Below are 72089 nucleotides of genomic sequence, written 5' to 3'. Positions count from 1 at the left end.
TCTCTTCTCATCCTGTAACCTAACAACAATTAGCAGCTGGATGTCAGATGACTTAGGTTCATCCAATAGGAAGTAGTTTTCTGTACTTTGAGACCGCTCTATGCCAAAGCATGTTAAGTCAGAATGATCGTGAGGATTTTGTAGTATGCTGCAGACAGGAACTAAAATGCTCATGTAGACACAGCCTGTTTTCAAATAATAGTCACAAGGTAGAAACGTGTTCTCTGCTTTCTGTTCCCAACTTAACAAGCTGATGTTTTCAGAAAAAAATAATCATAATTTCAAGACCTCTTTTCTGAATTGTGAAAAGACATTTATAGCCCATTAATGTATGGGTAGGTAGAGGAATTCACTTTATTGGTGTAGGCTTTTGTATTTATCTGCACTAAACTCCACCAGTACTTTTTGTTGCCCAGTCACTATATATCTATATGTATCTGTAATCTTTCTTGTCACCTCTTCATTAAAATGCATTGTCATGAATACATTTGTGGGAAAGAAAGAAAGAAAGGAAGAAAGGAAGAAAGGAAGGAAGAAAGGAAGGAAGGAAGGAAGGAGGGAAGAAAAGAAGAAAGGAAGAAAGGAAGGAAGAAAGGAGGGAAGGAAGAAAGGAAGGAAGAAAGGAAGAAAGGAAGGAAGAAAGGAAGGAAGAAAGGAAGGAAGAAAGGAAGGAAGAAAGGAAGGAAGAAAAGAAGGAAGAAAAGAAGGAAGAAAGAAAAAGAAAGGAAAGAAAGGAAAGAAAGGAAGAAAGAAAGAAAGAAAGAAAGAAAGAAAGAAAGAAAGAAAGAAAGAAAGAAAGAAAGAAAGAAAGAAAGAAAGAAAGAAAGAAAGAAAGAAAGAAAGAAAGAAAGAAAGAAAGAAAGAAAGAAAGAAAGAAAGAAAGAAAGGAAGGAAGAAAGAAAGAAAGAGGAAGAAAGAAAGAAAGGAAGGAAGAAAGAAAGAAAGAGGAAGAAAGAAAGAAAGAAAGAAAGAAAGAAAAGAAGGAAGGGAGGAAGGAAGAGAGGGAAGGAGGAAGGAAAACATTTAAAAAAAAAAAAAGTATTGTATCTATGGCTCCTCAATATGAAATATGAAAGACATGAGAGACTTGAAAAAACAAAACAAAACAAAAACAAAAAACCAAACCAGACAGATGCTGAAATGAATATTTAGCTCAGTTTTAGTAGGCTTTGTGCTATTGCTCCCTTTCCACTCCCTGTTATGTAGTTTGCACCTTCCATTCAAGTGTTTTAAAGTCATTAAAAGGCTTAGGTAACAAAAACAAGACCTGGGATGTTGTAAATGATCTGAGAACACAAAGAGCAAATATTAAGACCACCATTCTTTCAATTAAAAAAAATATATTTTTGCTGAAGATATATAAGAAAATATTTCATCTAGAGTCTAGTATTTATGGCCATTCATTAATCTTCAGAACAGCAAGCTCACATAGAATTAGTTTGCAGTTCAAATAATTTCATTCAGCACCAAAGTAGGATGAATCACAGAGGTCTTCTTCATTCAGAAGGAATAGAATAGCTGTGAAAATATCAATCCCAATTAAGGTGAAAAATACATCGAGGCCCATCAGTATTAAATTATATGGACTCGATAGAATTACACTGGTGCAAAGACAGCTGTAAATAAAGAGAAACTCAGTTTCATATTTCCAATAACGTTTAAGAAAAAAATATTAATACTATTACAGATGATCTGCATTCTGTGCATGATTGGAGTTATTTAATGGAGATAATTTTCAGCTTTTTAACAATAAGATGTTTCTGTTATTTGCTTTTTTATTAGTTAAGCTTTACTTCTGTCATAAGTAGATTTTCTGGTTAAGTCCTCCTCAGTATAATATACTTTATCATGTTATTCCAAAAGTAATGCTGGAGAAAAGCTGTTGGAAGCATCCTGATGACTGCACTAAGCTTTATAAATATTCTTCCTGGCATTACACACAGAAGGGAATTGGAAAGTACTATAGAAACTCTCTTGTCTTTTTACTGACCCATATTGTCCTGGGAACAACCCATGAGTTTCATGTGCTTTTGTGGGAAATCAGTCTTGGTGATCACTTAATAAGAAGGAAGAATGAGCAAAAAGTTAATAAACTAAGACTACTTTAAGAAGAAACTTCTTAATGAAGAGACTTATCAAGTTATGAGAAGTTGTCCAAGGAATAAAAATTATGCTGAATATGTGAAAAGACACATGGACATATAAGATACAGACTCTGCATTCAAAGGCTGTTAGATTGACTTTCAGCTTCAACCCTGCCTTCATATACAGTCCACATGAAATCCCCATGGGCTTGACGTTCAGCACTGGCTGGCACTGATTTTAATAGTGTGAGCTCCATTAGCAATGTGTGTATGAAAGAACTATAATATTCCTCCTTTTTGAGGAAATAATAGGTGACAGACCCATCTGATAATCTGACTCAATTTACTTGGTCAGTTTAAAAACTTCAAAGTAGCATTTGAATGTTCTAAGAGTTTGTTTCTCAGAATATAAGAATGTCCTTTCAGTTAAATATTATTTCAAAATGTAGTGACAAACAATCCTGAAGTCATGGCTCCCCACTGCAGATCCCATATAGTCATTGACAGTCAACTATGATTACTTATTCTTACAACTGTGTAACAGTCATCTATCTAAAAGTAATGTTATCAAGTCTGAGTTTCTCTGATTTGGATATTAGAATACCATGTAAGACATTCAGAAGTCTTATTACTACAGTCAATACATGTGACATTTATCACTTTCCTCTATTCACAAGGCCATATAAATGATATTTCAAATTATATTTATCTGATGCAATTTTGGTGTTGTTTTTAGGCTTTAGGTCACAGCAACATTTCCAGAAAAATGAGAAAGGTTTTAGTATATTTGTTTTCTTGGTTTAACTAGTAAAAAGCTTGTATGACATGTGGACTTTCCAGGGTCTGTCTTTCTACTATACTACCATAAGAAATATTCTCATGTAGTCTCTGAAGACTACTGATTCCTTAGAAACTCCAGTGATTCTCAGCTCACCATTGGAGATCCATGGGATGGCTGTTCACCTGGTAGCCATTATTTGTTTTCTAGATGTTGTTTTGAACTGTTTCTGATAGTGAGAGACACTGTTACTTGTCCTGACATGAACTTCTGTACACGACTAGATTTTTTCCATACCTATTTCTCTGTCCTGGGTACGTGGCAAACCCAACATTTTTAGAGTAACTTCTTTATGCAATGCGCTATCCACAACTGGTTATCATCTTCAAGCCTGACTCTCCTGGTGTACTTTTAAATTACTTTATCTGTTTGGTGACCATGCATGCAAGTCCCAAACATATCTGCATTAAGTTCTCCAGTCCTCTTGTAATTTTTCAAATGTCATTTTCTTATCTCTATGATCATCACCTTAAATGTCAAAACCCCCTTGTGTAGATTAGTCCCTTAACTGTATACAGACACCCCACTTGTTAATTCATTACCTTTCCACATTTGGGGCACAGTAAACAGTTTTGCATTATTCCAGCTGCACTATAAGTAATTTCTCCAGGGCTTCCTGGTATTGCCAACACACTACTCCACAGAATAGCCAGCCAAGTAGTTCTTTATTAGACTTATTAGTCCTAATGATTTCATAGAATTTTTACTTATTTCTGGATCATTGTCTGTTCTATTAAAACTGTAGCTCTTAAGTCATAGACTCACTAATCTGTAGAAACACTGTTCAGTACATTAAGACTATTAACATCACTGGCTATAACATACATTATTAAGCATAATAATACATAACCAAGTCTGTATGACATTTAAAGCAATATGAGATAGCCCTAGAGTATGTAGATTATGAAAATTGTCCTCTAATGGCTCTCCAATAGAAGATTATAAAGCATATTAAAAGTGAATATTTCCTTACTTCTTTTGACATGCCACCAGATTACCATTGCCCTATCCAGGAAAAAAAAATTTATTAAAAATCCAATGGGAATCTTTCCACTCAGTTCCTTTGGCCAACAATGATCACTGATTTGACCACAGGAATAGACAAAACCCAATCACTTCGATATATGGCATTCCGGACTACATCATTTCAGAGCCAGGCGAGACTTAAATTACTGATATACATACACACAGGAACATTAACATGGCAAGGTGTTCCTTGCTCACAATCCATGCTCTTTCAGTGCTCAAACCAGAGTTACACAAAAGTAGGAAAAATGCTTCTCAGAGTCAGAAAGGTTCAAATTCAGATGTTAGGAGCCAGGCCAAGACTCTCAGAAGTCTTCAACAACTGTAAGATATAGCTTCTGCTATGAAGATGAAAAAAGATGTGGAGGTTTGGGTTTTTTTTTTTTCATTTCTATGACACTGTTGTTCCAAATCTATGTTCTTTACCTGGTGTATAAAGACCAATTGCCACCCAGAGTTAGATATTTGTTTTACTACAGCTCTGTGCAGAAAAGGGCGCTAGGTGGTAACTCCACAAAGGTAGCACAGCCATTGAAAATTGTGTGAGAGATTTTATACAGTAAAATGTATTAGCTATGCCTAGTGCTAACCCCCACTAACTAGCCATTGATTAGTTTCTTTGTGGCTTCATCTTAAAGATACAGGTATTTTTAATTTCACTATGTATGCTCAGAGGGGAAGGGGCTTATTTGGGTAGGTGGCTTCTTGAGCTAGGACGTGTAGGTTTTCACACTACAATAAGGCACTTTGGTCTCAAGACACCAGTGTGGAGGACTTTGCTGACTTTTCAGAACAATACTAATCTTTAAAATGTCCTGAAAATTATATTCCAGAGATAATTATCTGTTGTTCTAGGGTTAACTATCTCAGTACACTCCTATCTCAGTGTCACCATAAACTTAACCTCAGAAAGAGGAGGGGGTGATGGTTGGTTTATCTTATCTTGTGGTCAGCCAAGCTAGAAACATTTCATCACCAATGTATGTCAGCCAAACTCTGAACAATTAGTTATCAGAAACATTACCACTCCAGATAATTTGAAACTCTTCCTGTGAGCGATATGGTCTGTGTTATCCTACTTCTTGGCTGAACTACGTGTCTCCACGTAAGAGAGTCTCCATTAATCTGCTCACCAATTGAACAAGGGACTCTCCAGATAAGATTTCAGCAGGCTTTCATCGAAGATGCAGCAGACATATGAAGGCATGTGTAACAAAATCTGATGAGTTGTGTATTTATTTGTTGTGATTTGTTTCTTCATGTTTTCCATTCTTTGCATTGTCCTTTAAAACTACTTGTAAGACAGTAAGTTCAAACCTGTTGCCATTGTTCCTTTCTCTCCTCTTGAGCCTGTGTAGAACTTTGGAGTTATGCAGGCTTCCCATCTCAAAAATCTCTTGTAGTTGTCTTAGAAATGCCTAACTTTCTATCAATAGGACTCTAAGAAGTTTGTAAAACTCAGCCTTTTCTCAAATTGTTTAAAGACAAAACACTCTAAATCTCCTATCATTTTGAAGAATCTTTTCCACAAAACCTTTCAAAGGTTGAATTTTCATAGGACTACTGACAGAACAATATCTCCTTATTATAAACTCCATGTGGTAGACAATGGAATACCACACAGAGAGGAAGTCACAACCACTTAATTGGTTCTGCTTAAAGGGACAGTGAAGTTCTGATTCTTCATGACCCTTTAGGCCAAATATCACAGCCTTAATCATGGTTGGAGGCCAGCCAAGGTCTCTTATCTGATATGCTTCAAGATACAGGGTTTTAATCACAAAACAGCACTGTAGTCACATTTAGAAAAGAGAGAGTAAGAGACAAGCAAAGTATAATGCTCTTATAATACTGTTCATTGAGCTTAATCTAACATGATGTGCAAGACTCTTAAGCATGCAGCTATGGCAGGGACACAACCTAAGTGTGAAAAAACCCTCCTTAAAACTAAATTAAATTTGAAATACTAGATTAAATTATTCCCAATGTCCTCAAAATAAATCTCTGTATGTTAAAATGTATCATGAAGTTTACATATGCATTAGAGCCTTGCTACATGACAACAGTACCATATCTTGACACACCTCAGAAAAGCTACTTAGACTCAAGCTCACATCTTCATATACATTAGAAAATCTCTTATGGTTGTACAAGATTAACATATTTGATCAGACTGGGGAAAATGTCCTTTTTATTCTCCTGTTTATTTCTGAAATGCATGGTTTTGTTTGGCTTTTTCTTTTTTCTTTTTCTTTTAGACAACTGCCTCTCATTCTATAAAAAGCCTAAAAAAACTGCCTTTTGATTTCATATACTTTGAAGAGGCCAGTGCCTGTTACAGTGCATGCAGAATTTAAATAACACGGGATCAGAGAATGTTAGGAGTTGGAAGGGACCTTAGGAGATCATCGAGTCCAACCCCCAAAAAATTTGAGGCTTGAGTCTTGTGCAATTGTACTAATGCAATTTAATGGACAAGCTTTTGAATGGAGCAGCCAGGAATTTTGTATTCTGTTCTCGTCTCATTAAGTCATTTATGTCCCTGACTCTCTGAATTTCCTCTCAACTTGCATATTCTCTACCTATTTCAGCTACAGATTCTTCAGGCAAATATTTAGGCTTTGTTACATGTTCGAAGGATATTTCACCAGATCTGTTTCTGACTAAGTCTTCTAGTCAGCTATGTTTTAAAAAAAAAAAAAGCATGTTAGTAATAAATTATTAGCCTGCCAATGAGTTTATGAATCTGATTAATATATACTGTTTTACATTCTAGAAGTAATGCTATGTTTTAATTGCATTGATAGGAATAGTGTCTCAGTTCAGAGAGGGGAAGAGACTCAGTTCTTTTAAATATTCCTGCGTTATGAAATTAGAGGCACAAACGAGACCAAAATATCAACAGCGAGGCTATTTATTACACAAATAAAGTGGATGGATCAGAAGGAGAGAGACAGAGAATAGACAGGGAGAGAGAGAAGAGGGACAGAGAAGAGGAAAGGAATTATATTACCACACCACTCACCCCCCAAGACAGTTTGGGTCTGTGGAGGAGGGGTGCTGCAGCTTTGGCGTGGAGGTCACCCTTGTTGGCTGTGCTCTCCTCTGAGCAGCCTCTTCAGCTCCATGAGTTGCAGCAGGCGTGTGGTGGGTTGAGAGAGGGCTTAGCTCTCCCTCCTCCACAGAGTAAGAAACCACAGCTAACTCAGTCGAAGAGCAAAAGCTATATATTTACAAGCATATATGGAAAGCAGGTTATATATAACACAATATATACAGGTATTTACAATATATACACAGAAATACACAGCAAAGACAAATAACACAACAAAAATCCCTCCCTCAGGGAGGGATCCCCTCTTTGGAACCCCCTCTCTCCCCCCCTTACCTCCCTTTTTCCCCAAAAAGGGGTTAGAGAGAGAGAAAGGCAAGTTACTAAGGAAAAGAGTTGTTAGCAAGCTTCAAAAGCCCATGCAGGATTAGTGTTTGCTTATCTGAAGGCCAAGTCCAGCAGTTCGCAGAAGAAGCAGGCAGGGAGAACAGGCTGAAACACCAAACTCCCCCAACTCCCAAACCCAACTGAACTGAGGAAAAAAAATTTTCCAACCGCTTCACAATCTAAAGCTGAATTTTTGTTTATCAACCAATGAAATTCGTTTAGAATATCAGAATGTTTTGGTTCTAGTACCAAAAACATTAGCCAGTGTGTTCCAGCAGTGTTTGTTCTTAAAGGCACAGCCTCAAACGACCACAGTCCACCCCTTTCTAAACAATTTCATTGGCTGTTCGTACTGTCCATCCAATCCAGAACAATATTTACAGTTCGTAAGTTAAGTTCATCGTCCATTCCGGCTATACTCAGATGTAGATGATTCAGAAGTCCAAGAAAATCCAAAATCAAGAAAATGGAAAACAGTTTGTCTCTCCGCAGACGAAGCGAAGAAAAAGGGAAACAGGGACTCAGGGACTCTCAGTTGACTCAGGGCTCTCAGGGTTCTCAGGGTTCGTGCACCGTAGATTCCTCAGGGACTCTTTCCTTTGGACGCGCTGTAGCTGTACAACATTCTGAAATTAAACTCTCTCAGCTAAAGTTAAATCTCTTTGTGGAATACACTGAATTTCACCATTCTCTTGCATTACCCAATAAGTGTGACCCGGACCTTCTGCTGAAACCACCCCTCGGACAGGTTTAGCCTCTCCTGAGGGCGAAAATACCCAAACAGTTTTACCTAACAGATTCTTTTCCCTAACAACAGGAACTCTATCACCTTCTACTTTCTGTAGCAGATCAGAATGTGCAGGTCCAGCTCGGTTCACTGAACCTCTACTGTTCACCAGCCAGGTTGCTTGTGCTAAATGTTTCTCCCAGTTTTTCAAAGATCCACCTCCCATGGCTTTGAGAGTGGTCTTCAACAAACCGTTGTAGCGTTCAATCTTCCCTGCAGCTGGTGCATAGTAAGGAATATGGAAAATCCACTCAATACCGTGCTCTTTTGCCCAGCTCTTTACAAGGTTGTTCTTGAAGTGAGTTCCGTTGTCTGACTCAATCCTCTCTGGAGTTCCGTGTCTCCACAGGATCTGTCTCTCCAGACCGAGAATGGTGTTGCGTGCAGTTGCATGTGGGACTGCGTAAGTTTCCAGCCATCCAGTGTTTGCCTCTACCATAGTAAGCACGTACTGCTTACCAGAACGAGAACGTGGTAGAGTGATGTAGTCAATCTGCCAAGCTTCACCATACCTGTATTTGGACCATCTGTCACCATACCACAAGGGCTTAATTCTCTTTGCCTGCTTAATAGCAGCACAAATGTCACAGTCATGGATGACTTGTGTGATGGCATCCATGGAAATGTCTATGGATCTGTCACGAGCCCATTGGTATGTTGCATCTCTGCCTTGATGTCCTGACGAATCGTGAGCCCACCGAGCTAAGAATATCTCACCTCGGTGTTTCCAGTCGAGATCAAGTTCAGAGTCCTTGTCTACTTGAGAAACTCTTGCAGCTAGATCTGCCTGATGGTTGTGCTGCTGTTCCTCAGTAGCTTTGCTCTTGGGAATGTGAGCATCAATGTGTCTCACTTTCACTGGAATTCTCTCGATTCGATCAGCAATGTCTTGCCACAGTTCAGCTGCCCAGATGGGTTTTCCTTTCCTCTGCCAGCCATTCTTTTTCCAGTTCTTTAGCCAACCCCATAGAGCATTGGCTACCATCCATGAGTCGGTGTAGAGATAAAGCTTTGGCCATCTCTCACGTTCAGCCACGTCGAGAGCTAGCTGGACAGCTTTTACCTCTGCAAACTGACTGAATTCTCCTTCTCCATCCTTCGCCTCTGCAACTCGGCGTGTTGGACTCCACACGGCAGACTTCCACCTTCGCTTGTTCCCGACGAGACAACAGGAACCGTCTGTGAACAAAGCATATTTCTTTTCATCATCAGAAAGGTCATTGTAAGGAGGAGCTTCCTCAGCACGAGTTACTCTCTCCTCTGGAGGTTTAGCACAGTTGGTATCTTCAGGCCAACTTGAGATCACCTCCACCAGACCAGGTCTTTCAAGATTTCCCATTCGAGCTCTCCGTGTTATCAGGGCCATCCACTTAGACCAGGTGGAATCTGTGGCATGATGTGGTGTGGAACCTTTGCCTTTGAACATCCAATTCAAAACTGGCAATCTGGGAGCTAAGAGAAGTTGTGACTCAGTTCCAATTACTTCAGAAGCTGCTTTCACTCCTTCATAGGCAGCTAGAATCTCTTTCTCTGTTGGAGTGTAATTAGCCTCTGAACCTCTGTAACCTCGACTCCAGAAACCAAGAGGTCGTCCACGTGTCTCACCTGGAGCTTTTTGCCACAAGCACCAGGTTGGACCATTGTCACCTGCAGCCGTGTACAAAATGTTCTTAATGTCTGGACCATCTCGCACAGGTCCCAGACCCACTGCTTGGACTACTTCTTGCTTTATCTGGTCAAAGGCTGCTTGTTGTTCAGGTCCCCAGTGGAAACTGTTCCTCTTTCGAGTCACATCATACAGAGGTTTCACAATCTGACTGTATCCAGGAATGTGTAGTCTCCAAAATCCCACTATCCCCAAGAAACGTAGAGTTTCTTGCTTGTTCGTGGGATTTGCCATGGTAGAGACTCTATTTACCACATCCACTGGAATGTGTCGGCGTCCATCCTGCCACTGCACTCCCAGAAACTGGATCTCTGTGGTAGGACCTTTCACTTTGTCTCTCTTGATGGCAAAACCTGCATTCAGGAGAATGTCCATGATTTTGTTACCTTTCTCGAAGACTTCCTCAGCAGTTTTACCCCAGACGATGATATCATCGATGAACTGGATGTGTTCTGGAGCACCACCTTCCTCCAGAGCATCATGGATCACTGCATGACAGATGCTGGAACTGTGGATCCAGCCCATTGGCAGTCTGTTGAAAGTGTACTGGATTCCTCTCCAGGTGAAAGCAAACTGAGGCCTGCATTCCTCTGCTATGGGAATAGAGAAGAAGGCATTAGCAATGTCTATGGTAGCATACCATTTGGCCTCTTTGGATTCCAGCTCATACTGGAGTTCCATCATGTCTGGTACTGCTGCACTCATAGGCGGAGTTACTTCATTCAGGGCTCGGTAGTCCACTGTCAGACGCCAGTCTCCATTCGGCTTTCGCACAGGCCACACTGGACTGTTGAAAGGTGAATGAGCTTTGCTGATGACTTTCTGACTCTCCAACTGACGAATCAGATTCTGAATGGGCAACAAAGAGTCACGGTTGGTTCTGTATTGTCTGTGATGCACAGTCCGAGAAGCAACCGGCAACTTAATGTCCTGAATCTTGTGTTGTCCCACAACTGCAGATTCATCAGAAAGCTCAGGTCTAGCAGACAGCTTCAGTTTTTGTCCATCAATTTCTACAGAAGCTACTCCAAAAGCCCATTTGTAACCTTTAGGGTCTTTGAAACGCCCTTCTCTCAGAAAATCAATTCCCAAAATACAAGGTGCATCAGGTCCGGTCACAACTGTATGCTTTTTCCATTGTTTACCAGTTAAGCTTATATTAACCTCCACTTTACTTAACTCTTGAGATCCACCAGTGACTCCCAGAATAGTTATGGACTCTGATCCCTGATAATTTGATGGCAATATGGTGCACTGAGCTCCTGTGTCAACCAAGGCCCTGTACTTCTGAAAGTGTGAAGTGCCAGGCCACTGGATGTACACATCCCAATAGATTCTGTTATCTGTATTACCCCTCTCCTCCCCCTGGCGGGAGGCAGGGCACCCCTAGTTATGGGGAACATGTCCACAGGTGCAACGAGCACACTGTGCAGTGTTAGAACTGGAGCCACTGTTGGAGCTACTAGAGTTGTCCTGGGGAACTGTAGAAGTAACAGCTACCCTTCTGGTATTGCTACCTCGGGTTCTGCCACTTTGCAGTTCTCTCAGTCTCCTGAAAAGATTAGAAGTTGGTTGACCATCCCACCTGTTCATGTTCTCACCAAACTGATCACGCAGGGTAATCCAAATAGTCCTACGTGACTGCCTTGGTGGTCTGTTTTGGTTTGATCTGTTTTGGAATGACCTCCTTGGAGGATGTCTATTCCTCACAGATGAAACCTGTACCCACCTGGAGGAAGAATTAGAATCATCTCTTTGTGCCAATTGGGAGATGGTGTTTTTAAATTCATCCTTCAGCTCTTTCATGCAATTCTCCAGTTTTCCAGACAGAGTTTCAATGGCTGAAACCAAAGAAACACGTGTCATGCTATCATCCAATTGTCTCAATTGATCAGTGAATTGGCCAACCGTAAGAGGAGCTCCACCATAATTTCTTGCTACAATTCTGCTTGCCAGAATATTTGCATAATTAGAAGGAGCAAGCTTGATGAGCTTTTTAGTAAGACCATTTCCTACAGGAACATCATCAGGATTCAGAGATTCATGTTCACCATAGAGTACCTCTCTAACAGCAAATTCTCTCAGACGCTTGATTCCCTCATCTATGGTAGTCCAGGGCTTAGGATTCCATGGAAGATCATCTCGGGAAGGGTATCTCATGAGAACCGCCATTAGAAGGCGTATCCACAGATTAACCTTACCGAGAGCCTTGCCTAGATGTCTATCTATTCCATTATCCTTTGAGAGAGTTCCTAGCTGGGCTGCTGACTTGTCTCCAACCATTAGAGCTGGAGCACCTGTATCATAGCATCTACCAAGCCAAGCGAGAACTGGCTCCTTATCTGCTCTGAGATAGTCTTTTCTTACATTTCTAAGCTCCTCCCGGGGTGAAGAGCAGTCGGTTATGTCATCTTGTTCTTGCTCCTCTGCCTCCTGTTCCTCAACTTGTGGTCCCAACAACCTCTCAAAGATCCCTTTAAGCTGAGAAGCACCACCACTAGCTGCTGTCCTACCAAGAGATGCATCTCGATCCTCTGATGATCTCAATAACTCAGCTATATTTTTAAGACAAATTTTCTCTTCCTCCCCAGCAGAAGAACCTTGCTGTGCATCCCCGTCAGCTCCTGAATCAGCTTTAGTCTTACCCTTCCTTGTTGTTAAAACTGCTACTTGCTTTACTGGAGCTGTGTTTGGGTTTCCAGCTGCCTTATTATCAGAAGCTGATAAGCTTTGAGACAGATTAGCTGCTTTGGAGGACGCTTCCGCTCCTGCCATGGAAGAAGGAGGAAATGACTTTGCCTCGTTAATGGTGGCTGCCTGGGACACAGGAGCCGCCATGTTTGGGGCTACTGTAGCCCCTGGCTGCTTGCCAGAATCATCACCATTGCTATTCAGAGCTGCCTTGCCGATTGACTTTTTAGCTTTATCTTTAACTGACACAGATTCTCCATTATCATCCTCACTGGATGTTCCTGAAACAGAGCTAGGGTGGCGTTTTCGTCTCTTAACCCTCCGTTTTATAACAAAACATGCCTTGGACACTTTTTTCTCCCGGTACAGTGCTACCAACAAATACACATTAATTATCATCATCAGCAGGACTACACACATCAAGAAAATCAGCTTTGGATCCCAGCCATCACTTAAAATTACCCTTTCACCGAGCGGAATCTTAAACTCTTTTATCTCAATAGGGAGTGTGCTAGATGTAACATTCCTGTACTTTTTAACATAAAAGAATTCCAGGCACTGATCATACAGAAGCCGAATCTTGTACTTAAACCACAAATATAATTTTTGCATTATATATTTACCTATCTTATCGATAATCATACCCAGGCAATACTTGTAGATCAATACACTGAAGACCGAGAAGAGCAGACGCTCAAAAAGCCAAAACACCTTCATGTTTGCTCGTTCGACTTAAGCAAGCAATAAATCAAACTAATTTGTCACCAAACCCCGAGTTGGGCAGCCAATAAATGTGGTGGGTTGAGAGAGGGCTTAGCTCTCCCTCCTCCACAGAGTAAGAAACCACAGCTAACTCAGTCGAAGAGCAAAAGCTATATATTTACAAGCATATATGGAAAGCAGGTTATATATAACACAATATATACAGGTATTTACAATATATACACAGAAATACACAGCAAAGACAAATAACACAACAAAAATCCCTCCCTCAGGGAGGGATCCCCTCTTTGGAACCCCCTCTCTCCCCCCCTTACCTCCCTTTTTCCCCAAAAAGGGGTTAGAGAGAGAGAAAGGCAAGTTACTAAGGAAAAGAGTTGTTAGCAAGCTTCAAAAGCCCATGCAGGATTAGTGTTTGCTTATCTGAAGGCCAAGTCCAGCAGTTCGCAGAAGAAGCAGGCAGGGAGAACAGGCTGAAACACCAAACTCCCCCAACTCCCAAACCCAACTGAACTGAGGAAAAAAAATTTTCCAACCGCTTCACAATCTAAAGCTGAATTTTTGTTTATCAACCAATGAAATTCGTTTAGAATATCAGAATGTTTTGGTTCTAGTACCAAAAACATTAGCCAGTGTGTTCCAGCAGTGTTTGTTCTTAAAGGCACAGCCTCAAACGACCACAAGGCGGAACTTAGAACACAGAGGGTTCCTCTTGGACTGCTTCTTCCAGGCTACATGGTGATGTCGCTGTCATTTTTTCCCTTCTGGTATTCTCTCCATTTTTCTTCAGAGCAGCATTGCCCCAGACTTTTCCTTCTCTCGTGTTTTTCTTCTCAGCGGCATTGTCCAGGTCTTTTCCTTCTCCCGAGCCAGTAGTTGCTCAGATCTTTTATACAGTTTTTAGGTATGTATAATCCAGAGAGTATCGATAGCAGTGGCTTCTGCCCATTATTTCCAGGGCAGCTGCAGTCTGGTGAGCAATCTTTATCTAGAGAGTCATTATCCAGTGACAACTGCCCAATACACATCAGCTATTGTCTGGACAAGCAGCAAAGGTGATTTTATCTTTGTTGAGTCACATCAAGAGAGACAAGATTTAGTCTCTTACAAACCCCTAAGTATTCTTTTCATACATTTTGTAGTAAATGTCATGGAAAAGGATTTACATATGAAGAGGAAGGTTAGAAGTGAATTTATTGTGCTGAATACTGCCTACTGGTCAATGTATTTCTGTATCTTTCTTTCCAGCAGAAAATTTTCTCTTTAAAACATAGTCTACAAGCACTTGAACCAGTATTTCATCCAAAATGTTAGTGGTACCAAGGGACACATAATCAGCCCAGTATATTCTTTTCTAAACACATTGATTTTCAGTGCTGTTATGGACAGGCCCAGTAGTTTTTAAGTATACAGAGATATGTTTGTAAATATGTTTTTATATGTTTTTCCTTTCTTATCACTTTAATACCTCTGACTACCATTGTCTTCTCTTTTTCATGATCAGATGCAGCTAAATAACCAAATAGTTCTGTATTTCAGTAATGCTCTTAATGTTTAGTTCAAAGACCTTAATTGTTTAGCTTTGGGCATCATAATTGAACTTAGTGACTTTGTAAAGGCTTTTTAAAGCTCTTACAATGATCAATACATCTTTTATTCTTACAACTATGTCATTAGTCACTGTAAAATAGTCTGCTTTTATTTGTATAGATGCTAATATGTGATAAAAGCCATGTGATTTTCAGCTCACATAGTTTACAATGTAAACATAAGAAAAATGTAGATAAAAAAAGCAGCAAGTAAGAAGAATACATAGCATTGTACTAGAAAGTAGTTTTGGCCCACTTATGACTATGATGATTATGCTTTTGCAGCGTTGGAGCAGAGGGCAGCTATGAGGATCCCTCTGGTAGCACTCCTTATCTCACTGTGAAGCAACATTGCTGAATGCACAAGTGTTTGTTGCTTTTGTCACAGAATCACAGAATCACCAAGGTTGGAAGAGACCTCAAAGATCATCAAGTCCAACCTGTCACCACAGACCTCATGACTAAACCATGGCACCAAGTGCCACGTCCAATCCCCTCTTGAACACCTCCAGGGACGGTGACTCCACCACCTCCCTGGGCACCACAATCCAATGGCTAACAACTCTCCCTGTGAAGAACTTTCTCCTCACCTCGAGCTTAAACTTCCCCTGGCACAGCTTGAGACTGTGTCCACTCATTCTGGTGCTGGTTGCCTGGGAGAAGAGACCAACCCTCTCCAGAAAGTTAACAGTGCACTTAGACTAATTTGATGAAGTAATCATAGAATGGTTTAGGCTGGAAGTGCCCTCTAAAGATCTCCTAGACCAACTCCCCTGCAGTGAGCAAAGATGTATTTAATGAGATCAGGTTGCTCACAGGCCCATCCAACCTGACCTTGAATGTTTTTAGAAATGGGACATCTACAATCTCTCTGGGCAACATGTGCCAACGTTACACCATCCTCAGTGTAAAAGATTTCTTCCTTATATCTAGTCTAAATCTACCCTCCTTTAGTTTAAAACCATTATTCCTTGTCCTGTCGTAACGGGCTTTGATAAAAAGGTTGTCCCCATCTTTATTATAAGCCCTCTTTAAGCAGTCAAAATCTGAAACCAAAAGAACTGACATATCAGTAAGGAGCCAAGTATGAAATGTTACAGGTATACTGTAGAACAGCTTCATAAGATTCTTGATACCAAACATTCTTCCTTGAAATTTACTCACACTTTTGTTTTGGTAGCATGTAAAAGGACAGGTCTTGGTTTAGCAACACTGTTCACACTCTGTGAATGTCTTGTCTACTGTGTGTGCTACTTAACTGTTAAGGTTATTTTCTGCTATAACAACTTACATTAATAGAGTCATTAATCACTTTCTAGAAAAGCAGGAGTTGTTTAGAAGAAAGAATGTGTTGTTCTCCTTTGTTTTCAACTTGCTAGTTCATAATATTCATCTTCACTTCCTTTTCTGTGAATTTACAGATAGATTTTTTTCAAATAAGGTCTGTGCTATTTCTTCCTGCAGACTAGCAGTAGACTCAGACTTTTCTTCCTCCTTTTTTTTCCTCCTCTTTTCTTTTCCCTTTTTGTTTGTTTTCTTGTTGTTGTTGTTTTTTCTTGATGCAGTGACAATTCCTGTTATCTTTCAATTAGTGAGTAAAATTAATTTTCACACTTCATATGCTAGAGAGAGAAAGAAATGCTTGGTATCTGTTAAATCTGTCAGTGGAAAAGAAAAAATACAAATTTGACACTAGAGGTTCAGTAGAGTTTAGTGTCTCAAAACTGTTTTCAACGAAATAGTAATTTGGCAAATATGTCTGCATCCTATTGTATGTAAAAAGTGATGAGTTTCATATAGAAAGCACTTGCTGATTTGCTTTTGAAAGAAATCTTGTCAAAGATTCAGAAAAAGACTTCTGTCTGGCATCTGATTCTTTGCATATTTGCCTTCTTACAGTGAGGGGAAAATAAGTCTAAATTACAGTTTATGCCCAAGACACAATCAAATAAATTGAGAAAAACCACTAACATTTTTTACAGTTCCACAGGGACTGGGATGTAGATCTTTCCAGTAGAACACTGAGTTTTGTAGCTTTTCATATGAATTTATCCATGTGGATTCTTTGGCATCAGTTAAAATAGCTGAGGTCATGTCCTCATGTTTTCCTTGCTAGCAGCACAAATAAATATTACCCTTTATTTACTCTCCCTTACTTCCTTAAAATAAGAAGGAACTTACTATATCTTTTAGCCGAATGTATCAATATAAACTGATTAATGGTTTTCAAAACACTTTGTGGTAGTAAATAGAAGCTAGGAAAGATGGAACACTGAAACTGGCAACTACCTGAATGCTTTATTTTTAGGAAACAAAGATCAAATTTATCCCTTTCTTCTGAGGCAGCATTAACAACTTCATGATATTTCAAAACATAAATATTATGATTTGTGAGAAAGAACTTCTAATAATGAGGGGGGAAAAAACCCCAAATTACTATTATTTTCATTATTTCTTTTTAAAATTCATCTGGAGCCAAAGAAAGTCAATGAATGTTTCGCATAAACTTGTCAGAAACTGCTGGAAAACTCAAAATGAACATTAGTAACTGGAGCACAGTGACACAGTTAGAGGCAGCATAATATAGAGGTGTCAAGAATTCATGCCAGTAAGCACAAAAGGTGCAGCTCAACAGTATCTTGCCTTACTGGCTTGCATCTGAATGCAGTGCAGTCATGCTAGCCCAAGGCTGTGTCAAGTATGCTGCTAAGATTTATTAATTTAAAGAGAGCTCAATGCACACAGCAAGAGATGGCTTGTGTTCAGTGCAGTCAGCTTCCTCCTTCCTCACTGCCTTCTGGTTCTGGGACCAGTAAGAAAAGAGTAAGAGAAGTTTCACTAACAGAAATTCATTGGGGAAAAAGAAAAGATAAAAAAAGAATAATGAGAGAGAATACCTATCTCAAAAGCAAAATTCTAGCAAAGTGTTGACAAGAATGCTCACTTAATGAACCAAGTAGAAAAAATATCTCCTTTCCTATTTAAGAATTGTTCCTAGAAATAGTTTGGCTGACATTTAATAAACAGAAATCAGGCTTACACCCACCTCTGACATCTTTGGCTCTGACTTTATACACTAAATTACAAGATTTCTAAGGTCAGTGCAACATTTTAGAAATTCTTTCTTAATTTCTATGTGAGGTGAAAACTCAACCCTACCATTACCAAAGACTCAGTCTTAGTAAGGAATCATGTCACGCTCACATTGTGTAACAGAAAATGAATATTCTGGCTTTACTCTGATGTTAATTGCCTTCTCTCTAACTAGATGGCAAGTGACCTTTACATATTGTTACTGCTAAGTGGAAAGTGAGAATAATAATGTTATTTTAATTGATTTGTGAATTATTGAACAGGGTTACAAATACCAACCCATTTCTGACTGGAAGAATTGATTACATACTCTGTTTACTGTTTAGTATTTAGTACTTTTTGGTCTCATGGTCTTGTTTGCATGCAATCTTTCAAAGGATACCTAGAAACAGGAAGGTAACACTACCATATAGATCAACTGATGTAAAATGTGAATCTGTGAAGATGTTCTCAAGTGCAAACCCTCAAATTTTGTAGTGGAGAAACATGGGGAAAACATCTAATAAAAGAGTGTCACGCACCCCTGGAAAAAATCAGCAGATCATAAAACTGCATGCTTAGAAAGCACCCCAAGTGCCCAGTCTGTCCCTTCTGGTAGACCACAGTGGAGACTATCTTTATTCAAGTCCTTCCTGCCATGCTTGAGTATACAATTTTTAAAGACTTCTAACAACATCTCAAATCTTCTTTCTGTAAGCTACTCTAGTGCTTCAAAAACCTTACTGCCACATATTTTTCCAGACTGCTATTCAGACTCCTTTCCTGAAATTCCTCTAGTTCTGAGAGAACAGAAGAGTCCTCAATAACTTTTCAAAGAGCAATATGTGGTTTTTTTTCAATCACCTTTGCATTCACATTGTAGTACTTTCATCAGAAAATAATTCCATAGCTTACTTTTAAGAAAGAGATGTGATAAAATCAGGAGGTTTCCTATGGTCAAAATTAAGGACAACGTATTTTTTTTCTGGTACCATCTACTAGCAGGAACTGAGCCATGATATTTTTCTTCCTTATTTCAGCATGATGAAAGCTACATATTTTCTGTGTTTACTCTTTGTCAAATTATCTTCTCCCAGGACATCCTCAACAGTGCTTTGGGTCAGGTTTCTTTAACCTAACCTCCTGGTTTTGATGGCCCACCTTAATAGTATTTATAGGGTTTTTCTAGTCCCTTCCTACGCAGCTTTTCATCAGCTACCACTAGAAAACTGACTGTACAGTTCACATGCCTTGTTTGATACACATAAGTGCATGCCCTCTCTCATTCTTCTCCTTCATAAAGTTCTGCTCACATTATCTATGTCAGGGGCTTAATTTATCTTAACAAGCTTCAGCATCTAAAGTAAATTAATTCAAATCAAATCATTCTTTAGATTATGCATAGAGAATTCCATGTCTTTTATTAATTTCTGAATGGTTTTGAAATCTAATTGACCAGATCACTCATATCTCCACTCCTACCCAAAAAATAGGAAGAAATACCTATTTCAATCTTTTTGTTTATATAATTATAGGCAAGCCATTTCCCCTCTCTGTTCCTCTGTGCTTCTGCCCATTTAAATACTATGATTTTTCAGAGAAGAAATTAGCTTGTGCTATGGCATCCCAAAACCATCCTGACTTCATTTATGGCTATGGTAAAGTTTTTTCAAACACAAGTATTTTTTGTCCTCCCCAAATTCTGACTGAAACTTAAGCTGAAAGTTCCCCATGGCAAAGCAGCAGAAATATGACCTTGTTTTGATCATATACATGGTGTAGTCTGCTTACTCTTCTCTCCCTCCTTCATACTCATAATCACACTGCAGTGTGAAAGCTTAGGTAATTAAATGCTTTTAAATAACTATGTATGTGTGTGCTGTCACTTCCTTAGATGTCTGTAACAAAATTTTTGCATTCAATGTAAGTAGCACATCTGTTTTTCAAGACAATTAAGTTATTAGATACAGATTAATTCAATATGCCTGACAGATGATCTAAGAATTTTGAAATATAATCAATAAACCCGGAATGTGAGAAATGGAAATTGGATTTGGAAGATTAACAAAGTCTGCCATTGAAAGATTGATTTTTGCATAAGTGGCTGGCTTAATCAGAATCCCCAAGGGGCTCGTGCAATAGCTAATTTATAATATTGGTTAGAAAGAAATATAAAGAAAAAGGATAAATACTGAGGAGCAAAGTTCTTAGCTTCCTGTCCAAATTCTTGATGTGTTTCGCACATTTAAGAGAAATAAAAGCAGCTGCTTCCTTGCATCTGTGCTGCAGGATACTGTGAATTCTTCAAAATTCTTTTAGCCAGAGTTCAAAGTAAGAGCTGAAAAGACAGGTTTGAAGGAAAACAACAATGCTACTCTACTAAAGGTTTAATATCACAAAGGAAAACAAGACTCTGAAGATTTTTGTGCAACAGAGTACAGGAAATTTTTGTTTCCCCAGGATACCTTCATGTCTCGCAATCTTACTGCACTTTTACGGGGGTTCTTCCCAGCACCACAAATAGACAGGGCTGCAGAAGGTTTATGATTAGGGTCTCCAGCCTAATGGTGATTATCATCTAAACTGTAGACCTTTTAGAACTATTTAGAACTATTTATGGTGTTAATTCATAAAGCTTAATGAGTCTGTAATAAAGCATTGTTGACTGCTTCCATTACAGTAGGTTCCCCTGTCAAAGCATAACCTGCTACTGCAATAAGCAGCAAATGCAATCACAATTTTGATATCTCTTGGCTTCTGGGTTGTGACTGTGTATGCTACTAAAGGGTGACAATATGCCTGTGTGTTTGGGGTGTCAAAACCAACACACTGTAAACAATTCCTTGAAACAGACTGGCAGCCCAGGTCTTTTGGGATCCTTAACAGGCAGTTTGTATGAAGACCCCAGTTTTGAACACCAGCATGTGCGACAACTAAATACCGTAGGAAGTATCTACTTGTTAGAGGCAGAGCACCTTCTGCAAGCCATCTTCATCTGGTGGCACAACAGTTAGATGAAAACACATTCTGAAGAGTTTCATCCAATGAACTACTTTTATCTTCTTTCACAGTCATTTTTACCCTTGTCCTGCAGACATGCTGTGCTAGTGAATTCTAGTATTAAATCAGTCTCTTTGGTGGAAAGGTAATCTTTGTTTATTTAACCTGGTTATCTTATGCTTGCATTGGTTCCTAGTTACCATGTTGCAAGAAAGTGAATACTCAATTTTGTGTACATCTTTTCCATTACACTTTATGAATTTCTACCATATCCTCTGTAATTCTTTTCTACTTATTCTACACCACATTTGTTTGGTCTGTCTATATATAATTCATTGCATCTGTTTGATCTGCCTTTTTCACCCTTCTCTGTACTTTTCCTCATGCTGTTAAATACTTTGAGATGAGATGGCCAGAACTGTATTCAGTATTCAAGACATGTCATAGACTTAGACAATGGAACAATGATCTTCTGTGTTATGTGATCTAACCCTTAGCTAAGAACTTGCAATATTTAATTTGACAATTTGTTAGCTTTTCACATCTGAGCTTTGGTTTCCAGTGAATTATGCACAACAAATCCACTACATTAAAAAAAACCAACAACCAAACAAAAAAACACCCCAACCCCCCAAAAAATGAAACCCACAAACAAAAAGACAACCAACCAAAAAACCCCAAACAAAACCCCCCACCATATTTCTCATGTTATAATTGAATTATAGAATCATAGAATCACAAGGTTGTAAAATATGTCTAACCTCCAATACTCAGGTTCCTACAGATTATAGCTAAAATTTCACATCCACCTGCTCAGAAATGCTAATGTACCTCAACAGAATTCAATGTCCTTAGCCATGGGATAATTTTCAAAACTCCAATGCTGAAATAATGGAAAGAATAAGACACTTCAGTGGATTCACAGAAGAGAGAGGTGAACTAGAAATAGAACTGACAAGAAGGGAAAAATACAGTACTATACAGCATCAGTAGTAAATTAGAGGTAAAAAGAGCTGGGTTAATAAAAAGAATGGGACCTAGGAGATGTTAGGGTAAATAGCTAATTATAATGTAAAAGATGAACCTGACTCAAAGAAAAGAAGAATAGTTTGAGACAGCCATGATACTCAGTCAAGTGAAATCTTCATTATTTATTTAAATAAATCTCTACTTTCCAAAGTATCATAGCTGAGATGAAATTTATGTCCTTGGACTTCTTCCAAATGGTTCTTTTGCCAGGAGGCTTAAAGAGAGATGTTGCTGTTGTTCTCTTCTGTAACCTTTGATGCAAAATTGTGTCATAAGGTCATTAGAGAATTTACAGTTGTGTCAGGTACCACAATGGTTTAAATGTATAGCCAAAAAAAAAAAAAATAATTAAAAAATAGGCACAGGTTTGTCCAGTGACAGCTTCTCAACATTATACTATAGTCATAATATTGAGTTTGTGTGCTTTGGTCCCTGTCCAAATCAATACAGCATCTCGTGTTGGAAGTTTCCTTTTGGCTGCCTTTGTTTTGCCAGTTTATTGTGCATTTTTCGGACACGAAATAATGAACTGTGAGACTAAGCAAGCTCTTTCGTCTTAATTAAGAAACATTGCATTCAGAGCAGGACTTTGACAGATGAGGGGAGTCTTGGTCAATGAGCTTTTAAAGAACTTATGTGAGAATTTTCATGAAAATTTTGCTTCTAACCACAATAAAAACCTGAGCTGAAGCCCAGATAAAACTATGGATTTTGTGGAATTCAGTGGCCTTTGTTTAAAGCCTCACATATTAAGTATACTTTAATTAAAAGTACAGATATTTTTGCTTGTTTATTTTTTCTCTCATTTTAGAAAAGAAATAGGAATAGTTTGGCATTTTGAAAGTGTACATTTAAACAACTTAGATTTATCAGGCACTGACTTTTGTGTTTTGGTTTTTTTTAATCCAGAAGCAAGCCAATAATCACATAAAGTCAGAGAACTCATTTCTTCACTACTTTTTAGCAGAGTAACTACTTTGAGTTCAGCAAATAGTAAGTGTACTAAGAGGATATTGCATATGAAGTGACGTCTCTTCTAGGACTGGCTCTGGCTTTCCTCCTGCCCCTTGAACACCATATCTATGAACCACAGAATCAGCTGATCAGAGAGCATCATGGTACTTTGTCTGTGTTAGGCCTGAAAAGAAGGTTCTTCTTATGGATAAATCAGCTGTTGGAAGTACTACAGAGAAAAATTCTGATTCCAGGATGCAACAGTTATATATCTCACCTCAGGCAAAAATATAGCTGTCTGCCTCAGTTTCCCCAGTTGCATTAGAAACCCCCTACCCCATGGCTATTGCAAGGATTCATTCATTAATTTTGATTGTGTCAAGGGCTGAGTTGAATCTGCTGCTGATCTTCAAATCAAAGTGCTTTCTGGGGCTTGAATTTCAGACTGTAACCTGAGAGGCTTCCTGTTCTGGTTGCTGGTTTTAATTTCTGGGTTTGTAGTATTGGTCTTTTCCTCTGGGTTGTCATGGGTTGGGAACAGTGGGCAGCATATGATTTCTGCTTCTGCATTTTGATGCACTTTTCTGCACTGTGTTATCTCATTTTTCTCGTTAAAGCTCTTTATCTCAACTCCTTATCTCATCCCAGGGTTTTGGGGTTTTTTGTGTGTTACTTCCCTTCCCTTCTCTGTAGAGAGAGAGGGGCTGGGAAAGCAGACTGTGTTGCAATCAGCACAGTCTACAAATCTGGCAGCCAACGTGTGGTGCAAATGCAACTGTCTTAGCCAGGACAGTTCATTTTGACAGCAGAGGAAATGATTGAGGTAACAACAAGTGAGATAACTAAAGGATTCAATTAAGCCTTGCTTGTAGATATTATACAAGTAAAAAGCTTTGTCAAAACAGTTGTGATGCTTCTTCTGGTAATGGTGAGATAGATACAGACATAGATAGTAAAATATATTTTTCCATAGGTGTTTCAATTTACTACTAGCAGAATAATGCAAAAATCATTTTGCAGAGCATTCAGAACTTCATACCAACATTATTAATCAGCAGTGCTAAGTATACCAAGTCTGCATGTCATACCATACATTGCAATTGACACCAAAAAGTTTCTACAAGCCAATACAAGAAACTATTGGAATGCTTGGGATGTTTTACTTAATTTATTTTGGAAAAATACAGGGTATTTCTAGCCAAACTGAGATCTAACTGAAAGCAGTGACTTTCACAAGGTCTTTGTAACTTTGAATGAAGATATCAAAACATAACTTATCCTGTGAAGGACCTGGTCTTCACTCAGCTAGTGAAGGAAAAGAAAATAATGAAAAGAGTCTGCCATAGAGCCATCAAACTTTGAGTGTAACAAGATGAAAAGACAGATGAAATAACTGGGTAATTGGTATTGCTCACTGCAATTATTATTCTAATAAAGTTTTTCCTCATGAGGAAGCACAGGGTGTTCAGGTGTTCTAATGAATAGTATATGGTAAGAGAAAGATGTTTTTGTTATCAACAGAGTTTTTTTGAAGATGTAGGCAAGTTAACATCAGTCAAAGTAGGAAATAACTGAGAATTGTTTCCTCCTTGTGTGTCATGAAAACACTGATCCACAAAATGTTTTAATGAACAAGAATAGCACTTACCTTGACATTTGAAAGCATATTAAAGATTGCATGAATAAATATTAGATTATAAACATAACTTTAAGCACTGCAACTGAACTGAAGCATGACATTTTAATTTCTTTAAGCCTTGGATATTCTAGTCGTTTGCATCAATGACACATCAGAGCCTCCAGAACTCTGTTCTAGAGTTCGACTTCTCATTGTTATTTTGTTCCTGTGAACTACACTCTGTGGTGTTTTTCAGAAGTAAGTAATTTGCAAAATTGATCCCATTTGAGACTTTTCCTTTTGTTGCCAAACTGCAGTATGTTACAAGACTGCTGCAGACAGCACTGATTTCTGCAGCAATCAGATTAGGAAGGCATATTTATAAAGCATGAAAACCTCAGAACTGGGTGCACTCAATCTTCACATACATTGATGTGTTCATTATACTTTTACATCTTTCTTCAGTCATCAATACCAGATCAGAGCTCAATCTTACAGAAGAACATACTAGAAAGCCCTCTTCCTTCTAGGAAATATTTGATTCTCTAATTAGTATGACCCTTTTAGCTGCTAAAACAGGGCCTATGCTTTCCCTCCCTCAATAACTTTTTCAGTTCCATGTTACTCTGGATCCTTTGTCCCTTCATGGTAGAAAAGAGATTTTTACCTTAGAATGATTGCATTTTATGTTTGCTTGAAGTGGATGAAAGAAGAGTGAGGCAACAGACAGCTGCCATATATTTATAGTCAACATTACCAAAGTCTGACAGCTCTGTGCTGTAAGTAATAGCGATTAACAGTCTGACTAGTCATTAAGCAGGCATGTACTGCATCAAGAGTTAAATACTGCTTTTGGTAATTGAGGAAGACATACACAAAGAGAGTCCATCTCCAAATCAGTGATCAAATGCCTGCATTGCAAATATTGGGGAAATTCTATAAATGCTATCACATGGCATCATATCCAGTGTGTCATAAAGAGATTTAGGGAGATTTTATTTTCTTAGATACTAAAAGATCTGATCAGAATATTTATAGTCTGTGATAATTATGGAAAACATGTCCAAATTTCCCAGTACAATCCTGATAGCTAGGAATTACTTTGTTAATTTAAAAAAACTTTTTTGCTGGATGGTGTTTATGAACACATTTCACGTTCACAATCATTCCTCCTCCTTGGCACACAGAAGTCCCAAACTAAAGTTGGTTTCTATGAGGTTTTCCCCATACTGCTAGGACCCTGGTTGACTTCCCTGCTTATTTAACCCAAAAACTAATTCTAGAACTGTGATACACTTTGTATTCCCTGGGGAATTACACAACATATAGAAATGATGTTCAGTAGGTTGACCTCTCCCTTTTGCTAATGAACAGGTGTTTTTTTTTCAGATAGCATTTTTCTTTGGAAGGACAGCTGAATTTCATGCTCTCTTAGTTATTAAATAATTAAAGAAAAACACTATTTTAAAATTCAAATTATTACTGTTATTAAAATTCAGGAGACCTCAATGCACTTACAGACTGTGTGATCTTTCTTCAGTGCTGATGAAGGTGTACAAATGATATCATTCTTTGTTTCAATTCTGCTCTCAAGGCTACATCCAAAGTGATCTGTTTGTTGTCCCTATTCTTAAGTCTCTTTTTGGCTTCTCAGCATTTCAGAACCCCTCCACTAAGTTTCCTTTCAGTGATGGAAATCAAACAAAATCAGCCAACGCTTCCTACTCTTTATTACACTGAAGCTTTCCTGCACAAGGAACACATATTAAATCTATTCAGTTTAACACTCCAATCAATGTTAAAGATGTCAGAAAAATTCCCCTCCAATAACTTTCTCATGGCCACAGAACTTGCTCAAATTCATCCCAAATAGCTTTTCAGAAGCTTAGATCTTTCCTTGTGAATGGCCAAGGTCTAAAGGCCAAGCTCAAAATTACAAATCTGAACATGCCTCCTTCGGCCTGCCATAGCATCCTCCAACCTGTATTTGTACTGATCTATCATCAAATTCTGGAGGCAGTGGTAAAGCAAATTGATCAACAATTCCTCTGAAAATGCATTGAAATTCAGATCCACTTCTGGTGAATATTACTAGGCACAAAACAATGCTTGATAGAATTCATTTCAGTGCCAACAGTCACATTCAGATGCAGTTTCAGAATAAAGAAAGGAAAAGCATCAAACTAGTTTGTTTCATTAAAAGTTTAAAAGGAATCATCCTTTGACTGATAACAAAGCCACTTGTCTGGATATTATTAAATAATCCCTCATTGGAAGGACTACAGAGTTCCCTCTCTTCCTCTTCATACTTGCTCCCATTTTGTCTTGCATTTTCCCCCAAAAGTTACTTTTTCCTTTATAGTCAATCCATCACAGACTCTGATAAGAACTAAATAAAAATCTTCACACATGTGGATCTATATCAGTACCCTTTGTGCAATACCACAGTCATGAATTTGCTGTATAAGCCACAATAAAATGCTTGCCTTTCTTCTAAAATCTTTAATATGTTCTGCTCAGAACTATAAGTAAGTACCTTCAAATTATTGCTGTACACACATATTCTTTTTTTTTTCCCCCAGCTAGAGTAAGAGAGAGTTCTTGTCTTAACCTTTTTGCCTAGAATATCCCTATGGTGGGTTAGATTCAGAATCCCATGCTCTACCAACTGAGATAGAGTAAAAATATCTGAGACTGTTACGGTACACCTGCATCCATCCCACACATTCTAGCCAAGGAAACTAGTTTAGAATAATCTTTTGTTTTCATTTTTGCACCCAATAGTGAATTAATTATTTATTTACCCCCCCTCCCCACTTTTCTGCTCGAAATCTGCAGCTAACTTTTAAAGACATAGCCTAAAACTGCCATAATCCCCTTCACCTCCTCCTATTAAATATAACATTTTGAATGGATCCAAGCAGAAATGTGGACTTTCTTTGGTGTTATCAATCTTCTTGTAACTATTTAAATGCTCTAAAATTAAGGACAAGGTTAAGGACAGAAGCAATTAAAATGCTAACTAGCAACACACAAATCAAGATGTCCTACTGAACAGCCAGTCTCTACAGCATTTTAATTGCTTGCTTTCGTTCTTGTGCTTAATTTGGATAATTGTTTTCATTTGTTGATTTTAAATCTTCTCCACGAATTTACAGCTTTTTACAAGATCCTCAGTTGATCCAAGACAGCTGCAGCAATTGGCAGTTTTCAGCCCTGTTCCCCATGAAGCAGCTGGGACAAATACATAACTTAGCAAGGGTTACTAGCAGATAAGCAGTGAAATATGGAACTTCACTAGTTTTATTAAACAACAAGAAGAAAAATCATGACTAGTCAGGGTAGTCCCAACTCTATTTCACTTTCACCACTAATGTTCTTCACAATGATGTCAGAGTAGTCTTATTTGAAACCTTTGTCAGCATGTTCCCTGACATCCTTCCATTTAGTGTTCTATCTGAACTAACCATGCCGGGATTCCTCTCCTCCCTGTTCAGCTAGCATGTATGGTGCCCAACACAGTAATATCTCAAATTTGGGATATATGAATGCTGCTATAATACTCAAAGACAAGTAATAACAGGAGTAGCTCAGAGAAAAGCCTGCAGCGAGAATGAAGGGGTGAGAAGAAAGAAGAGAAAAAAACCCAAACCAGCCAAACAAAAAAACTCCACACAAAGCCAAGGAGAAACAAAAACCTGAACAACTACAATCTCCCATGATGAATTTAAAATCTAAGAACAAGAGAAAGAGTCCAAAATAAGAAGCAATAGGCTTACATTGTAGCATGGAGGAATCAAGCTGATTAGAAATAGAGTCTTGCTGAATTAAAAGTAACAAAGCACTGGAATCAATCCCCTGGGAAAATTGCTGGCATCTTTGTCACTGGTTATTTTCTGAAGACAGACATAGGTAGAGTTGATGCTGCATTGGGGCAAGGGAATAGAACTCCCTACAGCCCTATTCTCCATGATTTGGTGGCAAAGGGCTAGAAAACAATACTAATCAAAATGATCAGCAGTCCCCTGTGAGAGAAAAAAACACTTTAGCACATCTTCACCTGGCATTAAAGTATAGAATAATTGCTTGGTGTTTTTAATAGCCTTAGTCATGATTCAATATTAAGGCAATATGATGGAATGTGCTTTATTAAAAAACCATAGCTATTTCCTGCACACTGTGTTTATGAGCATTTTCAGAAATTGTAGAGGTTTTCTTTCCCCACAGGGAAGGCATGCTGTGATTTATGGACTGTAATAGTGAGCTTAATTGGGAAGGAGATATCATTGTTGACAGTTTTGTCTTCGCCTGGTAAATAATGGAATAAATCTGCAGGGAGCATACACTCGCTCCCATCAGGGTTTCGGACACTGGCTTTTGGAGGCCACACATTTTCTAATGTCTTGCAATACAGTTTCCATGATGAAGCCTCTGCATCTGTGAATTGCTGTCCCCAGAGTCCAAATGGTTTAATCAGTGAGGTTGTCTGTATTCAAGACAGGAACTGGTTAACAGCAGGGAAAAATGCTGGGTGGTGGTGCAGACAGCCATTTACATTGTGCAGTGGAGTGTCATACATGCATCTTTATCTCTATAAAACCTAACCCTACTACAAAGTCCAGGATCTACAGATTGATCAGATGGGTCCAGGGCAATTTGGCCCAGGGATAAATAGCTTGAGGCAAACACTACATGAATGGGACTTGCCAGAATCTGAATCTGAACAGAACCAGAGGCTTGGCTGTTTCCCAGCCATATGCCTCAGTGATTCTAGCTGGGGGAAGGCATTGCTGAGTCAAACTGATTTGGTATTTGCTGTTTATTTAGTGACAAAACATTAATTCAGAAGGTGGCTGTTTAGGTTTTCTCTTGAGCACATTTTCATTGCCATTATTGTTTGTGCCAGCATATTTTCTCCCCCACTACCAACAGATTAAGTCATTCAGGACTCCATAGAAAAAAGGCACCTGAATCAGATACATCTATGTTGTAAGAACAGATCTCACAAGGATGGTGTATTATTTTCCCCATCCAGAAGGGCAGATTGCTCACACCAGGCTGGAGTCTGTCAGGTTGTGTAAGGTGATGCACAAGACATACTAAATTAGAATTCACAGTTCACAGGCCAGAGCTTGCAGGCTCTTAGATAAAAATAAGATCCATTGAACTAATGAACAGCTCAAGCATGAAAAACTACATTATTATTTGCATGGTATGATACACAAGCTTCTCAGCACTAAGTCTGTGTTGTTTATAATGACAAGTGCCACATAAATGGTGTAGGCTGTGGCAAAGTCTGCTGAATGTCACTGTCAGACTGGATGATACACTCCTGTCAATACAACAGCACAGCTTACTGTTTTGAGTTGCAGATCCTCTTCAGAGAAGAGAATTTCAAGATCACAACAGGTTCTGCACGCCATGTTCCACTGTTTCCTAGTAGCTGGTTTCCATTTGCTGGTCTGAGATGATACAATTTGCATTGTAAAAGAAGTCAGACATCCATTCTTTTGCAAGGCAAGTAGAGAAGGCATGGGAGAGATTACAGAAAAAGCTATAGTGGAGCTCTAAAACCTGCAGTGCTTCCCACTCCACAGTGCAATGTCATGTAAATGAGGAAAACCCTCATATCTGGGCATTCAGCAACCAGAAAGAAAAATAGAAGAGAGCAGAATGAATTTAATTTTATTTATCCTGATTCCAAAAACTATCTTGCTGCTTTTAAACATCACTGATACACCTACTTAACAAATTGCTCAATTTTCTTATGTAATTTTTAGTCAAAGATTATGGCAATCTGGGATCATTAATATTTTGTTAAAGAACGAACATTTTCTCCTCAGAAGAGCAAAATTTTTTTCCTCATAATGTAGGAAAGCCTAAAACAGTTTCAATAGTTATTGCCTTTTGTGCTACCCCACCTACCCTCTGAAAAGTGACCAGACTCCCTTCCACACAGCTCCAGATTCCAGGCTTAAATTCTGGACTCCCTGTTAAGATACTGACACTTGCAAAATGGAAGCCCAAATTCATTGGTTACTCATTTTCACCTTCAGTTTACTGACTAACTGATATATTTTTCCCCTTTCCTTTAGTAGAGGCTACCCACCTATTCAAGACATGAGAGCACAGCATAAAGACATTTCATTCTATTCTAGTATTCTCCCCACAGTTTGTCAAGGTTGTTTCAATCTACAATTCTAATAAGACAACAAAAGAAATCTCTTCAAACTATTCAAGGAAAAGAGAATTAGTTTCTGCATGAAGATTTCTTTCACACCATTAAAGCCAGGTGTGAAGTTTGGCAGCAATTGTTGACTAGACCTTAGGGGTTTTCAATAGTTTTTACTTTATTATATCTGTGCAGACTATCGTATTGTTAATTTAACTTTATTGACAACAGGCTTACCTTGGTTTGTTACCATTAACAGACCCCTAGAACTAGCCATTGGGTCCAAGGTAGAATGCAGTACCATGGAGCAACACTGTGGTGGACAAGATGACCTTTGAGGGTGCCTTTAAATCTGATACAGTCTGTGAGTCTGTAAACTGTATTTCTCATAATACTAAGCATTAAATTTGATCTTAGCAGAAAATAAAGGGTTTCAGGAGGTTTTAGAGGGAAAGAGGTTGCCTCTTTGGAATGTGCTGTTGGTTGCCATTGGAAAGTGCTACCCAGGGAGGTGGTGGAGTCACTGTCCTTGGAGGTGTTCAAGAGGGAATTGGACGTGGCACTTGAAGCCATGGATTAGTTAGTCATGAGGTGTAGACTGATAGTTGGACTTGATGAACTCTGAGGTCTTTTCCAACCTTATTGATTCTATGATTCTGTCTTCCTCACAGTAAAACAAAATAACTTTAAGTTGGCCTAAGTGTTGATGCCTGAGTTCAGGTGAAATGAATGATGACACAGTAACTTATAGTGAGGTTTGTTCAACTGCTGATACTTTCCTAAGATCATTGTGACCTCATAAATCATTGGTTGTGCTCATTGTGCTAAAATTCCCTCAACTACTCATTCTTACAAGTTACACAGAGATGGTATTGCACACAAACAGAACCCTTCAAGCTTTGAAAGCAGAGCCCAAAACTATTCAGAGATTTAAGGCATGGCCAGTATCAATTGAAATCATGATCCCAAATCAGAAATCCAGATCTGCTTAATATGCCATCTTCCAAAAGTAGAAAAGCCCACAAGAACAGGCCTGCTGAATACATTTCACATAGCTCATAGAAGTAGTCAGAAGGAGTTGCTTATGTCATTTTATTCTAACTTTTCTTACAGTGGATAATCCCCTCATGTGATCCTCTTATAAACTGAAATTCTTTGACCTTGTCTTTTAGGCAGGAAGACCTGAAGTTAATGCTAAGTGACTAAAGCACAATATTAGATGGCACGTTGAATCCAATGTAAAATAAGGAATTACTGAATAAATAAATTCTGTCATCTTATCTGTCACATCTGTATTGTTCTATTCACTCCACTTCCAAGTTACACAGCATCATTAGAAAGGATTGGAAAATTAAAGCCTGGGAAGCTGCTGGTTTTTCCTAGAAGAAGACAGATAAATCAAGGTGTAATCAAAAAAACATGAAAGAATCACCAGTAACCTCAGATGTAGATTTGGAATCTATTTTCTTTTTCTCAAGTATGAAAACAGATATGAGTGTTGTGCTTTAGAGGCAGTTTAAAATTTCCACAAAACTGAAACCTCTCATCCACGAGATATCAGTAGGTAAAAATAGGCTGGAAAGATTCCTAGAGTGACTGTACATTCAAAGGGATAAACTTGTGTAAGACTTCAAATTACTAATGGTGAAAGAGAGAAAATCTGAAACACACAGATTAAAGCCAGTTGCTATTTACCTGGGGTGAGGACCAAGTGGGATTTTTCACAGGCATATATGAAAAATAACCATGATTGTAATTCTTATATGTTCTTAAAATTACTTTGCCTATCCGTGCTGGATCCAGAATATGGACTAAAATTCTTGAGTCTGATCTGGTCTGGCAGAATCTAAATATATCCACCCTTATGAACAATGAATGCGTGGAATGGGCACACAGAATCATAGATTTTTTTTAATTTTTTTTTTTTTGGTTGGAAGAGACCTTTCAGATCATCAAGTCCAACCTTTAACCTAGCACTGCCAAGTCACCACTAAACCATGTCCTTAAGCTCCACATCTATGTCTTTTAAATACCTCTGGTGAATACATAGAGACCTTCAAGATCATCGTGTCCAACCCATCAACCAATCCAACACCACCTAAACAACTAACCCACGGCACCCAGCACCCCATCAAGTCTTCTCCTGAAAACCTCCAGTGACAGCAACTCCACCACCTCCCCCGGCAGCCCATTCCAATGGGCAATCACTCTTTCTGTATAGAACTTTTTCCTAACATCCAGCCTGAACCTCCCCTGGCGCAGCCTGAGACTGTGTCCTCTTGTTCTGGTACTGGCTGCCTGGGAGAAGAGACCAACATCCGTCTGTCTACAACCTCCCTTCAGGTAGTTGTAGAGAATAATTAGGTCACCCCTGAGTCTCCTCTTCTCCAGGCTAAGCAACCCCAGCTCCCTCAGCCTCTCCTCATAGGGTTTATGTTCCAAACCCCTCCAACTTCGTTGCTCTTCTCTGGACTCATTCTAGCATGTCAACATCCTTCCTAAACGGACTCCACCACTTCTCTGAGGCAAAGAAGATATTCAGTACCTCAGCCTTTTGCTCATCTTTAGTCACCATGTTCCCCACTATGTCCAATAAAGGATTCTCCTTAGTCATCCTTATTGCTGTTAATGTATTCATAGAAACATTTTTTTATCGTCTTAGAATACCTAGCAAACAATAGCAACACCAATGGGCAAAGAAGTGACCTCATTGAATACAACACAGACAACTAGTGGACAACTGTGACGCAGATAACAAGTGTCAATACAGAAAACTAATTCTAAAAATATTATATTTTTGGAAAGACATGTATGAAAGCTACTCAAAAAATGCTAATCTATCACATGCCCCTTTTTACTGTTTAGAAAAATGCCTCTTGTGACCAGGGAATTTCTGAAGCCAGAAATTTCGCCCTTAGAAGCAAAAACTAATTATTGCCAAAACCTCTAATAAAATGAAGGGAGACCGAGGGCATTCTATTGCGATTCTACATCCCAGTGAGGAATCAAAGAATTACCTAACAAAATTTTATCAGCCCTGTGAAGCATTCAGTGGAATTAAGAGATATTTCTTTTCCACGTTCTCCTATGACAAATTGCTCTTAGAAAATTTGCATCTCTTGGAAGGTAAATAGGCAGAGATATTAACATTCCTTTCATTCATACCAATAATGTGAAAGATCATTAGTTACGATTCAAACCCCACAGCATTTCTTCTTAGAAGAGATTTAGCAGCTTGTACACCTAATTATGTACAGATATTCACGCTGCAAAAAGGGATGATAAGCACTTATTTGATTAGCACCTTCCTTGAATTCACAGAAAATCCTCCTAGACAGAGAGCTGTCATTTTGTTCACTTAGCCATTTCCTCTGCTTTGTTCCCTCCTTTTCCCCCTGCCCTTAATCTTCAATTCAGTAACCTTAACTCATAGAAAGGTAAGTGAAAGAAGCCAGTAGCAATATTTCCTTCTTCAGCTTCACAATAAGTAATCTCTTGCAATATCAGCGGGAGGACAATAAAATGTCATATGACAAAAGCACAAAAAGGAGAGAAAGATACACAAGCAAAATTTATTCTGCCTCAGAGCTAAAGAGTGGAAGTGGGAATCAAGTCCTCAAGTGTTTCTTAGGACACCTTTTTCCTCTTGTTCTTTGCCCATCAACCCAGTAGTATGAGTGCCATATAGAATTACTTCCTGCTCTTAGGTCCTGTAGTTTCAAGTTCAGTAATGAGGTTGTTTTCACAAATGGGAGCATCCAGGATGTTTCTCATTGAATATTTCATATATCTTATCTGTTTCAGTGCAATACAGAGCATTTTGTCTCATGTAGAGCACCGGTGACTATTAGAAGCAGCATTTCCTAAACTGCCTGCCTACTATCAAGTGACAGTGTAAATATTCAGGATGGTTGACCAACTATTTGTTTTAAGTCCCTGCTGATTACCCATGTGAAAGTCAACTTTCTGTGGACTAATCAATTGCACATTGCACAGGATTTGCATTTTCATGGATCTCTGAGAAACCTGTATGCAGGACTTTGATTCAGTTTGTCATGGAGTCCAGTTTCTTAATACAGAATAGTGCTTGTTCTTGAGCCACTCTTTCCAGACAGGTTTTCTTTTAGAAATGGATGATTTGTTTGTTTCATAGGGAAGAAGAGAAGATCAATATGATCCTCCAGACTGACCTCTTGCATAGCATATAGCATAGTTTCTCTCAGCAAATCTCTACTAATCCTTAAGAGTTCTAACCTCCATAGTGATTTGAAGTGACAAAGAAAACATATCCAGTGCTAAGCTAAGCTCTTTGGGGAATGTTACTTCCCGTTAGAACTTTTCCTTGATTTGGCGTCTTTGTTAATTTGTTATTCTTTTATTTGCGAGGTGAATAGACAGCAAAATTCCACCACAAAACCACAGTCAGCAGTTAATTCTTGTAATTTATTTATTCCTTAATTCTTATATTACTATTTAAGTATTTACAGTTGTTCCCCCCGATGAATGTTGAATGCCTTCATTTAACAAGTATTTAGTCGAGATTTTTCAGGGCAGACATTAAGTACTTTTCAAATACCAACCTGACTTTGAAAGATCACTCTGTCTGTGAGTCAGAGATCTCAGTGGATTGACTCCAAAGAGCAAAAGAAACACATGTGATTACAATTTAAAGAATATTTTAACATTTAAAGTAGGTATTCAAATCATCTTACAGATATTCAGAGAGAACAGCTATAACCGCACTTGCAGACTCCCAATTATCAATACGCCTTCATTAGATTGGCACAGCTATAGCTCCTGCATCCCTTCTAGCAGGGAGTCTGATAGTGACAGGCACCTGTCATATTCTCACACATCCTGCACTGTTGCTGGTGGCCAGAGTGAACCCAAGGCAGGTCAGAACTCTCCCTGCAGCATTTTTCAAATGTATTTTATACCTGCCTGTCTGCCCTGTACCCCAAGGCTCTCAGCATGTTTCTCATCCCCATTACATCATCTTCTCATTCATTTTCTTCTATTTTCTTATCCCCTTTTACACTCTCCTTCAGATATTTCCTTCAAGCTTTGCCTTATACCCCCCCCCTTTCTATGTATGTACTCGCACTGTATGTGCAATCCTAAAACAATGAAAATTGCGAATAGCATGCAGACAGTTGCCTTAAGACACTAGGACCGAATATAACTGCTTCCTTTCCAAGGACAACAGAAAAGACTCTGGATAGGGACTTTAAGAATGGAAAATAACATCCTTTATGACTTATGACACACCCTACAGCCAGAAATTATTTCATGAAATGAAAACTAATGTAACTATGTCTTTAACAGTGCTTATGTAGTCAGAAAAAAGAGTCTCTAAAATGTGTGCAATAACTCCACCTGGTGATTCTCAACATGGTATTGTCAGACAGTACTGTCTCTTACAAGAAACAGCAAAGCATAGAAATAAAGGCCTAATTAAGAATGTAAGCAGCATAGGACTGCATATAATAAACTGAAGGCTTTGTGGTTTTGTTTTGTTTTATTTTCTTGATCTGTAGATTGCATTTAAGACTTAAAATATGCACTAATTTTGAAAATAATATCCTCAGATACATACCAAGGGTTTGGTAGAGTAGGGACTATGTACATACCACATGAACACTCATTAAATTACCTTCTAAATCTAAACTATCGCATTCATAGGCAGAATATAGGAAGCATCATTACCTCCTTCATAACTCATTCTTGATTTTCTAGAAATGGAGAATAACAGTGCAACTGGCATTCAAAATGCAAAGCTAAGAAGCAGAAAGATGAAAAAAATAAAAACCAAACAAAACCAAACAAAACCACCTTTAAAGCATTGATTCCAAGGACTGTCCAAGCTGGTCTTCCAGAGGAAATTGATTTTTGATACCAGAGATACAGACTATTGTGTATTGAAAGGGAGTATATTCTTATCCTACATCTGTAACAATAACCTTTCTCATGCCTTTCACACTGAAATGAGAGATACTAAGCTAGGTTTTCTTGCCGCTAACACTATATCCTTAATCTAAAAGTTCCCCAAAAGCTGCACTGATCTTCTCAAGGGAGACAATTTGGAAAAGATAAATCCAATTTTCTACAACGTATTGTCACAGTTTCTAGCTTTAGTTGGAACCGGTCAAAAATTGTTTGTGCGTGCACATTGACGTATGTGCTTTTGAGACTTCATTTCCTACAGGTCCTGCTAGTGAGATTTCTCAGCCTATTGCTATGTGATACTGCCATGCTCTTACCAGCAATTATAGCAAGCCTTGATACAACATATAATAAATCTCAGCTATGAGAATGTCACAAGATAAATCAAATAACTTGAATTAAAAAAAATAAAAATAAAAAGGGTTTTGAAGTATTTCCTTCAGTTTAGGCAGCATATTTATTTTTTCTTATTCTTATGGGGAAGAAAAAAAACAAATCTTCAAAAACTTCAATAGAATGCTTTTTTTGAGTAGGAAAATCGTCTGACATTATAAAAGAATCTCAAACACCTTTTACTAATTAGATGATACCTCAGAGAGCACTGGCATAGAACTGTAAGTGTAAATCATCAGAGTAAATGATCACTAGATACTCTATTCCTAGAGACATGGGCTAAACAGCACATGGTTTTGCCTTCAAACTGGAGTCTCACTCAGTTTCTATGCTGGTTTTGTGTGATGTAAATTAAGCACACCTACCAGGACCACCCCTTTTGAAAGGATGCTTCATTCCAAATCACCCAGAAGTCAGAGGAGTAGATGGAAGAGCACTTTGCAATACAGAGTTGTGTAGAGACACCAATCATTAATATTTATATGGCAGTGCTGCCCTGGCTCATTTGCTAATGTAGTTATACTGTTTCCAAGCTGCATGCAACATTTCCCTGCTACTGCACAAAGTCATGGTCAGACACTAACACAGAGTGACAACACACAGAGTAGTCACTCTGCGGGACTCTGAATGGGCACAGCCATGGGTATACACAACTACAGTCACTCAGTAAATTGTTTATGAACTGACTTTGAGGTAGGTACAGGGCATTCTGGGTTCAGTGACTCATACAGCAGTACTGCCCACCTTAGTCTGGTGTACAGTTTTCCTGTAGTTATTGGCATATAGTAACCAATTTGTTTTATTTGTGAACAGCAATGATTTATTTTTTTTACTCCCACTATCGAAGCTACTTGTTAATACTTCTGCCCCTTCATTGGTGGATTTTTCTATGTTTAGCTGTCTAAAGTGAAGCAGTTTAGTGGTTCACAATCAATGAAAAGAGATAGGAGCCTCTAGAGGCTGATTTGTGTCTAAGATGTATCTTAGGATGGAGTGACATTCTTTTCTTCCCTCTACCAAAGGCATATGAAGACTGATCTGACAATTTAACTACACAGCTACTTGTTGGTTTAAGGTAGTTCTTCTGCAGGTAAACCATGTATTTAAAACAAATGGATTTAAAAAAAATAATAAAAATCACTACTAACATACCACAAGATTAGGCTGAATGGTTGGAGCACTGAACTTCTCAAAGTGAAGATGTTTTCACCAAGAAATTGTCTCAGATATCACTCAATGAATAATATAGCCCCACAATAACAATAAGTGTGCTCCTTTCATTCATTAAATGTCTGAATATCCTCCAAGTTACATCCTCCAAGAATCACCGTATGGTAAAGAATTCACCAGTAGCAGCCCTGAGCATAGTGGCACTTTGCAAGGCTGTAGCTCCTGTACATACGTATTAAGGCAGATGTAAACACATTTGTCCAGAATAAGTTCATAAAAAGATGGAAACTGCATGCAGTGTCATCATATCAAGCACGAAAATTTGATGTTTCCTGTAGTTTACAAATTATTCCAAAAGAGAATAAACAAAGTCACAATGTCCTTAGGGGACACAGTCTCAAGCTGCACCAGGGGAAGTTTAGGCTTGAGGTGAGGAGAAAGTTCTTCACCGAGAGAGTCATTCATCATTGGATTGGGCTGCCCAGGGAGGTGGTGGAGTCACCATCCCTGGAGGTGTTCAAGAGGGGATTGGACGTGGCACTTGAAGCCATGGTCTAGTCATGAGGTCTGTGGTGACAGGTTGGACTTGATGATCTTTGAGGTCTCTTCCAACCTTAGTGAAACTGTGATACTGTGAAATATCAGGTAAAAGAGTTAATGGAAAGCATTCAGTGGCAAAGCTAGTGCACTGAAGAACTTGAGGATAATAACATAATGTTGTTAGAGAAAGAAAAATCTGCGCACATGGAGCACACAATATTGTTTTTGCACTTGCCCTTATCCTGCCTTCTTTTTTTCCACACTTCAGTGAGAGCAGCAGGATGAAACAGGAAACTCCCAGTCCCAATCCACTGATGTCACTCATCAGCATTAGAAACTGTATTGAATCTGATATTGGTGGTATTTAGTCACTGATAGCTTTGCAGTTGGCTGTCATATCAGAGGAAGTGCCATCTCCCACTTGCCTCTGAGTCATGGGTGACAGAGTCCTGCAGTTTTTCACAGCAAGATTTATTTTTTTTTTTCACCTAGCCCTCGATACACAGCTCTCCACATCTAACATCTTACAACCAAGATTTTAGGCTTTTCTAAAAGACCCATCATTAGACTGGCTCAAGAGTTTCCAGCTGTGATTCTGGGACCTGGTGCATCTGCACAGCAGAGTTTGCAGAGGAAATCATGTACCTCTGCTTCAGGTCTTTTAGTTCACTGTTCTGTGTGTATCACACAGGATTCACAGCTCAGGGTGGAGAAACCCTGCTTCCTCTTGCTTTTAGCTCAAGGAAGGGGAGTCAGAGCCATGACTTGTACAAAACACTTTAAGCCTCAAAGCCAGACAAACAAGGAGGAAATGATGTGGGAAGGCAATACCACCAGTTTGGTATCCAGTGTTTTTTAACTGGGGCAGGTTTCTTCATCAATGGCTATTTGGAGGGAGAACAAAAAAGGAGTCAAAACTGGCTGCTTTCACTCACAGCTGCTAATTTGCACTGAGCGATGGAGAAATATCAACTTCACTGTTTATTTCTATATTATGGAAATTAATCCCCTCATTTGCACAGCAGGAAGCCAAATTACAGCATCACATGTAAAAATAAATCTGACATTTTGAGAATTTGACATTACACTATTGAGAGCTGGTTCCAGCGATACCTCCCACCTCACAGAGAGAGCATAAAGGTGTCTTCTCTGGACAAAGACACTGACAGAAAAGCAGCCAGGTCCTCAGCTGATGCAATTTGGCAAAGGTCTTCCAGTTTAAAGAGAACAGCTGTCATCTGCCTCCCAGAAATGCAGAGAATAAGGAAAGATGCATTTGTGAGGGGGAGGAGCTCTAAACTGGCAGGAGCAGTTTAGACCTACTGCCGCTAGACCTCCTGCACCTTCACAACTCAGCCTCAGTACGTGCATGGGTGCTGCCCATAGCTACCTAAAGACCTTTTGTCCCAAAATTGTAACTTCTCAACAGACAGAACCAAACTAAAATAAGTAGAAGAAATCTATCTGCAGTGATACAACACTGAAAGTCACATTCTCTGCCAGTGCTAAAGACTTTACTATAGATCACAGATTCTCTGAGGGTGAAGAACAATCATCTGTCAACAGATTTTCACTCAACCATTTTTCTCTGCTTTGTTGATCCAATCCACTCACAGTCATTGCTAAACTTCAGCTTGTTTAAAGTTACCTAACACCACACATCTTCATTTATTAACAAAAACCAAACAAGGAAAAAACAACAACAAAACACATTAGAACAATCACACTTGTTATTAAGTCATTTATTAGTAAGGGTGCTGAATAATTAGCATGTATTTCAGTAGCCAGTATGATCTAAATTATTTCTTATGAACAACCAGATTATAACCATCCAACATGTGCTGCTTTTGTTCAAAACACTCCTATATGCTTTGTCAAATTCCTGTAAATCATTTAAGGTTGAACTTTCGCTTAGAAACTATAACAGAAGGAAGACAAGGATCTTTCACAGCACATAGAAACTGCACCTGCCAATTCAATCCTGGCAAGACTTACATTTTATACTTTGAAATGAAAAAGAGTGTACTCACCCCAGAATCCAGGAACTTGGGCGTTAGGAAAACATACTCATACTCTAAAAACTTTAACCAAGCATCATCTGAATTTCCATTTTAAAAGATTTCAGCTTCCCTCCACAGCCCTTTTTCTTCCCTCATAGAAGCTAGTTAAGCATAGCTTTGTTTGTAGTTTGTTCATTCAAGCAGGAATATAATTAAGATCTGATCAGTGACCACATGCCTTAAATAAAAGGCAGCTGCTCATATGATTTGCTCATTAAGTGCTATATTTCAAATGCATACAAAAATGCCAAGGTAATTAATAAGGAACAAAAGCTTTGAGGAGTTAAAGATGCAATAGGAGCTGGGCTGAGGCTCATCTTCACTTTTACAGGAAAATAGATAGATGTCTATAAATGTAAATTTCATTTAAAAATCCCTTTGCATTCAGGATGACATTCCAGCATTATTCCCTTTGAAAAAGATACATTTCTTTTCCACTCTTACAGTTCTTTAAACAAATATTAAATAAATAAAATGAATGCTTATAGGATGTATTCTTTCTCCTATTCCTTAAGCTTCAAGACTTCTTAACATTTCACAGGATATAAAAATGTTAGAATTGGTGAAGTTTTGCTATGCAACAAATAATTTTTATGTCAGCTGTCACCTCCATGTGTTTGCCACCTCCTCTTCCACTATTGAACTTTTTTCACTTTTCTATCCTGTACTTCAGCTCTAACATTTAAAACTCTCCATATCATTGCTTTACATGAAACAAAACTCTTTCTCACTGTTATTTACCTCTAATAATCTATTTTCTCCTTGGACAGTTAGGCAAGTATAAAGGTAAAACAGGTGGGGTTTTATTTTGTTTGGTTTAGTTTGTTTGTTTGTTTTCTGCAAACAACATTTAGAAGAATGAAGACACTTTTTGTTGTTGTTGTTGCTGTTATGAAGCTCACAAAATACACAGAGTCTTCTTCAGTAATGTTACTCAAAAGCCTAGGTGGAGGGATATGCATCATGGGAGCAGCATTTAAAAGCCATACTTACATTAAGAGGAAATAGATCACTTTCCACAGATCCAATTGCATCTCTTTTAAATGGTAAGAGAACATGATTTCTTACAGTCCTGTTAATTATGTACACTTCACTGCTGTCATTGTACCTAGTTTTCACTGTGCCTGCAGATAAATCCCTGGGGTCCTCACATATTCCCAGTAATATGTCCAGCCTTTCCCCTTTTTGCTTAGGAAATTCTAAGTTTTCACAACACAGCTGAAGGCTGAGTAACTGAACCAAAAGCATGAGGAAGAAAACTGTGCAAAGTAGCCATGGTACTGGCTGGAAAATATCCTTTCTTTGGTTAACAGTGAAAAATGAAAAGTAAAATCAAAATTTGGAACAAGAATTTTGGGGGGCTTTTTCTGGGCTTTGCACTGGCAGAAAATTCTGGCTTTCCTTCTCCTGCAAGGATGCCACCAGACACACCCACCAATGCATTTTCAGGAGCATGGAGTACCAGACCCGAGTATTCCCAGGTTCAGAGGAAGACCTTCAATGAGGTCTGGAGCAGGGGTCTGATGAAATTCTGCCTGAAAATTTGACCCCTTCTTGTAAATGGTGGCACAGGATTGACAAGAGAGAGGGTCTGTAAAATCTGTAATTAGGACCCTTGATGGGATACAGAGAATATGTCTAGAGTCAGTTCAAAATTGGATCATACTTAAAAATGACTCCACCACAGCACAGCAGAGCTCCTTAACTATGCAACCATGTTTTTTCTTATAAACACCCTCTTAAACTAACCCTGCAGTACCTCCAATTTTATCAGTGTGTGGCTGAGTCTGAGAAGTGCTGCAAGCTAAGATGCTCAGCCCAATGCCAGCCAGTATTCCCCCAGTTGAGCTCTCTTCTCTTGAGGACTGAAGAAGGATTTCAGCTGGACTTCACCTCAAACACAATCATCACAGATAGCTTTCTAAAATTATGATGGATAAATGTGGTGCCCTGAAGTCCTTTTAGCCAGGAGCAATAATAAACAGCTCCCTTTCCCTGGAGTCAGGAAGGGAGCATGGTGTGAAGATGAAGGAATTTTATAATAGGCCTAAACTGCAGGATTTCTTCTTTTCCCTTAGGGTGCCTGGTCCTGAAGGCCCTTCAAAGTCTGAAATACAGTTCACAGATGCAGAATTTGCTAAGTTTTCATCTGGGGAAAAAAGAGAGAGAGAAGGAAAATTAATGCTAGCAGTTGTGTCTGTTATGTAGAGAAATAATAAATACCAGGTATAGATTTTTCCTTCAAATGAAACAAAATGAAATGAGAAAACATGAGTCTTGTTTTAATTCTTATCAAAATTGGACAAAGTTATCTGACTCAACAATAATAATGATCTTGATGATGAGGATGAATCAATCGGGGTATGCATTATTTTAAGAAAGAGAACAAAATATATACTTGAACCTTAAAAATGTGAAATATGAGGGGAAAAAATTAAACAAATGGGTATGTCACAAAGAACAACAAATGCAAGAGGTAAGTCATTGTGGTGACCACTGAAGTAGGGATAAACTCTGAATTTATAAGGCTGATGGGTTTCCAAGTCAAGGGTAGAGAGTTCTGAAAAAAATCAGCAGACAGAGGCAATGGCACTGTGGAGATTACCATTAAAGTTGTTAGCAACCTCCCTGGAAATGTGGAGAGTTCAGCATTTTGTGCTACTCTCTACTTTGTGCCTGGGTATTGCTTCATTTCAGTAATGTGCTTGGGCTCTTGCTGTCTTGGCTGTCTTGTCAGCCACCCCACAGAGCCCACACAGCACCTGAGGAGCTGTCAGCAGCTCACAGTGGCTGGATGGAGCTGAGGGCAGAGGGCACAGGTTTGTGCTGTCAAACATCAGGATGCAATGGGATCAGACATATCCAACACAGATCTCACAAGCTATACATATTTATGCATTAATGCATGGTGGTAGAAGTGGTGATGCAAACCTCTGGGAATGAAAACTCCTTGTCCAGAGTTTACTTCAGTCAAAAAGTGTTTGTCTAACTCTCTAAGATAGTTGGTAGAAATATGACTGAAACTATCCCATTTCAGCTACTACATACATTGGTCCTTACCTGAAGGACTCACTCTGAACTATATATAAGAAATTTACTCTGACACAGGATGTACTCCCCTGTGTCAACCACCTTTCATCCCTCGTGGTCTGGTTGAAAAAAGAAATTAAATATTATCCTTTAGCAAGCACATTACAAAATGAAAATGTATGAAGAAAATAGCTGACTAATTCAAACTGTTCCTGAGATCTTCATGATCATTTTAATGCATATAACCACAAATTGATTTACTGTTTTTTTCAAGATGCATTTGATTTTTCTTTTTCTTGCTACAGTTCCTTGAGAAAGCACAGGATTAGACTGTCCATTTTAGAATAGATGTCCCAAGGCTTTTTGCTGCTTTCCCGGTCTCCTAAAAGCCTCATCTCCAAGGCTGGGAATCTGATTCTGATGCATCAGATTTTCTGCAGATGGTGCAATCTGTAATGTTGGTTTTGACAAAGGGGCATGTCTTTTCTAACACACAAGAAATAGACTGAAAATGTTCAAGACATCTCTCCAGAGCAATTAAATATTTGGTAACAATTTTTTGTCTCTTCTAACTTACATTTGAATCAATGATCTAGAAGGGGAAAGCTCACAAAACCTCAGCCCTCCTTCACTATTTTATTCCCTCTTCACTTCACCATTCGCCTTCCAGCATCATCCTGAGTCTGGGAGACATTTAACAGCAGAGAAATCAGAAAGATTCTCATAATACAACTGCTGATTGCTAAAGAAATGCATCTCTGGTTGATAAGAGTCTAAGACATTTCTGCAATACGGGGTCACCCACTTTAAACTACTTTGTCTCTTGTAGTGGGCAAAGTATGACTAAGCTTTCACAATGTTCCTATCCCTACAATGAGTCCTGTTTCCTCTTATGGTCCCATGCTTCCTCTCTGCCTCAGCAGAAAAATCTTCTTTCTCAATTCTTTATGTAATTCACTTTCATGAGCACAGAAATCTCAGTCTAAATGTGACAGATTTTTTGCCCATTCTCTCAGAATATCCAGTGCTTGTGATTTAGTGCTTGGAAAGAATTCTGGGAGCCTCTCTGCATGCCTTCTTTGTAGGCTGGAAAAATATCTCTGAGAAGACTCTTGCAAGGATAAATCATAGTGTGAGAGACTTTACTAAACTATAGCAATTTTTATAGCATTTATATGATACTGCAGCACTGTTAAGCAGAGTGTAAATGATTGAACAGGTGATGAATCCCTTAGAGGAAAAAGCCATTAGAAGGTTTTAAATCCATAAAAAAAACAGTATTATGTGCTATAAAGAGCAACAAGATGTCCTTTTCTTCCTTTTCTGATACAATCCTAATCAGATTACTTCTATACACTCTTTGGAAGGCATTTTATCAACACGTGCCAAACAATATCTCTGTGGAATTTCAATATGATTTAAAAATTAGTTTTTGAAATGAAATGATGCTGATAGGCTCCATTTTCATCCACAAGAGGATCTTATCTTAGCCTACCAAAAGAATGCAGAATGCAAACATTGGCAACTGCCTTTGACATATCTTTCAACTCTCCAACCATCTCTTCAAGTAGATTTGATTTCACAAATCCTTTTCTCACATGTTATGTTTCCATAAATAATGGTAGTTATGATATTCATTTGCAAAGGACTCACTCACTGGCCTCAGGCTGCTTAATATGGACAGGAGACTCCAACACAAGTTTTCTGTCGCTCCAGCAGTGTATGAGTCAACAAGCTTATTAGATCTCATCAGCTATGTCCTCTGAAACTGTCCAACTTTGTTTAACTAATTAAATAACCGCTGGAGCAGTAACCTGGCTTTCCTTTCTCATGCTTGACTTCCCTAACCTCTTTCTTGTCCAATGAATGTTTAATTACTGAGGTAAAGTGAAACACATGCAAGAGTAGAGATGAGAAGAGTTTGTCCACTGCATGCATGATAGCCTAGTTATTCAGGCAGTCTGATGAACAAGTGAGCAAGATAGGTTTAAATGTCTACTTTGAATCTTCTGAACTCAAACTTTGCAATATTAGGAACCTATTCTCAAGAGTGGCCTGTGGCTAATTAAGAGGTACAGTCAAGTTAGTCTGTACTTTTAAAACTTACTTGAGACTCTAAGTTTGTGATTTTCACTGTCACCATCACACCTGAGATGCTCCTATGCAGCCATTTAGGTGGTCATCCACTACACTGAAATCCAAGCTCCATAGATGAACTTTTAGAGTTAGAATGTTGGCTTGTTTAGGCCTTCATGAAAATCAATAGGTCTTCTTCCACAGGAATCTTTTTCAAAGCATACCTGATATACAGGCACTAGTACAACAACTTCTATCATCTGCTCTGCCCATAAACTAAAAAAAACCCCACCCCAAACCTGAATACTGCATGTGCTGAATGAGAAAAAAACTTGTGCATGTCTATAATGTGTTAGGAAAATATGTGTTCTGGAAAGAAATGCATATTTTAGATTGAAAAATGGTTTATTCTCCCTCACTTTACAGATGTTAGGGTCTGCAGGTTTCCCCTACAGAAAATCCTAGAACCAGTTTGGGCCTTTATTCAAACCTCCATGTAGAAGAATTAAAGTAAACCTCACTCATGGTTCTTAAATCTGAGATGAATAAAAATAGAAGGAATATTATGAAACTTTGGGTCAGTTTATAACAGACATTTGCTGTTAGCAGTTTCCCAGGAGAACTGAACTCATCCTAGGACTCAAAACAGCAAAGACCCAGCAAGGTACACATTGAAGCAAAAGAACTTTAGCTATGCCTGTGGTTCCTTTGCTCTAGCAAATGTTCTGCTTTGCGAAGTCCAAGCAGTCCTTCCTAACAGAGAGGAGGAATATGCTGACCTCAAGCAGCTCTAACAAAATGTAAATTAACAACCAGTTCCAACAATATTTTCTTCCATCTCTGTCAGATTTTCAGAAGCATCGGTACCGAATCACCCTTGTTAGAAAAGAGTAAATCGCCTGTGGAAGTTTTTCCCGTGTCTGCAGCTTGCCATGACTGTGACCCCTGAATGAGTCTATTGCCACTTTCATGCTTCAAATTCTGCTTCTCTCCTTTCACAGTAACTGCCTCCCTCCTCCTCCTCTCTTCTCAGTGAAGTAAACAGCTGTCTGCAATTTAATTGGGACAGTGAGAACTGCTCTAAGACTTGACTGCTTCAAGCAAGCAGGCAAAACCTTCCCTCTTAGTGCCCTGCTGAGGCTGACAAGTCTTTGACTTAAGCTTTTTGTTTGTTTGTTTTCTTCTCAGCCTGCTGCTTCTCAGCAGTTTCTCTCCTGTATGAATCCTGCTTGTGTGTCCTTTATAGTCTGGGAGTTGAGCTGAGTTTTTGTTTTCTCCTAAGTCTCACAAGTGTTCTCTAAAATAACATGGGGCAAGGAAATAGAAGCAAACCTGTTCTGTAACAGAATATGAGAAGCAAAAATTGTTTTAACCCAACCTGTCTACCAAGAATGGAATTCATCATAGATGATTCTAAAGGAAAGGAAAACTGTGTCTCAGGTGGATAGCCTCCTTGTCTGTTATCTCAACTGTCAACCAGAAGAAAAAGGATCTAGTAGAAAGGTGACAGCAAAATAATGATGTTTTTAATTGGTTGCTGGATTAGGAACAGTTTTTCCTATGGAAAGAGGAAACTATTGTTAATGTTAATTAATGTAAAGCTTAGAGTAACTGTTATCTTCCCTCCAAAATATAATGAGTTATGCTTTGTTGCATGCTGTCATTTCAGGATCTCATTCAGCAAAAGAGTGAAACAGCAAGACTGACTTTACTGATGCCAACAGGACTATCCACACACTTACAGTGATGGACACAATTTAGTTTTGCTGAAAAAGAGCTAAGCTACTTCTTTAACGTTTTTAGTAATAATATGCCCCACTATTTCCTGCTGTCTCTTCTCTATTTTCTGATGATAACAGTTCTTCATCTCCAAGTTGTTAATGTGCTTGTTGTAGTGAAACAGAAGTAATGAATTAACCCACTTGGATATTCTAGTTTTCACCTGATGAAAAAGGCAATAATCCATGCAAGTAAATCAGGTTCCCTCTCTCAGTAAGATATTCTGTTTCAGCTTACTGTATTTTTTACATAATTTGTACACAAGCCATATCCATGCCAGGTGGCAGATGACATTCCATCACATTCACTTCTCCTTTTACTGTGAGATATCATATTCACTATAGAAGAGGAGATGATGCCACCTTATAATAATAGCAAACTTGCTGTAAACTTGCCATTTCCAAGAAGCTGTAAGCAGTGTACACAAGCTGAATTTACTGGCAATTCCTTTTCTCAACACCACAAGCTGAAAGATGTCATTGGAAAAAGATAGGTCAGGAACTGGCTCCAAAGAAGCTACTTGAGACCCCCATAAGATTTTGCACCAGACAGCACACACGCATAAGCCGTTGACAGCTCTGACTGAATGTAGCTGCCTGTGAAGGGAAGGCATTAATTAGAAGTGATGCCTCCAAAGCATAAGAGGTCCTTCAAACCACTTAAAGCCCACAGCACTCAGCAGGCATGGCCACTGGGTAGCTGCCTCCTTGCATGTAGCTCCCACACAGTACAAATACAGCTCTGATGATCTGATTCACCAGTAGAGGCTGAATAATCCAAATCTCTCTTGGCTAGACAAAGGCAGACCACAGCAACTCAGTTCATAGACATGTCATCTTTTTAAGATGTGTGTGTTTGTGTGTTTCGACCTCCATAGTGCATAAGCAGAAACCCTGTCCCTGGAGGTTTTTAAGGCCAGGCTGGATGTGGCTCTGAGCAACCTGATCTAGTGTGAGGGGTTCCTGGCCATGGCAGGGGGGTTGGAACTGGATGATCCTTGAGGCCCCTTCCAACCCTAACAATTCTGTGATTCTATGATGGGCAAAAAGGCAGCATTATAATGACAAAAAATTTCTTTTTTTGTCCTTCAAAATCCTATGTGTAAACACATTGTCCAGTATCATACAAGAGACCTGACAAGAAGGAGAAAAAAAATCTTCAGAAGCATTTATAGGATGTTCATTTTTTCCATATTTTAGTTATGTGTAGTGAAGATATAATGTATTGCATCCTATGTAGGGCTGCAGAGAGGGAGGAAAAAAAGCTTTCCTCAGCTCTTTTAGGCACTAAATTAATGTTACCTATGTCTTTAACGTGAAATTATTCTCTAATGATGTAACTACTGATCAACTTTTCGCATAACACCATGTCATAAACATGGCATTAATTTTCAGGATCAAGAAATTGTGAGTGATCAAGCAGTGCAGATCATTATTTTCTGTAAGCATCAATAAAAGAAACAGCATTTTTGCTATGAAGGAGACTTTTCTCTTGTCTTCTTAAAAATCCAAACCCTGGTTCAGATCTGACTAGGGCTTCTGATTATAATTTTTGTATCTATTTTGATATGTTTCCCTAAAATTTCAAAATTAGTTTTTTTTTAAATTGTTTATCATTAATTTACATGTCACCAGCTTTTGCATTTCTCTGCTGTTTGCCAGTTTCAAATCCTAACTAAAATTAATGTTTTTAATAACCTTGCTGCAATCTGGTAATCAATTGGAATAAATCTTAATCAGTTTTTAACATTTTGAAACTCCATCAAGAAACAGCACATACACAAATTAAACTCAAAACAAAAGGAATTAAGAAGACAGGACAATTTTTCTCCTTGTGTTTTGTTGTTTGTTTTTTTTTTATATATCTTTTGGCTATTTGCTTTGGGATGATGTTGTTTGGTTGTTCCCCCCCCCACCACCACCCGATCTTTATCTTTTCTCTGTAGGCAAACAGCTTTTGAAAGTATTAGAAGTGGCCTTTTGACAGCTAAATTGGATAGAAGCAGAATTTGTATTTTATTCAAAACTGCCTTCACAAACTACACAATTTTCCTTATCCAGCCACTTTAAATTCAAGGCTTCTTTGGTGATATCACACTCAGTCAAATCCGACAGGTTATTTCTATTAAAGTTTGAGGTTGAATGGAGACTAACTAGAATGTCAATTCTATTGTTAATACTTCATTTCAGTGGCAGAATGCAGTAGTTTGGATGAATATAAGTTCATAAACTCTATAACGTCTGAAACTGAAAATCTCTTTGTTTATATAGCTTAATTTAAATAAATAAAATGCTAACTCTCCTGATCCCCTTAAATGGTATTTCCTCTGTAACTGCATTTAATTCTTTTCACCATTATGGTCTTAATACTTTGTCACTGTTACCATTTGTTCTTGTAAACATTTCTGTGTATCATTATATCCTAAGTCATATGTTTTAAATGACCAATGCTGCTAAATTACCATTTCCTATTATATTACTAAAGAAAAATGCACTTTACTGTTGAAGTTCGTGGGGAAAATATTGGGTATCTAACATCTTCTTGGCATTGGTTGCACATTAGTATTTGTTTTCTTTAACCTATTATAATGGGATGTTTTTCGCTAGATTTCTGTTTCTTTCTCTATAACTGATAGTCTCTGGCAGAATCATCTTATTACTAGAGGAGGATTAAGGAAAGACCAGTTATTGAAGGTCCTTGATTTTGCTCTTCTATTAATCTGCATCTAAAGAAAGACAGTATCATAACTGGCAACTGAATGTTTGCACCTATTAAAAGATATTTAAATGGAAGGAGTGGGCTTATGCTCTTAAAGAATTTTCAGCAGTGAGATTGTAACATTAAATTATAAAGTCATAAAGTTGTAAAAAGACATGAGGCAGACAGACAATTTTTACCCAAGTACCACTTCAACTCTCATGTGTTGTGAATGTTTACCATCCTGGTGGCTATCTAGTCAAAACATTGCTTGAAAAAATTATATGATACATAAAACATACTTTTGACAACTGAAGTTCAACAGCATGCAGAGAAGGAAAAAAACCTTTCATGGAAATAATATCACATGTGAGGCTTTTCAGAGATTGTCTTAAGAGGGCAGATCTTAGGAGGCGTTCAAAGCTTGAAAAGTTAATTCAGACTTCTTAACCGTCTCTGCATTGATCTTCATCCATGGATCAATCATTTCCATCGATTTCCTAGTTCTAAGATCCTTACTGAGTTACATTCATCCAAATGTGTGATGTGTTCTGTGGTCAGTGATAGAGTTATCAGAGGTACTGGCCTTCTGTTTCAGGAAATCTAAAAAAACCCAACACCAGCTTTGCAGCGCAGAGCACAAAAGATTTATTATAAAAGATATGTTTATGGTGTCTACACATGTACAGAATCACTGTTGAGGCAAGAATGCACCCGCTGAGCTAGTCAGATCTCATGCCTTTTGGAAAGGACATGGAGGCTTGATACTAGCTGGGGTGCTTTTGACAGGCTAACACTTATGGTTCAAGTAAGACTAATAATTAATTTTGTCCTCTTTCAATGAAAAACAGTAAAATAGAAGCTAACATTTTTATCACAGTAATCAACCAAGCAAAAATAATCATTTTCTTGTTTTTAAGCTGTATTTGTTAAACAAGTTTCTTGTCTTCTGTATATTTTCACTCCAGGTGTATTATGATCATTCAGAGAATGATGTGTTGCAGTGTGAATGTTGGTATAGGCCTACTTCAATGTACTTGCTGATGACTCCTTCCCTTTTTAGTTGATTTATTCAATGTGTAGCTAAAGAAAGAACCACAAATGACAAAATGGAATAGGTAATAAACAAAATGGAATAGGATTTTCCAGCAATTGAACTTAATACTTGCTATTCATGAGTATTTTTCTCCATCTATGATCTGCTGCCCAAGTGTTCCTCGAAAGTACAGTGTGGCACCATTTGAACAGAAACATGAAAAATTACATCATCAGCCTCTTGTCAGAATACCTGATCATATTCCAAATTCAAACAGCTATTAATGGATTTATTTTTTCTGTGTTATGTAGTTATCTTAAACAAGTTATTAACCATAAAGTCAGGTCTTTGACCAGCTATCAAGCTTTGAATGCAATAGTTAACTTAGAAAATCTCTAAATCACTCCTCACCAGAAGGTAAGAGCAAGATAAAACACAGAGGCTATGTACCTAGGGAAAGAATAATGCTACACTGCCCAGCTTTTACTATTTTTTTCCCCAAAGCATCCAAAACTGTCCATTTGGGGGGCATTTATTAGGCTAGTTGTAATCTTGGTCTAAGAACAATCATATTTCACTTCTCATTATCCTATAGTTATACAAGGAATCTAATCAATATTACTTTTGAAATGGAACTAGTGAGAAGATACACATTTTTTAACAAAATCACACCTAACACTATTTTATTTTCTAGAGTCTACATTAAACTTTAGTAAAACAGAAGTAATCTGCGGAGAACAGTTTTGAACCACACCTGTGAAATGAACTAATGTCTTTCTGTCAAGTGTGAGCATTTAAAGGGATGGGGTTTCTCTTTCTCCTTAGCATGTTTCAACAGAGTAAATATGTATGCACCTTTCCAAGCTTTTTCAAGATCAAATACATTCCTCTGTGGTGACTTGAAGTGTCAGAAATATTTTCAAATGTGATCCAGCTGAAACTCACAAAATCTCATAGTATGGTTTTAGATACCTTCAGACATCTGCAACTCCAATAGGTTTACATCTGTCTATATTATGTTTTAATGAAAGTCTGGGAAGCCACAGTAAGATAGAATCCAAGGCACACAGGGAATGATACGCACCTCAGGTCTCTAATGACCTTCAGGAGACAGTTACATCCTCATCCGTTCATGTTTAGGTGTGATGGACCCAGGTATCACATCAGTGAGACCCTATAGACAAATCGCAGCAATGATCAGTTTTGGACAGGCAATTCCATCACTTGCTCTTGTTCTGGAATTTCCTAACCTAGTTTCATAGCCCTGGAAACACAGCAATCCATCTAGATGTATTGACTGGACTGAATTTACACAGGTCATTTGGAAGCTAAAGGTCACATACATACCAGGCTTCTGGACCAGATTTATTAACAGCATCCTCCTGACTTTCAACCTCATTAGTGTCATCTGGACCAACGCTGGAGTAAATGAAATGTGGCAGAACAAAAGACTGTTGTCAAGAGTGTATGTAGATGCATATAAGTGATACACTGGGAGGTTCAGCCTTATTAGCCCCTGAAAGACCACACTTTCCACAAAGTCAGTATCCAGCATTACCTTTACACAGGACACTATTTCACTTGGTGATTTTATACATCTTTTAATCAACGAGGGAATAAAAAGGAAATAGCTGACCTGAGGTTTTATATATATATATATATATATATAGATATATATGGTACAAGTTCTTCACAGGGGCATATTTATTGCCATTTAATATTCACATTTCAGGAGCATGCAAAACTCTGACAGAGAGCCCCTGGTGAGAACAATTGTACAGGAGTTCGTTATTGTTATTTTTGAAAATACCTCTGGATAAATAGTGACTTTCTTACAGTTGCCTGGAGTACGCATGGCTGACTCTATTAGGGATGGAGGAACTGCCTGAAGGAAATACATGGCCAAGTGCAAATGCTTTCTGATTACAAAATTATTACACTCTTTGTGAGGCCTGTGTTAGATAATTCTGAGCACAATGTTGGCATGGTATTACAGCAGTGGTTTCTTTGTAGATCCTGTCAGCATTTGATGACAAGCATGAGAAAATATTTTGGGAGTCATTTTTGTCAACAGTCTCTATTAAAAAACAAAACAAAACAAAACAAACAAACAAACAAACAAAAAACAGCAATACATGTGTTCTTATAATTCAAAATTTCACTCCCAAAATATTATTTCAAAATTTGATTTTTTTTTCCCCATCATCTGCCATGACCTTGAGAAAATACAGGCAAAGGTCTACCTTGTAGGTTGGGCAGCACTGCTAGTCAAAACACCAACCCAATTTACTGCTTCAACTGCACAGAAAAATTCCTTGAGAATGAGCTAACTTGGTCTTAATGCACAAGGAAGATGTACTAGCCAGGTCTTAAAACACTCAGGCAGAGTCCTGCACCAATACAGATCCATCACTTCCAGATACATAGCCCATATGACATCTCCTTCACCCTATAGCGCTGAATGAGTGGCAATGTTTTGTTGCTTTCAGGTCTCACCCTCTCAGTGGGTTTATATTTCCCTTGATTGACCACCATCTTCTCTTTTGTTTGCTTAACAGGTGTACTATAGGAAACCTGGTATAAAAAACACCACAGAAGAAATTATCTGGGTGTGAAGCACTGGCAACAACAATAAAAGGAAAACGTAGGCTACTTTCACAAAGTATTGTTGCAATTCTTGAAGTCTGAGGCTTCCAAGAAAACAGAGGCTTCCAGGGAGAAAGAAAAAAGGAGAGAATAAAAAGTAATCCTTTTGAGACATACATGTATGTATATATACATACATACACTCCAGAGAAAGCTTTCCAGTAAAACTTCCATCACTTTAGAAAAGAAAACTCTTTCTACTTTTACATTCCAGAAGAGAAGACCTCCCAGAGAGAATAAACACACGCCACTGCAGAAAACCATGCCAGGGAGCATTTGATTTGTTATTGAGGCTTTTTCAGATTGCAGGTTTCACAGTATCCATTTGGATACACCTTCTTGCTGAGAACTTTGTTTAATGCATGCTTCAAACAGGAGCTTTTACTGCAATTCTTAAAAAAAAAATAAGACTTTTAGAACTTTGTAAAGCTTATCATTTGAGCAACATGCCACTGAAAGATAAGTTTCAGGTGAGGTTCTCATGTATAGCTGAGACTGAGAGACTTCACTCCACTTCAATCCTCATGTTTGATGTAACTGCATATCGCACATGGGGACGAAAGCTTACCTGAAATTCATACTTGCAATGCCAGAAGATGTTATTCACCCAGAAGTGAGCTGAGCTTCTGCTTTCTTTGCACATTTTCTGTCAGTTCAATATCCTGCTGGAATGAGGAGACAGAGACTACAGGAGAAGTGTAAAATGTTTCACCCAAGAAAATTTAGAGGATGGAATTACATTGGCAGAATCCTTTGGGAATTGCCTAGTCCTTCCTCTTGTCCCAGGGAAGGACAAGACTATTGCTGGCAAGGACTAGTTACACAGATGGAAATTCCAGGGCATCACAGACCAAGCAACCCCTCTAAGAGAGTCTTTTCTATTACAAAGTTGCTTCCTAGATATCTAAACCAAATCTCCCTTGCTGAAATTTAAACTCAGTATGTCTTTTTCTACAGGAGCTGTAGAGAATAAATTATTCCTTCCTCTCTGACAGCTGTTTTGTACATATTTGAAGACTTCCTGAGTGTTCTTCTCTCTTACATTAGATAACCTGCAAATACATTTGCCCTTTCACAGTATATTGCATTGGCTAGTGAAATTCAGGAATCAATTACATAGATTATAAAGGACCAAATGACAGGATACAATACCCAGCACTGCGTCTGAATGAATAGCATGTGAATACTTATTTAACAGTATGTGTCTGGGGTGCAGTATAGGTTTATCTAATTAATCACTTCATAAAGTGCTTGACTACAATAGCAGTGAGTGTCTTTCCACTCTTATTACTTGCTTAAAACTATTCTGTTCAGCTGAGGCACACATGCATCTGAGCGCTCATTAAGCTACTAGGTACCAAATAGTAGTTTCTCATACCCAGGGATTTTTGTTTCAGAACCTGTTATCTGACAATCATAGTGACTAAATAAGACCTCTTAATACCTCCAGTAGATCAGATTATTCAGAAGTCAAATGACAGGAGGGAAAAAAAGGCTGAAATATTTATCCATTTCCCCATTTTTAAGCTCTTGCTCATCTCTTCTCTTTGTGCCAAGCCTTCAAAATGTAATTGGAATGTTGAATACATTCCTTCAAAAATGTTCTCCAAATTACCAAGTACCATTCTGTGGAATGAATGGATCTCAAAGAACAGCACTTTTTCAAAGGAAATGGGAAAGTTGATATTCCAACATTTGGTTTTTTATTAGTTGTCGTTCACTTCCTCAAACATTCTTGGGTACTCCATTATTTTATCTTGATTCTTTCCCAAGTAGGGCTCTTTATGCAGTTCTCCTAATTTCACTACCAATTTTAATTGGATATTTCCATTAATTTCTAGGGGGAGGAGGGAAAGTTTCATTTCACTTCCAGGAGATGGCTTGGCTTCTCTCAAATGTTTCTAATGTCTGCTGTTTTGTGAGCCATCATTGCATTAGGATTCTTGTTCAATCATATATGTGCACCAGCCTACACCTTTAAAATGTAAAGGCCAAAATTATAACGAAGAAATAAAACTTTAATACACTGGCAGATCTCCAAGGCAAGCAAACAGAAAAGTTTGGTTGTCCAAAGTGAGGCACATCATTCACATTATATTCCAGTCTCTTTTGTCATGTTACAACAATGTGCTACAGGTCATGTGTGAGCTGTGTCATAAAATATTTATCCATAATAACAGATGACAGGTTCAGCAGAGGTCCAAGAAAAGTGTTTTATGCTTATGTATTGAGCCTGTTCGTTTTATCATGATGCACAACAGCATGGTTAGAGCTACTGGGATCAGTATGCAATAAGCTTAGTCACTTAATTTGCTATTACTGTCCTGACAGAGTAGTGAAAATGGTCTCATGAAGCACCCTAGATCTTTATATCAATTACAAGTTTTATTTCTAGATTCTTACAGTAGTATCTTCTTATCAATACTGAGCCAGAATAAGAGAAAGGAAGCCTTCAATCCACAAGCACCTGAAATTTGATGGTTTCATAGGAGCAGATTACAGTGCATCCACTCAGACCCTGAGATAACAACCAGGAACTCCTGAGAAAGTTTTGATCATGGGATTGGAATTGTACAGAGGGACTTCAAGAGAATGATGATTCTTCTCTTGCCAAATCTCAAGGAAACAGCTACAATTGGAAAATGCTTACAAAAGCTACAGGAAGGTGAAGGTAGCTTCTGAAGGATCCAGCTATGAGAAGTCAGGACAGCATTATCTTGTGTAGGTTATGAATTACTCACAGAGGCACTAGTTCATAACCCTGAGGCTACACTGATGTTTACTCCTGAAAACAGCACATCCTGGATGATAATGGAGAAGGGTTGCTCCAGGTGTCTCTGTCCACCCCAAACAGCAAATATTGACTGGATGATTTAAACAGAATATACAGTAGTACATGAACTAAAAAAATAGTCTGTGCAAGGGTTGTACTCTTTCTTCTCTGGTAATAAAGAATAAAAATTGCAGGGAAAATACTCTCACACCTCTTATACAACACAGCTAATAGGATGGGATTTCTCCTCTCATAGCATAGGTTAGCCTCCTTTTGCACTGGGGGAATAAAACAAGAAGGAAAAAAAAAACAGAAAAAAGCACATATTTTGTTATTATTTTCCACATTTAAATGAATGGTGAGGCTGAGTATGGAAGAATAATTACATGCTGTAGTAATTATATTGATTAATACCAGGATCATGTCTGACATTTGTACTATAAACTGAAGGACAAACCACAACATGGATACGTGTGGTTATGACATTTCTTAAAGTGCCTTCAGAGATTAAAATCACTAAATAAATGTGAGTCATTACACAGTTATCTTTGTGCTTTCCCCTTTTAAGATTCTTTTTTTGTAATGGCTTGAAAAATAAGGGAGAGGGGTGGTGTTTGCAAGATTTTATGAAAAGTTCTTTGGTGTTTGGTTTCTTTTTTTTTCCTGGCTGCTTCAACAGCTAAGCTAAAAGCATCTGAAGGCACCAAAAGAAACATTCTTGTCTTTTGAGTTCAGACTAATACACACAGCTGTGGAATATATTGTTCTGCTTGTGTGTAAGGTGGTCACGCTGTCACCTGCAAGGTTTAGCCCTGGGGACCATCTGTTTTTAACACAAGGTTCAGTTCATTTCAGCAGCTGTATGACTTTGGCTAAGTTTCAGAGAGAGAAAAATGTTCCTGGGATGAGAGAAAGTCCCTGAGCTGAGGTTACTCAAGATAACAAAATCAAAAACAGAGAGAAAATTGTAATGGTTCTGATGCTGATAATTAGGAACCCAAAGATTCAAGAAGAAAAATACTGACAAGAAAAACTGAAACTCATAAAGAAAAAAAATAAATAAAAGGGAAGAAAGTTAAGAATCAGAAGATGTTTGACTGACAGACAAATGTTAAAAACGATGGCCTGGCTGAAATAGACAGACCAGATGGCTCTATAGAATTAATGAGCTTGTTAATGCTCAGACATGCATCACATGAGTCTTAACCCACCTTCTGCAAGCACTAGCAAATAAACAAGAATTTTAGTGACATCCTGACTGCAGATACTCTTTTCTCATGAGGAAAGTCACCAATACATAGCTGACCAAGGGACAAATGGCGGGGAAGTTACAATCGTTGTCACATTTTGCAGTTTAGTCACACCCGGGGTTGTGTTAGCTTCTGTGTAAACATAGAGCAAGCACTGAATTATGATTCCTTCCCAGAGAGCATCCATCCAAAATGCTCATGAAGAAAGGCTTTGATGCCATGGACTTTTGCTTTGTTAACAGAGGCTGCAGTTATTGTTGCCTTTTACTTAACAAAGAGGTGATATGAACTCACTCCACAGAGGAAGCAGCCCTGCTAACAGGTTCAGAGAGAAGAGTAGGCACAGATTTCCATGGACAGGTTCCTCCTATATCTCAAAAAGGGCTCAAAAATATACATGCTTCAGAGGAGAGCCATACCCGTAGGGATGTGTCTCATACAGACTCAGCACTCATCTTGGGTACTGCTCCTGCTGCAAATGGGATTTTGCACACTTTCCTTAGCTGCCACTGAAAGAACAGGCTGTCTTAGGAATAGCAAAGTGTGCCCTTCAGTGATACCTTGGGAAAGTTTCTCAAGCTGGAACAGATTTTGATTATTTGGCTGTTTTCTGGCTAAAGATCAGGTATAGGAGGTTGAATTAAACTCCCTGATTTTAAGTAGGAGTCTAGTTCAAATGGTGTTAAAGACAGCGTGAGTTTTTCCAGGAATTTTAGGATCCTTCTGGAGAAGAGGATCCCAAGGAGTCCTGTAGTTTCCAGATGAAAACATTATGTCTGTAGCAGCAGTGACACTGCAGTAGTGAAAATGCAGGGACATAACCAAAGGAAATTTGGAAGGCAGAGGAACATATTACTAGCATATACTAATCTCAATAAGAGCACTTTCTTTATATTGGCTAATTCTCTTTTGTTGCTGAAGAAGAGCTTATAAAAGTTGAAATCTTGTCTCCTTGGGTTCCCCCCCCCCCCCCAATTATCTCAACTGATATAACAAAATACATTACATTTGCCCACAAATCTTGCTCTGATAATATAAATGTTTGTGTACTTCCCTATCTATTTATATTCTATGCTCAGGATGAGGAGTGAAAGAGGAAACCACACTGATGAGTCACCTGAAATGCTGGTGATACTAAAAATTTCTTTTTAATTCATATTGATTTTTAATGTAGAAAGTAAAAGCAGAAGATAGGAAATGTCAAAAAAAATCGGGCTTTGATTATTCTAGGAATTAAACTTGGAGATTTTTCAGTATTAAAGTGGCTTCATATGTAAAGAGATCTTTTTATTTCACAAAAACATGTGTCTAAAAATAAAACCATAGCTTATTACCTGGGAGCATTCCAGCTTTTCTGATCATCCAAGATTTTCCTACACACAGAATAGTTTGACTGACCCAAATAAGTTTCTGGATTCCTGCACTTATTTATCAGAACTGCAGAAGCAATAAATGATCAATTATTCCAACGGTTCAAATTCTCTTCCATATGGACAGGATAATATTCCTTTCTGAAACATTTCTTCTACATACAGGCCTGCCTCAGATGATCCCCTCCCGAGAACATATCATCAGATATGCACCATTTACTTATGAAAGCACTTCATTGCTCTCACGCTGTCAGACAGCAGTTTTGTTACACCATACTTTTTCTCTCAGCAATTTGCTTCCTTCTGGATTGATGTGCAAATTCTCTTACAGAAGCTGAGAAAAGTTGGACCCTTTTCAAAGTGTGAAGGATGATAATACAATGCTTTCCAGGATAAGAGGATAAATCTGTGCATATTTGGTTTGGTGCATATCTCTACAGGTTTATGAAAACACTGGACAGAAGCATCTATTAAGTAAGCTTCTATTAAGTAAGCATCTGCTTCAGAAAGCAATATTTTCTTATTTGCTTGGTGTGGTAAAGAGTAAAGCTAGAGCTCCTCATAATAAATGTTGCACTTCGTAATTAAATTTTCATATTTACAAGGTCCACATAGTAAAAGTTCTAAATTAAATAATCTTCATTTGCATACACTTCATTCCAAAGGGCATCGTTAGAGGACAGTATCTCCAAGACAATAATGAGCTGTTTTCATTAACTGTACCCTAATGATTACAGCAGGCTTGTACTTCAAGAGTGGTGAGATAGCCATCCAGGCGAGACCAAAGAAATAATTGTATGTCTTTATCTATCTCCCCTTCCATGTAAGTCAGAGTTAGAAGGCTATTTCCAGCCCTTGGATTTATGTACTCAGAATCCTCTTGAAAAAGATTTAATTGAACTTGGGTATGGTATGGATCAGGAAATGAAGTTTCATCTCAGCTATAGTTCTGGAAAGCTGGGATAATGCAAATTAAGTATTGTGGGAAGGAACAGACTTTAATTTTCTGCCTCTACAATCCTGCACATAAATAGATGCTCTGTTCTATTTGGTCCCTCTTATTGCTGAAAACAAAATTATTGTTGAAATTACCAAAAGGATTGACAGAATTTTTCCTAACCTTGCAATTGTCCATTTATTTTTTAAAACACAGCACTCTTATGTGTTGACACCATGGTATGAGAATTTTTTAATTTAAATTTGGAAGACCTATTTTTCTAATGTGACTGGGCTTCCACACTACATGATTTATATTCATGTTTTTCTACCCCAAAATTATATGTGCTATTTTTTGCTTATGTCAGGTCTATCTGATTTGTGTTTGACAAGTATATATTATCCCCCATACTGCTAAGCAATTAACACTGAAGAGTAGAAAATAGTAGAATACATCTCTAAAGGCCTTCTGTTCATGCTTCATGAACAGCTCATCTTTGCCCTCCATAGATCAACTAGATCTTTGCTATTCCAAATGAGTGTTTACCCAGTTTGGTTTTTAAAGGCTTTAATGATGACAGAGTTTCTGCAGCCTCCCCAGGCAATCTATTGCAGTACCTCATTATCCTTACTGTTAGAAGGTGGGGTTTTTAATGTCTAAGTGAAATTTCCCTTGCCACCATTAAAAAGGCCATTGCTTTTTGTACTATCCACAGTGGACATGAAGAAAAGATAATTCATTCCGTTTTGAGTTTCAGCAACCACCAGTGCAGATGCCTATGTGCCCAAATACCAGTCCTTTCTGCTTGTCTTACCAAGCCTTGGCATTTTCAACCTTCCAGTGTCTGATACTTTTATAACTGCGGCTTACACCGAGACCAAATCTGACAGTCCACGTAATGTCCCAGAAATCTACTGCCCTCACATGGTCACTAAAATAGTTCACTGGGGCAGAGCAGTACAGTTAATGAAAGCAGGTCTTGCTTTAATCAAAACAGAATAGTTTTCAGACACCAAGGAGGAATTTGGGGGTTTGTGTAGAACTGAACAATATCAGAGTTGTTTAACTAGCCACCCAGACATTAGAAAGTATCCCTCGTGCATTGTTTTCTGTGGAGGAGTTTGATCAGTGAGAAAAACCCAGATGAACTCAAGTAGGTCATCCACAAATAACCATAACTGCATGTGCTACCATACTCCTAAAAGAAAATAATTGGCTTCATAATCAATAATTGCTCTCAGTTAGGAAACTCAGACATTTGTACACTCCCTCTAAAATATAAATAGATCAAAAGTTACTCTCTGTGTTCCAGGTGAGAGAATAATTAAAATATCTGTCTAGAACCAAACACATGATGCCAAAATATATATATATTTTTTTTTATTTAAAAGCTATGTGTTTTTTAAAAACAAAGCCATTTCAGAACATTGAATCTCAACACTACACCTAGAAAAAGAATATGAGAAGGAGCAGGAGGGAAAACTTACAGAAGTGGTTTATTTTGAATTTATTTTCTTCCATTAATCTTCACAATTTTGTATTTGAAAGGGAATTTGTAAGGTAAATTTCAGGCTTACTGAGATATATTTCTCTTCCAGAAATAGTACTTGAAGCCATAGTAAATAGATATATCTTCTTTGAAGACAAGAGAGAATGATTTCTGTAATTTCCATAAAAATTTCAGTTAAAATATGAAGCAAAAACACCTTTCAAAACAAAAATAAATTTGAAAAATCAAAATTATGTTTAAGGTCTTTTTTAATCTCTTTTATATCAACTCTAATTATCTGCAGTTTTGGCTGAGGACCATGAAGGAATCTGTATGCCTAAAATAAATATGCATGCAATATCTAGCTGATTCACATGCTCCTTCAGAACAGCTTTATCTTTCCCATCTGTTTCAGGGTTGAAAGGAATAAGAAGGCAGAGTTCATACAATGGCTTAAAAAACATATTTTTTTCTCTTTCACCTTAGTCTTGTTCTGTATCTAGTGTATATTCTTTAATATAAAGAAAGAATCATAAAAATCAGAAAAATCATAAAATCTCTAAAACACTTTTCTTCAGTGCTTCCCATTCTCAATAGTGCTACATACTGCTGTTGAAGGGGGGTTATCAAAATATTACATTATAAGTTATTCAAGTTGGTTTAATGTTAGGGGTTTTTTTCTTTGTTTGTTTTTTCTTCTCTTCTCAGGAACATAACTATGTAAAAGGAAACAAAAGAATTTGACACTGATCAGGAAACATGATCCAAACTAGCATCATATTTAAGATCGTCTCCAGTCTAGTCAGATGAAAAGCCACTTCCATCCCACAGCTGGAATTCAAGTCATTATAAGAGTCATACAAACATCAGGATTGTGATTCTAACTATGTTGATCATCAATGGTATTCATCTTGACAAACTGAAAAAGAATATAAAAAATTAAAATCTAAGGTGTTATTGAAAACATGGCAGGCAGTAGTTTCCTTTCATGGTTTCAATCCTACATGGCCCGTAACAGAATAGACTGGAGTCTTGGCTACACTCCTTGGATGCTTTTTATGAATTTTGGGGATTACAAAGGTAAATGAGAAACAAAGGTCTTGTAGCAGGCCCACTGTAATTATAAATCAGTAGAGCCCTACTGAAGTAGAGTGAGCTGTTTTGATTTACAGCAGGGAGGACTGTGCAAACAATTATATGTAAGGCAGAATAAGTGAAAAGAAAACCACAGAGAAAAAGTTCATTTGTTTTCAAAGTAAGAAATATGTTAATTGGAACTATTCAACTTTGTCAGTTAAAATATACAGAAGTCTCTTTGAGAGCTGGATGGCCAGCTGTGATTCAGCAAATAGCTGTTTTCCATTACCACTTGCTTCTTAACAGCTTAGAATTCTGGAGTGCAGATTACCTCATGAAAGGCCAGATAAAATGCTCCATCATTCACTGATCATGAGTACTGCATGGGTTGTAAAGACACCACCTAGGACACACTCAGTTATGAGGATAAACATGATGTGGCTCATAAGGCACAAAAATAATAAGGTAAAATATCTACTGCCTAAACCCTAATACACAAATGTTGTTTCACATACTTAATCTAGTGCCAAGATAATAACACTGTGGAATCAACTGGCAAAGGGTTGTTTAGCCTTAATATTCACTTCAGTGGCATAAAGAGAAGTATTTCATTTACCTTATATTCATTTTTTTTTCAACAGGTTTTCTACTGAATAATAAAGAGCTCAATGGCACTTTGTAAATTAAATCTAGTCTGGTCTATCTAAATAATAAAAATGGGTGTAGAAAAGAAGTCATGATGAGTAAAGAGTGCCACATCCCAGAAACAGGAAAATACATTTTCTGTCACTGTTATTATTAAGTATTTTTGGGGGGAATTTTAGTATTTTCTTAAACTTCAAATAATTTATTCTGGTTTCTGGAGGTTGAAACACTTGATGAAGAAATGGTGAAGTGAAAATCTTATTTCCAGTGCAGTGTAACCTACTGTGGTTGTACCAGTCTCTGATTATCCATTTCTAAAATAATCAAGCAAAGTAATCTACCATTAACCAGCTTTAATAAATTATTCAGATGGTATTTTTTTTCCCCATACAAAGGCACTTACACAGGTACAAAATTTTGAGAGCATTGATCTTAAAGCTGATCCCAGGAATTTCTGCACCATTCTGAAGTACTGAGTTCCACCAGGCCACACCCACTGGTGTCAGCTTTGCACAGGAAGGAGTCATATTGTAGGTGAGCTTGATGTATACTTCAGGTGAGTGGGAAGGAGATGCAGACCGAAGCATTTATTTTATCTAGACTTGGATATTCAACACAGTTTCTTGAAACACCAAAACAAAAACCCACTGGGTATTTTTTCCTGTTCCATAGTAGAAAAAGAATAAATTCAAAAGTTCATCACGAAGTGAATTTGTCAGATCCTTGCCAGTTCTGCTCCTCACAACCTTCTGATATGTGAGCGCTCGGAGAAAAAGATGTTGCTGATTTTGTCAAAGTTAATTTTAGATGATATCCACACTATCTCAAAAAAGTAAGAATTATAAAGAGGCCATTTGCAGTTTTTTTAGATTTCTTTGTTTTTCTTTATATTAAAGCAGATAATTTCCCAATTGTTCACTGTTGCTGTAAAATAAATTACTGTTTAGAAAATTACCAGTCAAGTAAATTAAGTAGCACATATTTTAAGATTTTTGGAGATTAAATCTTCTGAATATCTGTCAGAGGTCAGGAGATACATTGCTTTAGACACCTGAGTATTAAAGAAGCCCTTAATCATCAATTACATGCAAAGACAGTTCCTAAGTGATTTTTAACATGATGAAAAATGAAAACAATTCATAAAACAATGAAAAGATGCACACCTTCTCTTATGGTTTTAGGCCCAGCTGTAGTTTAGTCTCATGAAACCACTCACAAAACAGCCCTCTCTCTCCCCACAAGCAGGATGAGAAGGAGGAATTTGGAACAAAGGGTAAAGTCCCAAGGGTTCAGACAGTCAGAGTTTACCAAAGCAATACAAAGAACAAACCAACAAGAGGAATATCAACAATGGTAAAGAAGTAAAACACAAAGTGAGTAATATAAAATGCGACTCGCTCAACTGACACTGCTAACACTTGCCACCCACACAAATCCTGCCATGCCAGATAACCACTGCGACATCCTACCCCCTTTTGTAGCAGGCATGGTGTTGTATGGTATCAGCATCCCAGTAGCTGGTTCAGCTGGCTATCCAGCGTGAAGCTCCTCCCAACCTCTTGTGAAGGAAATTAACCCTAACATAGCCAAACACTGGACACCTTCAACATAGTTTATTGCATGGCTTAGGCATCTTCTTCCTCTTAGTTTCACCTAAGGCCATTATCTAAATTTCCAACACAGACTTAATGTATGGTAGGTAAACTCTAAAAGACACTTTATCTTATCTGAACTCTGATCTTTTTTTAATCATTTTTTTACAGTGCTTCTTTATTTGGAAAGATCAAACAAATAAAATTCCCAAGCAAACAGGCAAAATAATGAAAATTGAATTTAAAAACCACACTTTTTTAGCGTATTTTAGCAACGAATGACAATTCAAAGTCTGCTGAATTCTCAGCAATCTCTTTTTATAAGCCTACACCAAAGATAATTTTTATCATCATCTTGTATCTCTTTGAATTTCTTAGAATTCAGTGAAGTTGCATTTGCTGTTGGAAAATTGAATGTCCCCTATCTTGCACTGCAGGTGCAAACAACGGAAGAAAGAAAGTGCAGAGATACTCTGTTTTGGACATTTCATTGATTTGGAAGGTGGGTTGTAATCACCATCATCTGTTATTACATGGTAAGCAAGAGTTGTTTAGGTCATGGCTGCTTGAAACAGAGTCTTAAATATTGGGAAAAAATACAGAAAAGAAGTCATTTTGATAAATTTCATAATTTCAGATCAGATTCCTTCGTTTGCCTTCCTACAGCAGGTAATCTTTCTTGAGCATTTACTGTGGGCTTGGGGCGAGTGTGAGTTTCTAGAATAGCTCTAACTTACTTAAGTGAGACTGTAAAGTAGATGAAAATGTTAAGGTTGTCATAATAAAAAAAAAAAAATAAAAAAATCAAAGCACACCAATCTGAGGACAATCAATTCTTTACAGAGCTGCAGGGGAAAACACTCCTGAGAAATGCAATGCACTTTGGGGCATGTAGGGAATCAGTGGTAAAATTAAATGCAACCTGATAAGCCAGAGAGAAATTCTGCTCCAGGAAAGTTAAAAAAAAAAAAAACAACAAAACAAAACTATAGACTCAATGATTCACCAACTGTTTAGATGCAACAGTATTTCTGAAAGGCTAAGAAGTCTTCAATGAGATTCCAGAAAATGAGAGTCACAACATGATTCATAAAAGAAGAAAACACTTCTATAGCTACAGCAAGTTACGCTTTTCAGTTTTATGCAGGACATCATTACTCAGTGAGAAGAGCTTCAATGGGCTATACCCTGACCTCAGATCTGCCTTTCACTTGCTGTCTAACTTAAGTCTCCACTTCTGCTGCTTTCCTTATCTGGTTGGACTTGATGATTTCAAAGCTTTTTCCAGCCTCAATGATTCTATGATTCTGGTATGATCACCTTTCAAAATAGCAAACTTGCCTTTTGGTGCCTTTCTAATATAGTGCATACAATAGAGATCTCTGTCTTCACCTAATCCTCTAAATACTACTGTATAACAGCTAACTCAATAATAATGAGAACAAATCTGTGTAAAGCAGCACAGATACAGTCCTGCTCAGGCAGAAGTATTAGAACAACAATGGAGTCAGTAGGTTTACAAGGATGTGATGAAGCCTGGAGGGAAAGAATGAAGTTCTGTGGTGTAAACTGTACTTACCTTGCAGTTTACAACATGGCCCAGCCTAGCAATGACCAAGCACAACACAAGCATAAAGGACAGCCTGAGTGCTTAATATAGGGTCTGTTCTAGGGGAAAAAAAAGACATCAATTTATTCATTTCCCAATAGCCCATTCTTGTCAACGAAGATAGCATTTGCCTTTAATGGGAGATGGAATTATCCTGCTGGTTTGTAGGTTATTGAGTTGACCTCTGATTTTCAGGGATAGATTTGGAAACTTTACTTCTTAAATGTGTTTTCTACTAAAAGATATATGAAATCCCTCCAAGGGTATTTACAATGACTGGTTATCTGGTGTTGACATTAATTGTGCTGGCATATTTTGCAGAACAACCTCAAGTGTAACATTAGTTGAACTGTAAGACCCTTCCATATATAACAGTCTAGCTTAATATACATCATAGATGTGTTCCCTGTTTTGTGCCTATTGCTCAGCTGAAAGAATCTGGACAATTTTATACAGATGTCTCTTGGGCTCAGCCCTGTAGGCACATTCATAATGATTAAGGATGTGCTTTTATTTGCTTCATATCTGTATACTGCATAGGGTTTTTTCCTGGTTTGTTGTTGTTGGTTTTATTTGGTTGGTTGTTGTTTTTTTTTTTCCATAAATCTGCTCTCTAAAGAGAATAAATAACTTTTCTGCTCATATAGCTTAAAATTGAAATACCCAACATCCTATAGCCAAGCTCAGAGCTTTTCATGTTACAGATTGCTACATTCATATAGATACAGCCCTTCAGCTCTTAGGCTCATTTATGTACCTTTGTTGTGATAACTATCTGTAATTATCAACATTCAGTTAATCAATTAGGGTGTTATCACTCAAAAGTACACAGGATAACCTTAGATATAAAATGAAATAATTTCTTGGTTGTACTGTTCCATTTTGTTTAATATCTTCTTTTTCCTGTGGTGTGGGACTGTAGTCTTTCAACTCTAACTTAGTGCTCTAAAGAGCTCAGGGTCCTGACACTATAAAGAGTAATGTCAAATCTTGACATAGCTAGAAGGTGAATGTGGGATCAGGACAGTTGAGTGTAACCACAATGACATTATGTCACAGCAGGTCATTTCTGCAGTGCATGGTGTGACAAAGTGGTGAGGTAGCAGTGTAGGTTACAGCCTGCAAGCTGTAAGTGCTGAAGCATTTCAGTTAGCACTCAAAACCAAATGAACCATGCCTTCTGCAGATTCCCTTTTTCTGTGTTTTGTGAGATATTATTCAATTCTATTAACCTTATAATTTGCAGTGTTGTAGTTTAGTGGTGAGGCATTATTAATTTATTGAATTGGTAGTGGCATGCTAATTGAATTGTTTATTCTGAATTAAGTTCAGGAGTTACCATAATCATGGAATATCTCTGAAATGATGGTACCAATTATTTATTCCTGTTGGTTGATTTTAATAATACATATCAAAGGAGAACAGAAACTCCATCTCCCTGGTAAAATTTAAGAAACCCAGACTGTTGAGACTTTGAATGTACATCAGCTTGTTTCCCAAAAAAATAATTAGCCCTCTTCAAATTAGCTGTTGGTTCTTCCATATAAAAGAAATGAGTGGATCAAGAACAACAAAAAAACCACAGTGGAAATGCACCTCTGAATGTTCTGCAACATATGTATTGTGTTCACATTTGTTGATGTTGTGAATGACAATAAAAGATATTACCAAGTGATTCTGACATATGCAAACCAATAGCAGTTATATCCCTTATTATCAGCAATGTACATAAAAAATGCAAAGCACAGATTCACATTTTCATTGATTCATAGAATGGTTTAGGTAGGAGGGACCTTGAATATCATCTAGTTCTGACTCCCCCTACCACGGGTAGGGACACCTTCCACTAGACCAGGTTTCTCAAGTCTTCATCCATCTTGGCCTTGAACACTTTCAGGGAGAGGTCATCCACAACCTCTCTGGGCAAAGAGCCCAAACATCAAGCTACAGCATTGGGTGTGCTGCAGCAACTCCAGCCATTGTCACTCAGTCTTTCAGCCTGGCCTCCAATTTCTTCAGGCCTCTGAGAACTCATCATTATTCTGGCAAACACGCTTGGTATTAAATTTTGTTTCCAACAACTGATCTTAACGCGTTTCCATCAACTTTGCCAGTCATGGATCAATCTTGATGACAAGAATTTGAAGACTTTCATATGTTAGGGTTCTTGAATGATTATAGAAGACTGTCATGTTTGCTTTAGAAGGAATTCAGAATGATGACAGAATTAAATATGATGAATGCAATGTTTGTACTCAGCAGACTGAACATCTACAACTATCAGCAAAAAAGGGATCCTCAAACTTAACAGGGAACCACTTTGGTTTCCATGTTTCTTATGTTCTTTCCCTAAGCACTCACCATCAGCCCTGTGAAACAAACACTGGTAGTACTGGTGGCATCTAGGTTTGGCACCACTATTTTCCTCAGGGAGTAGGGGACATGATGCAATTGACACCAAACATTCTTTGTTGCAATCTGTCACTTAAAAAAATATAAGAGCCACAGATCACTCAAGAAGGTATGAGTGTGGCAGAGCATGAATATCATCTACCACACAGCAAATTGCTTGTTATACTTCCTTCATGCTATACTTCCTGTTTGAAATAAGAGACAACAAATATTTTTCACACAGCCTCATTTGTTAATAAAGATTCATTTCCTATGTTTCTTGCAGCACTGAGGAGTTGAATCAAAGACAAGAAAATTATGGAAACAAAAAGGACATATACAGATTTAAGATCATGGAAAATTCATGGGCTTTGACATTTAAATAATTGACTGAAAAAATGTTATAAATGTTATGTATCTTATTTCCATTCATAGATGGATGACATCATAATGGTAAATAATCATACTTATCATTTGTTTTTCTTTATGACAGAAAGTATCTTATGTGCATTGAGGACTAATTGAGGAGATAAGCATTAATATTTCTGCAACTTCAGGAACTACAGAGCATGGTGAAGACATCAGTGAACTGTACATTTCACACTTTATCTTGAAATGTATCAAACACAGAGAACTCAGTCAAATAACATAATTAATGAAAATGGGACTGAAATTTGCTGCATGGTACTGTCCTTGTTGTAAATGGCTTCAGGTTGCACCAGGGAAGGTATAGAATAAATAGAATAGAATAGAATAGAATAGAATAGAATAGAATAGAATAGAATAGAATAGAATAGAATAGAATAGAATAGAATAGAATTAACCAGGTTGGAAGAGACCTTTGAGATCATAGAGTCCAACCTATCATCCAACACTATCTAATCAACTAAACCAAAGATTGGATGTTAGAAGAAACTCCTTCATCTAAAGAGTTATCAAACACTGAAATAGGTTCTCCAGGGAGAGCCTAAAGGTGTGGTTCTAAGGGTCATGGTTTAGCACCAGACTTGATAGAGTTAGTTAATCATAGAATTAATTGGGTTGAAAGGGACCCTTGTCCAACTCCCTGCAGTGAGTTGGTTGGACTTTATGATCTTAAAGGCCTTTTCTAACAGAAATAGTTTTATGATTCTAAATAATGAAGAAATTGTGTTATTTAATGTGGAAGCAAAGGAAGCAGAAAGCTTCTGACAATATAACATGGCCACAGCAGCAGTATATCAGTTGATCAGAGCACACTGCATTTGAGTCAGCGCCTGTCATGTTGGAGTAGCCGAATCACAGCCAGATACTGACATAAAATAATACACCTCATCCCAGTGCCTAATTTAAGTAACTGGTACTTTAACTGTGCAAGCCAACATTAGGAGCATGCTGTGTCTTTGTGATCGCATGTGTTTCTTTTTCACCAGTCTTTCATTCTCTGTATCACTAAGACATTTTAATATTACTGTCACTGGAGTACCAGATGATACTGTGGTTTGGTTGGCTTGGTGCCAGCCAGTTTCTTCAAGAATGATCACTCAGCAGAAGATTGGAATTCAAGAGATTATAGCTGCGAATAAAACCCTCACCCTGGTCAAGGCACTCAGCTTCTCAAAGAAAATTCTCTAGGTACTGGTATCTTTCAAATCATGTAATGCTGGCGATGTTTTAAAACATTTTGAGGATGAAAGGATATACATTATCTACATCTATAGCTTTAACATTACCAGATTGTTTTGCTGCATCTAATTGCATTCAACGTTCTGAGATATAAATAAATACATATGTGCCATGTGAACTCCCCTAAATTCAGTACAGGAACTATTTTGGGGAAGCAATTAAGATTGCTGTCTAATTCTAAACATTGCTGAGTTTTGCTTCTCTTTTTATCTTAATTTAATCCTTTATTTCTCTGTTTTCTAAAAAATTCTTTTTTAAATATAAATTCTTTAAATTCTATAAATTCCTCACTGCCACACTAGTATTTCCACTTTTGTTTCTGGAAGTGTTACCTTTTATGTGAATGTCATGAGGTAGCTGCAAGCTTGTTGTGGTCTGTTGTAACGTCATAATGATTTTGAAGTCATCTTTAGTGGAAAGTCTTAATGCTTAGATCTAGGGACAAATCATTTATTTACTCCTGTCCTTTCTGGAATTTGTTACTCGTCTCTCTAATAAGAAAAGATACCAAAAAGTAGGAGATGTGGTGATCTGTCAACACCTGGCAGCTCCAGCTCATAAGGTTAGGCAAATGTACCTCAACAGAGAATTCCCCAAGCTTCTAATCCTTGTTGTCCAAAAGTTTCAACTGCTTCCAAGTTACATAAATCTGACATGCAAAGGCTGACTCATAACCCTGTGAGGCTAAATTTCTCCATGAGTTCAAACAGAGTATCATGAGTGTGCAAGGTTGCAAATCATCCCAAAATTGATGTACCAGATACTCTGCTGATGTAAATCGATGCTATTCCATTGATTTCACCAACACCATTCCAGTTTAGTGCTGAAAAAAACAAGTATAAAAATATGTTTCTTAGGTTATAGTCTCCAATGGATTGTCTATTGATGCTATTGGAACTGCTGAGGAAGAACATCAATAATCTGATTCACAGAATTGAGATGAATGATACCTTGTAGTACTGGCTATACCTTACTGAACATCTATAAATAACAATACCCTCTTTCAATATTTGTTTTAGAAACACAGCTCAATATTCATGGAAACAAATAGGTTTGATACTGGTATGTGAGTTTCTAAAAGAGATGATAATAAAGAAGTATAAATGCAATATAAAGCTATAAAATGTTGAAAATGTTTAATGGCAATAAGCCTTTTTCTTTTTTTTTTCCTCAGAAAAATCTCCTTTGACCTTAGTGAGCTACAGAACTGAAATGAAAATGCTTACTTATCTCAAA

The sequence above is a fragment of the Dryobates pubescens genome, chromosome 2 (genome assembly GCF_014839835.1).
Source record: "Dryobates pubescens isolate bDryPub1 chromosome 2, bDryPub1.pri, whole genome shotgun sequence".
In the NCBI taxonomy this organism is placed as follows: Eukaryota; Metazoa; Chordata; class Aves; order Piciformes; family Picidae; genus Dryobates; species Dryobates pubescens.
The sequence above is the reverse complement of the archived record's forward strand: the minus strand, read 5'-3'. Positions refer to the sequence as shown.